Consider the following 72,089-nt stretch of genomic DNA (forward strand, 5'->3'; position numbering starts at 1 on the left):
AATAATCTCTGGGAGCCATTCCAGAACGCACAGCAGATGTTGAAGCATATCGAGACACAAATCTTTTAGTATCATATCAGTGATAGTGATGTAACTTTCTTCTGTGCATGGACATTTAGCTTAAGCAGTGTTATTCAGTCTGTCCAGTTATCAAGAATAATACCCCCTGGTGATGAGTATGCAAGTATTGGGGAAAAGCTGTTTTTGCACCACTTTCCGTTGTAGCCAGATGTATCGAAGATGGCGGCGATGACGTCATCCAGGATGGCAGATTTTGCCGGGAAGTTAGGTCAATTGGGCTACCCCCACTAACCTAACCCCCTCCCCCCAGAAAATGGCGGAAAGTTCAAATTCCATCAGGATAATGCAATATGCAATGGTTACCTCTACTAACTTAAGAAATCGACAGGAAGATAGATCACGTGGACTACCTCCACTAACCTAAGTCATCCAACCGCCACCTTGTCCTATGAACTGGTGCCAAGTTTGTATTTTGGTGGGAAAATTTGTCACTTGGGGTATCTCTACTAACCTAAGAAAATGGCTGGAAAGACAGGGCAGCTCGGCAACCTCCACTAATCTAAGTCACCCTACTACCACCTTTTCCTATGGATTGGTGGGAAGTTCAAATTCCATCACAGCAATGTAACACACCACAGATACCTGTACTAACCTAAGACAAAGGTGGGAAAGATAGGCAGTTGTGCTACCTCCACTATCCTAAGCTACCTGTTCCTAGGAAATAGCTGGGAGAGGACTCAGCCTGTGCTGGACTGCTGGAGAGAGGAAGGAGTGTACTTTATTTTCGAACAATTTATTTAGGGATCGAGTATATTTATCACAGTGATACACGCTCTGACATGCTTGGAGTCACGCCCCACAGCATACAGACATGCAAAGTACTCTTAAATAACCCATGTATAATGCTCTGCACACGCGCTAACCCATGTATAATGCTCTGCACACGCGCTGGCTAATTGTGGACACCCAAAATAATGCATTGCACAGCGTACAGACATGCAAAACACTCGTAAAATAATGAAATATATTTATGTCCAGAGACCCAAATAACTCGTAAATAGTCAAAATAATAATCCATCTAGAAAACCCTGCAAACATGCCTGTTAATTGTCAACTCTAGAAATCATGCACCAGTCTTTATTTAAACAACTGAGGCACTACAACCATGCAGTGTGCTCGCCATGGGGTCCTGAGTCCAGCTGACCTAGTACACAGTACTGCAACCAGAGGGCACCATCGTTCGTTCCGTGACATAATCTAAGACGACAGTCTGGGATGAGGGAAATGGTGGGAAACAGTGTGTTCACCACGTTGTGTGGAGTCCAAATGGCCTAGTACACAGTACCACCACCAGAGGGTGCTGTCATCCATTCCATGATGTAACCCAAGATGGCTGCCTGGAGGGGAAAATGACTCAGTGTGCGCTGGGCTGTTGGAGAGCATAAGGAAGGAGTGTAATTTATTTATTTTGGAACAATTTAGTTAGGGAGGGATTTTGACAGGTAGTATATGTATCACAGTGATACAAAACACACACTGTGACATGCTTGGGGCCAGACCACACAGCCCACAGACGTGTAACTACTCCTAAATAACGCTCTGCAGACATGCAAACAACTCCTAAATTATCGAAGTAATTTCGCTACAGACATGCAAACTACTCCTAAATAATTCAATACACTGATGTGCAGACACGTAATCAACTCTTAAACTGTCCAAATAATGTGTAGTACAGCCTACAGACCCACTCACAAAATAATGCAACAGACACGCAAAAGAAGTACGCAGACACCACCAGCCCCCCCCCCCCTCCCGTCCATTGGACTGCGCAGGAGGCTATTGCACACACTCCCAGACGTCGGGATGCTCCGGCACTCCCCTGTGAAGTGACGTACAGGTGTCCATTCGGGTCCCGCAAGCATGAGGCGGTGACATCCCTTTCATACATGGTACCTGAGAAATTCCTCATGAAATAAATGTTCACCTGGGCACCATTGCTAATGTGATCGGATGAGAACGAAGACCTATTTGCAGAGCACATCGACGCCGGACGCAAGCTAGTGTGACCCATCACTCTCATATAGGTAAGAAGAGAGGTTCACTATACTTCCAACTCCCTAGTTTCAAGTACTTTTCAATTCCACCTTTCCTCAGCCACTGTCTAGACAGCTGCTTCGTCAGTCATGTTATGCTAAACCATTTAGTATGAAGATGTGGAAACTCAAGGAAGTTGTTCCTAACGAAGTCTAAATGCTATTAAATATCCTTAATTCGAGTTTGTTTTTAGACGCTGGTTGACAAATGTGGAACCCATTGAGTGGAAAAAATTAGTTTTGTCAAAATATTTGGGTAAAATGTATTGGACACAGTTGGTCGAAATCTTTGCACTGTCTAAGAGCTCCCCTACCTCCAGTCAGCAGTCGTTTTGAATTTTCGCCACAGTGTCGTCTTTTGTGCAGGTTTTGGATCTTTTGAGCTTCTACCACCTTCAGTGGATGCACACGCATCACAGTTTATTCAACTCTCTTCTTAACGATAGGAAACGAAGGAGAAGAGTGATTGATTGTCGAACCAAACTCTCATATACTCTTCCCTGATACACTTTCAAAACTGAGTACTTTACCCTCTCTCACATTTCGTAATTCAATTTTGTCAGCTATTCACGAACATTTGGGATCTAGACTGTCTAGACTATTTCAACAAACTAGAAATTGAATGTACGTATTTGAAAGAAAGAGCGGCTTCATTTAACAGCAATACTTCCGAAAAATTGTGAGATCTTGTCTACATTAACGCCATCTCTTTGATAATCCAAGATCATTTACGACATGCTTGGTAAAGGTAATGCGAGCATGTAGTATTTCAGAAACTTTTTCAGTGTTTTGGCGGTGTTAATATGTTACGACCGCCATAATCGAATTATTTTAAGTTCTCGTTTGTAACAAAAGAGCTAATTTTATTTTCCGTCGGCCTGTCTGGTGCCACAAGGCTAATTAGGAATTAAATACTTCATATTATGGTTTCAGATAAGAATGTTCTAAGAAAGTAAATGGATAAGGCAACAGGTTCTTCTTTCCCCATAATTAATATGAGCTTTACATTCTTGTCTCGTGTAACTGCCTACCAGAAAGGGTCCAATTCAATGACAAAGCGTTAAACCTGAAATTATTTTTGAAATGTCGTTGGGGGCCTTCAATGAATTCATTTGTTAATATTCCCTGAATTTGAAATGAATGTAATGAGGACATGTATACTATTCCGTATTCCAATAATTAGAGAGATTCATTGCTTCAATGCAGTAGGCTACACAGATACCTTCCTAAATTGACTGGAAAGACTACAAATGGGAGAGGTTTCACAATTGCCGTAATCACTGATTTAATATTCTTTAGTGACCAGCGATTCATGTCAGTGTTGGCAGGGACACATATTCCACGCGTTAAGATACATATTACGCCGCAGCTGCGCGCGACAGCAGCGTCGAAGTGTCAGTGGAGGCAGGTCACGGCAGTAGTTGCATGACGCACGGGAGGGGGGGGGGGGCAGGTGCGGGGGGGGGGGGGGGGGGTTGTGCGCGGTGTGGTACGCTGCGCTGCCGGTCCCATGTGTCCGGGCTGGACCTGGAGCCGGCTTTGGAGCTGGAGCTGGAACTGCAGCAGCCATCCAGCGGCCGATCAATATGGCGTCGCGGGGCGCGGCGCGGCGAGGCGCGGAGCGGCCACCCTGGGGTTGTTGAACTGCACGCTGCACGCGTCTGACGCGTCACCCGGCGCCCACCCGACCTGGTTTCCACGCCTAAAAATACGGCCCCTGCCCTTCTTGCTTACGTTGAAGATCTCCTGATAGGCTTCGCCACTGTTGTCTGCTCTGTAGCGCTACGGAAGGGGGACCGCGCCATCGGTCAGCACATCGGATTCAGGCTGATACCAAACAGTTCTGTACCGGGCAATCGTCAAGTTATTCCAGGTGACCGTAGCGGATTTGGCTATACCTGCAGCCGTACAAACTCCATCGCCACCTTTCCCATTATTATGACCGTCTGCTAAAATCCAAACAATTGCCTTTTGGCAACATCCAAAGCAGCGAAGAGGGCTGAAAACAGTACTCTCGGATGGTGACTTCTCAGTCTCCATGAATTTCCGGATGGAAATTATGTCCAAATATGAATTCGTAAGCAAGTCCTCAGGGATACGCTCCACAAAGACATTAGTCAGATTATAATGCTGCCCACGCGCCATGTGTTAAACCAGCATTGGCTGCAGACTGCCTCTTCCCCACCAGTCTTCGTCCAACAGTTTCCCTTAACTGTGGTAGCGGTTGTCAAAAGACATACACACGTTTCCTCGCTGTGAGGGGGTGCAATTCTTATTTGTTTCTTAATTATTATTATTATTATTATTATTATTATTATTGCTTTATTTTCATTTCATTTGCAACTTCCATATATACTGAAGAGCCAAAGAAACCGGTTCACCTGTCTAATATCGTGTAGGGCCCCCGCGAGCACGCAGAAGAGCCGCAGCACGACGTGGCATGGACTCGACTAATGTCTGAAGTAGTGCCGGTGGAAATTCACAGCATGAATCCTGCAGGGCTGTCTATAAACCCGTAACTGTACGATGTGGTAGATATTTCTTGTGAACAGCGCGCTGAAAGTCATCCCAGATATGCTCAGTAATATTCATGTCTGGCGGGTTCGGTGGCCAGCGGAAGTGTTTAAACTCAGAACAATGTTCCTGGAGCCACTCTATAGCTATTCCGGACGTGTGGAGTGTCGCATTGTCCTGCTGGAATTGCCCAAGTCTGTCGGAATGCACAAAGGACATGAATGGATGCAGGTGATCAGACAGGATGCTTACGTACGTGTCGCCTGTCACGAGTCGTATCTAGGCGTATCACGTAACCCATATCACTCCAACAGCATGCGCTCCACATAATTACAGAGCCTCCACCAGCTTTAACAGAACCCTGCTGACATGCAGGGTCCATGGATTCACGAGGTTGTCTCCACACCTGTACATTTCCAGCCACTCGATACAATTTGGAACGGAAATCGTCCGACCAGGCAACACGTTTCCAGTCATCGACAGTCCAATGTCGGTGCCGACGGGCCCAGGCAAGGCATAAAGGTGTGTGTCGTGCAGTCAAGGGTACACGAGTGGGCCTTCGGTTCAGAAAGCCTATATCGATAACATCTCATGGAATGGTTCGCACGCTGACACTTGTTGATGACTAGGTATTCTTACCAGCTACCAATAAAATCGAAGCAGTGGCGGCAGAAGTAACCACTGCCACCGGACCCCTAATAAATGTTGCAATCTACCGACCCCCACAAGACCAGATAGATGAGGGAGACGTAGCTGCTCCAGGGCAAATTGAAGGCAAACTCATAATAGGGGGCGACTTCAATGCCAAACACCCTGTTTGGAATTCTAGAGTAACCTCCAGAGCAGTCGCCAAACTGCAACAACTAGCGCGCATCCACCACTGGGGATGGGGTCTGGTCGAGCATTTTTCAAAAAATGGAGGCAGGCCCGACGTGTTAGACATAGCTCTCACTAGGAGGATCGCGGGGTTTGTGGCCGCATGGACAGTCAACAGAATGTCCTCCGACCACAACCCAGTGATTCTAGAGGTCGATGTAGGAGAATGGGTAGCACTCCCACGGTACCAGACGTCTTACAAACGTACAGACTGGGAGCGATACCGAGAAACTGTCGCCTCTGATATCGCTTGCGCTCCGCCACTTACTGCCGAAACAGTGGAACAAGCGCTACAAGACCTAACAGGTACCATCTTGCAGGCAGCAGAAGAGGCCACCCCTCCACAAAGGGATGGCCCGCCGCAGCAAATACAGCTCCAGGAACACCTGCTAACTCAACTTCGCCATGAGAACAGGGTGGCAAAAGAGTGGAAGGTCGCCATAAACCAAGCCACCAGGAGGCTGCTCAATCGTCTACAGAGAGAGCTGAAGGTAGCGCTCAGTGAGCACAGAAACCAGCAATGGCAAAATCGCCTCACAGCTCTCAAAATAGACAATCACACACTATGGCAAGCAACCAAGCAATTCACAAAAAGACGCGCTAGGATGCCGCCGCTGCACGGCGATCGGGGACTGACCTACAGTCATGCTGAAACGGCCAACGCCCTCGCCGACTCCTGCGAGAAGCAGTTTCAGGCTGCAGAACCCCAGGATGAAGAGCATGAAGTAGTAGCCGTCGTCAGCTGGCTGTCTTCCTCAATGCTGAGGAGGTCCCAGAAGACGAACCCACACTTTTCGCCCCCGAAGACGTGGCAAAAGTAATTAGGTCCCTCCCCACAAAAAAAGGCGCCAGGATATGACAGTGTCACCAATCAGTTAGTCAAAAACCTCCCACCCTCGGTGATCACACACCTCGCGAACGTCCTCAACGAGATTACTCGTTCCCGCGAGTTCCCAGCTTGCTGGAAACATGCGGAAGTGGTCGCGATACACAAACCAGGGAAAGGCCCTCTATTCCCGCAGCACTACAGGCCGAGTAGCCCTCCCAGCAAGGTCTATGAGCGCCTCCTGCTAATCGAAGTCCGGCACACCCATGGGAGCTAAAATTTGCCGGAACACCGGCTCTATAGGTGTTTGGACATCATGAAAACAACGCCATTGTCAATACGGTAGGATAGACAGCGGATTTAGTCATTGGAAAAACTATGATCCTGCGAGTAACGGCTCGCTGCTCGTCCGTGGCGGTGGGACACGCCGTACAAACGGCCAAATAGACCTAGTGTTCCGCAATGTCCTTACTGCCTTTATCAGTCAGTACCGCGCGAATTACGTCATGGCCTCCACTCTGAAGGCGACTCGTCTTGAAGGTATTCGTAACTATGTGAATCGATGTAGTATTTTCTTCCTTCGTCATGGCCTGAGCTATTACGCATCGTCTCCAGGATTCAGTCACTTCAGCTAAACTGACATCATATCCCGCGACTTTTCTAAGTCACTCTACCCTAGAAGCAGATTCATTCCTTTTCGATTCTTTTCACCCACTTCGTTTCCTAACCACGTCCACTCTCGTTAGTATTCTGGTTCTAATGATCTGGATATTGACATGACATTAATTACATAAGAAACAATGAAGACGTGGAAGCCACAGAGTTATGAAGTAATATGTGTCAGCAACTGCGAAACAACCGTACTGAGCTCAGGGCTCTCGCCCTATGAAGTTCGTCCGCAGTAGTAGGTATTGCTGTATGAAGCAACGTCGCACCTGAAACTCTTGTCCCTTAGGAATTATTGCTGTCTTAAGGAAGCAGTCTTCTCAGTTTCCAAATGAGAGGATTATTCAGGCACCAGAGCACGTTCACAATTTTTACTGAGGTTTTGGACTCACCTTAAGCGATATACAGGGTGAGGCAGCTAAGTCATAACACCCCTTGTACCTCCCCAACCGTAATAGATACAAAGATTCCGTTTGGACAGTGAATTGTAGGGACATGGGCTACTTGAATACATCACATTTCATGTTTGTACTAGTTTTTATTACAGAGATATGAGGCCATCTTTTTTTAATGGAATACTGTGTTAAATTTTAGTGTTACATGATGGGCTTAAAAAGACGGTTTCAAATATGTGTATGTCATAATATTTAGGCGAACAGGTTTTGAGACACAGATATGTTCTCGTATCGTGTTCATCCTTCGAAGCGGCGTTGTCCAATGCGACATTTCCTGTTGACCACTTACGAACATAACAGGGAAGGCGTTGTTTTCCTGCGATAACGCCGCAAGGTGACGCACGAGGTAGCTGGAGAGTAGAGCGTGATTTTCGTGATTTAAGTTGGTACCTAGCTCGTCGTTTAATACAAGAGCGTAGAAGCAGCTTATTAAGATCCCGAGTTCGAGTCTCGATCCGGCACACGGTTGTAATCTGCCAGGAAGTTTCGTTTTATATTCTTTTTAATAACTAAATTTAATACAAAACTTTGAAATAGTGTGTTGTTGTAATCAGAGAGGGAGTTAGGTTGTATATGATGTTAACTTGTCGTGGTAAATGCTGGAGTCTGCAGAGCGGACATTAGTCACTATATTAGTGCTAAGGTGGCGATTGTACTTGGACAGGACCAGCGTCAACTTACTTCCAACATTTACACAATTCGATTAGGAAGTTCACAAATGGTCTTACTTGAGTGGCAGGTGTTTTCGATGGTTTCAGGCAGAGCGATATGGACTGTTGGATACTACGTAAGTGATTGAACGACGGTGGAGAATGTTTTAGCAGTAGATACGGTTCCGCCTGCTGTATACGCACAAGCTGATGTAATATGGGAAGAGGCTGCCAAGACGGGCCCAGTGCCAATTGACTGCTGAACAAGGGCACTGAGGAATGGGACTTAGCAAAGAACTTTGAAGACGCCATCAACGGGTTGATGACGTTACTATAAGTAGGGTGGAACCTGAGATTACTTCGGGATCAAAGGCAGCAAACAATCAACAGCGACATTCGTCCCCACCATTACAGGACGCATTAACGTTTAGTAATGCGATGCTGCTTTCTTTTTCTGCCCCGAACGATTGTTCTTTCGTTTTGTTCTTCTTCTTCTTCTTCTTCTTCATCATTTGAACCTGAAATGAGACTGTGCGATGTTTGAGCTACCGCCCATCCACGGTTTGTGAATTACTTGTATTCCAGAGATGTAGCGGGTGCCTTTATTTTACCATAGTCGTCATTTGTTCCAGCGGAGGGAAGTACTGTGCGCAATAGTATAACATCGTATGGTGTGCGTGTATTCGTATTTTCGTGATTTAAGTTGGTACCTAGCTCGTCGTTTAATACAAGAGCGTAGAAGCAGCTTATTAACCACACTCGGGCAGTCTGCACAAGGTTTCGACCCTGGCTGGCGCCCTTGCTTGCCGCTTAAAGGCTGCGCGCTGCTTGTTGCGCTGTTCGAGCAGTAGATGGACCGTGGAGGAACTGTCCGCGTACTTAATAAGGAGGGATGAACAAAGTCTCACTTGAATATAAAGGTATTGGATCTTGGCGAAAACCAAAGTGAGAGATTAGCAAATTTCCGGAAAAATAGTAGCAGGAAGGAAAAGTGATACGCTTGAGAATTTTGAAGAGGGAGATAGCTCACACGCTTTGTAGGATTTGCAATGACCTGAAATTCACCTTCTGACAGAGGCGGGTTTCCTGTATTCAACCATGCGACGTTGCACAATGGTTGAGATGCACTCTACTCACATTCGCGAGAAAAGGCTGTTAAATGCCGTATGAGTACCAGTATGATATTTTAGAGGACGAAAGGGATATGGCAGTTCATTTTCCAATCTTGTCCTTTTAAAGAAAGCGCTTTATCTGTAACGAGTATGATATTGAGAAACGTGATCTGTAACGTTCCTTCAGTCGTCTTCGTAGCGTCAGCAGAAGAGTTGTGGACACTCGGGCTAGATTAGTTTGCAGTGAGAGGCAGTAACAGCTGGAATCGGTTTACGTTTGCCGTCAGATGTATCGCGTGAGAACCAATACAGCCACACGGTCCCTGCCGCACTGGAATCTTGATATCATTCAGCAGTGTTCCAACGGTCTGCAGGTGTTGGAGAGACAGCTATAGTGTCCTTGTTTTCCGTGTTGATGGTGCCCCTGCCTCTCTCTCTAGGGATATTTCGTTGTTTACCAGTTGCATGGGTCTGTTCCAGCCAGGCGCCACAGTAGGCACCTCATACGGTTGCAGTTCCGCAATACCATCGTTTCTTTCCATTGAATGCCGGTAACGTTGCTATGCTTATCTACTTCCAGCGTGCAGTAATCATCCACCACACCCAGTTCGTCCCTGTCAAACGACGCTGTAATATAGGGCAGAATAACAAGCAGACTGGACATTCGAATCGGCCAACGGACGTGGACGGTTGGTCCATTTGATAAAATATTTTATGCAAAAGACATTGATAGGGTTTCAGGTCACGGTTTGACACAACATCATAGTCTGCCTTGAGGTACTAGCGATGTACGTAGTTCAACTTTCATTTAAAGCTCATTATGTACGTGCCTAATACGACCGTTCTAAAGGCACCTGCCGCGCGGGATTAGCCGAGCGGTCTGGGGCGCTGTAGTCATGGACTGTGCGGCCGGTCCCGGCGGAGGTTCGAGTCCTCCATCGGGCATGGGTGTGTGTGTTTGTCCTTCGGATAATTTAGGTTAAGTAGTGTGTAAGCTTAGGGACTGAAGACCTTAGCAGTTAAGTCCCATAAGATTTCACACACTCACATTCACGAAAGGCACAGTTTCTATAACAACCTGATCATCCAGCATCATACCTCACACTGAATCTTCCATAAGTTTCATGTTACTTGTATGCATTTTTTGACGCTGTTCCAATATACACCGACAACAGTGGTTGGAATGCAGCCTGAAGGTAATCAGTTGGGTCTAGACAGGTGATGCATCGCATACTCCAATATTATGTACGAAACAAACAGAGTCTCTAATCCATTCCGTTCATCAGCTAAAGAAAAAAGTACTGAAAAAACACTTCATTCGCAGCAATGATAACGTACTCATATACAAACTGAGGCATTAAAAACAATGATAGCCGCGTATTACGTTTAAAATTTTGAAATGAAAGCGAGTCACAGCGAATAGAACAGAGTCGCTCTATATATGCAAGGAGAGTAGTACTAAAGATCACAGGTTTGTTTGATCATGGGAAAGCAACGATGAGACGGTGACAAACCTAAACTGCCACTGCTGGAAGAGAGATACGAAGCATCCCTTTAAAGCATACTTACAAAGTGTCAAGAAACTGTATTCAGTGAGGAATTAGGAATACGTCGTACGAGCCACCTCATTAAGGATCGTGAACACAAGATTAGACAAATTACAGTGTGCATAGAGCATTTAAGTAATCTAATCATTCTCCCCACACTCCCTAAACCGTAATACATGTAACTGTGGGTAGTACCTTCCACCATCCACTTCAATGGTTTGCAGAATATAGAGGTTAACAGGCGAAAAATATTCACCGACGATAACTTGAATGACAGAAAAGTTCGCTAATTTGTTTGTAATGAGTATGCTACACAAAGATAATAGCTCTAGAACGTAAGTAAATAAGCAAGCGTGGGAGGGAACCTTAGCTACCAGTTCGTCAGAGACATACTCTCCGAAACTAAATTACGGGGGTAGCGAGTACCGGAAGTGTCGTTCCGCGAGTTTCCGGTGCCTGCGTTGGCGGTGGGTGGCTCTGGAGAAGCGCCTTCAGTTTGGCTGTGGCGTTTTGTGGCCGGCAGGCCGACCCTCGCTTGAAGGGTCCCTCATGGAATTTGCGCGCCCCACTGGCCCTTCCGGCCTACTGGACGCAGGGGCGCAACTTTCTCCCTCGAGGCATCACAGAAATAGCTGCCCAGTTCCTGTCCGCGACGTAGTTGACCCGTCAGCCGCAGCGCCGCGCTCTCTGCCGCTGCGGCTACGCTGCACTAGCGACTCTTCTGGCCAACTACAGAAGCACAAGCAGTGGATTGTTTGATTTCTTTTCTTAAGTACAAACTAGCCATTTATCAGCAAATTTCTTTCGTTGCAGACCAAATAAAAAAGCTCTCTCTATTTACGCTCAAAACAAAACATTGTCACATGAATTAAAATCTTATTTTAGTTAACATCTGGCTTGGGAACTTTGAATTTTTAAGCATTTTTTTTTAAATAACATGTTATCATTTTTATTATTAGATTGCAAAGCCAGACTAAAGAAGATATTTAGTGTATAAAATCGAACTGATCTTAAGAATCCCTGAAAATCGTTATCTGAACTTTCTTCTTCATCTTTTTCTTATTCTTCTCTTTCATCTTATTCCTCTTCTTCATCCTCTTCCTCCTCCTCTTCGTCCTCTTCCTCCTCCTCTTCGTCCTCTTCCTCCTCCTCTTCGTCCTCTTCCTCCTCCTCTTCGTCCTCTTCCTCCTCCTCTTCGTCCTCTTCCTCCTCTTCCTCCTCCTCTTCGTCCTCCTCCTCCTCTTCGTCCTCCTCCTCCTCCTCCTCTTCGTCCTCCTCCTCCTCCTCCTCTTCGTCCTCCTCTTCCTCCTCCTCTTCGTCCTCCTCCTCCTCCTCCTCTTCGTCCTCCTCCTCCTCCTCTTCGTCCTCCTCCTCCTCCTCCTCTTCGTCCTCTTCCTCCTCCTCTTCGTCCTCATCGTGCATAAGATGGTCTTCACTGCCATCGAGAGCATTACGTATGCCGCACTTCTTGAAAGGTTAACAGTAATACCTTTACTCACTCTTGACGACGACTGTTTCATCCACTGACATTTTTTAGATTGTCTTAAAGCTCCCTTCGGCGTGAATTCATGTTGGTTTTCATCCCTCATCCATTTGTTCCATTCCTCTCTCACATAGACTTTAAATGCTCTATTTATCGAGACATCAAGAGGTTTCAATAGTGAAGCAAGTCCTCGCGGAATAACATCAAGCTCTGTATTCCCTGTCACAATTACTCTTTCACAGAGTTTTTGAAGGACTACTAAACTGATCTAGCACAAGAAGAGAACTCTTCTTCAATAAAGCACCTTTCTTTCCCTCTCTCACTCTGGTAATCCCTAATTTCATAACAGCGTCACCCATCCAACCCTTGTCATGTACGGGAACGACGACACCTGGCGGTATTTTAGAGGGTTTTGGCATTATTTTGCGCTTGAAAATGATTACTAGATTTAGTACCGTCAGCAAAACATGAAAGGACAACAGTTTAGTACATTTTTTCGTGTACACTTGTTTTATACTTACAGTTTTAACACCTTTCATGACAACAGTTCTGTTACTTGGCACGTCAAATGTGAGAGGAATTCTGTCCATATTCGCTATTTGGCTTCCACATTGGTTTTCTTTCGGTGTTGCATAATAAAGCGATGTAAAGATAATATTTTGATTTTGGCCCATGACGCTTCATAAACGTGTAGCACCAACCAACTCTACTCTGAAGTCTGTAAAGTTCCATTGTAGCCCTAGATGATGATCGTCTATATGAATCATTTTTGCATTACTTCGAGTGCCATTATGACTGTGTCCTTGAATCCGCTTCACTACTTCTTGTAGTTTTGACTGGTGGAGGGCCGAAATGCCGTTCAGCTTCTCTGTTTCCTTGTTCTCCTACGTATGCTATTACTTTCAATTTATAGCCCTCATCATATGAATACCTTTTAGCTTTTTCCATTACAAAACTAGCTACTAACGAAAATATTGTACTGTTAACGACAGCACATATCACTGGCGCCATAGTCGGCAATGAAGCATCATAGGTTAGACACTGTTCTGGGTTTGTGATGGCAGGGCCGGAGGGAGACAGTGTTAGCAAGCTTGTCGTAAGAGGTAGGTTTCCTGCGGCATTTTTAAGTCTGACGATAAGTTTAAATCAAAAACTGGACATTCTGATATTAATTTCAAGTATTACACATACCAGAATTTTGCAAGCAATTTTTCGAAGAAAAATATTGCATATTATACTCCTTCAAATATGGTATTTACATTTCAATTAATATATAGTTACGATGTCCTACAACATACAGCATCGATAACTGAAAATCTTAATAAGATAAATTACTAGATAGCCTATTATTTGATACTTTAATGTGACATAATTTGTCAACTGAATACTTACTTTGATGAAGCAGTTAATGGCATTTGTGGTTTGTAATTACTCTTTACGTAGTTTCGCGGGAGAGAACGCTTGCTCATATCAGCACGAGTCACTTTCGGAAATACAATCCCAACTTGCTCATATACCTCATTTGCCGCGTTCATAAGTGCCACACAAATTAAAGCAGGTCTTCTTAATTTTATTTTTCTCTAATAATTTCGTTTTTCATGTATGTTGGCGAGACAGTTGTTTCTCTGGCAACTCCGGCGCATCCAAATGTCTCATATGCGTGAGATAAATATATTGCGGTTAACCGACCCGTCCATCCCACACCCTACCTGATGTGTAGCACCTGATGATGGAGCAATAGTTTCCAAAGCTAGTCGTGCTTATAGTCATTTATAACTGACGTTGATTCCCCAGTCTTATCTATATGATCCTCAGTTGTGGTTGTTCTTCAGATCAGACAGAACATACAAAAAGTGGCTGACTGTTGTATTTCAAATCATTTCATCCACAGCCTCGGTGCTCTACCGTCAGTATCATGGATCGTTCCTTAGGTAATGCCGCGGCTGATTTTCTTCTTCTACCCTTCTTCGACTGATATAGTGCCCCACTGTGGTAACTTGGGTGCAGTGGGTATGATCAAGGCTAGAACCTTTTCTGGAGATTTTAGAGAATAACGGAACCTTTCCTGCAGATTTTAGAGAATAACGGCTGATAACCCCGCTAAGCTTTCAGACAGTCTAGAACATGGGATTAGAACGATAGTAGCACGTATCCAGTAACATTTATAACACAGATTTATGCTTATTTTGACATGAAGCTTTAATAACAAACATTGGTTACACTTCCTGTCGACAGAATGTAAATCTAGGCTGGAAGCAGGAGTAAATAAGTTTTTCTCAGGCCAACCGGTAAGATCTTGTTTTCTTATTAAAACATTCCACACAGTACAGTGCCAAGAGCCGCTCTTCGTTTGTTTAGCGTTCTGTCGCTGTTCAATGTCCCACGAGAAAGCTTGCTTTATTCACATTTCAGCGGTCGTCTGGCGAAGATAGATGATGCCACAGCTGTTTTTGAAGATTTTTCTCTTCGTTTAGAACCTGTTGGAAAGAAAAGTAAACACGATGTCGAACAAAGGTGTTAAGAAGGAGGCTTTGTTCCGTGAAGTGGTCAGCGCTTCCAGCCAGGGCGCCCACGATGCAGGAGCGTCCTTGCCTGGCATTTCGTGACTGGAACTAATTACAACGCATTTATTTTTACTTTCGGTGGTTTACAGGCCGCGTTCGCTAACAGTTTCCTACAGTCTTGTTTGCTTTTAACGCTGAAAGGTTTCTGTCTGTGTCTTACAGTCAATCTACCTCACTTACACGCGAACACACACACACACACACACACACACACACACACACACACACACACACACACACAGTGAGAGCGAGCGAGCGAGAGAGAGAGAGAGAGAGAGAGAGAGAGAGAACTTTTGAAGTGTACAGTATCAGGAATAAGCTAAGACAAGACGTGACTCTTTCGGCTGCTGTTGTGGGGTACACAAGCTGCCGTACATTCTGAACTGGTTTTGCGTCACGCGTGTTAATTATTAAAACTTTCGCAGTGCAGAGGCATGTTTCAGTACTTCAGTTATCTCCAATTCAGTTTGCATCACCCATATTGTAACGAATTATCTTAACTAAAACCAGTAGCATATGCTACATTCTGCGATGAAACGTACAGGTGCGTAGAGACGGCTCATTAACGGGGTATCTCGTATTCTTTTTTTCATCCTAGGGTAAAGACCCCCCCGTTGTTACACGAAGAAATCCGAACAAGCCAACTGTAGGAGAGGATGGCGAATGAGACTACAGCTAATTACTTGTGTTCGATTTGTGTATTAATAACAAGCGGCCCTAAATTACGTTTAACTTCGGTAAGGTTTAAGCGTGGACTGCTAGTCTGTCTAATGTGCTTGTTGTCTGCACTGATTGACAACATGGTGGGTGGCTTCCTCTTTTTTTTTTTTTTTTTTTTTTTTTCTTCTCTCCTTTTAAATCTACAACCTTAGGCAATATATAAGTGGTTCGTCGCTGGGTCGACAACTGAAGAGGCGAATATGAAATGAAATGAAGGGTAATAACGTTAGTTTCAATAAAATCACGTCGAAGAGGTGGCAAAATGAAATGGTGGAGTAATATTCATGGTGTCTGTCGGACGTGCTGCCCTAACTGTAAATTCCTCCCTCTATCGCCGGACAAATTACAGCCTACCTAGAAGATCTGTCTGTCTCCTTGACCGTAACAGCATAGCAAAACTTAACGTACAGCAGGTGTTTCAGCTGGAAGGTGTTTGCAGAGTGACATGGAAAGGTCACAAACAAGTAACAGAGAGCCAAGAATTCAGTTAATTTTTGTATGTATTCGATCACACACACAGATGAGTGGTAGGCTTCACAATGTAATAGCATCACAAATCCACACTGCCAGACTGTCCATAGTAACCGCCTGCCCTCTGCGGGATGAGAAGTTTGTCGAATGAAATGGTGACATTACCATAACGAACGTCACCGAAGTTGATTTAGGCGGAAAACTCACGTACTGTTCAAGAATACATGCTCAAGAGTGCCATGACACGCACATTCCTCGAGTAGGTTTTGAGTGTTAATGTAGGGTGAGAAGTGTTGTGACATACTGGTCTTCGCAATATAGATAATTCTCTTGGCAAAACAAGATTAAAACTTCTGCTAAAATCTGAAAAAATATCATAGTTCGATTTTTCATACACTAAAATAGGCGAGTGCCTAAATTGTGTTAATCTCTAATTTCTACTGTAGTTTAAAAGCAAAGTATGATCCATGTTAAAAAATGCTTCAGCTGCACTTGTGTTTCTGCTAATTGTTATAAAGGATATAGGTGAGAATTTTACTAATGTACCATATACAAGAGGTTTCGTCCCGTTATATGCGTAGATGGAAAATGGGGAAACGATTATCTTCACGCTCCCGAGCCAACTTTGTTTCTTTGGTCACTAACGGGATCTTCATGTAGGGGCTATTAGGTGGGGTGCAAAAGAGAGAGCGCTCTGCCCAGTAAGTCGTCTTTGAAACCTTCATAGTGCTTAGTTGCATAGTAGCTTTCGTCGGCTGCGTGACAGTTCTTAATTTTCAACGTTTCCATCACAGACTTTTGTCAGCCCCACCTCTCTCTTGTAGACGTCATATGTCCTCTGTTGGGCCGAGTTTATTTAAAATTTTCAATGAAAATTTGGATCATTCTCATGACCTGCACAGTTCGAATTTGTTTGATCGGATACCTGTTTCTCAATACTGTGTTGACCACAGAAAATGGCTAACTGCGGGTAAAAGTAAACGAATCAGTAGGGCGAGCTGTGTTTCCAATTTTGAACGGACAAAGTGCCTTGTGTACATCGTTCCACCTGTCTGTGCGCCTTGAAGGGCCGTCTCAAGCGTAGCAATACGCGACTTTTCACTTCACATACAAAAGTTTTCTCAGCATTGCATGTTACTCAACGAATTTCCATGCACCGTAGGTACAGTATTCCAACATTCATCCGTTGTTTTTAGAGATAACGCATTATAAATCTACCTCGTCAAGGTCGCCCTCGCTCAACAACTGTTGACCAGTTCCTAAAAGTTATGGCTCGCAGCTACCCTGAGAAGACTGCAATAGAACTGCCCGTTTCCTTTTTATGGGCAACTGGGTAGGGCTGTGTCTGTCCAGACAATATGTTACCACCACCACCACCACATTAATCAAAGCGGCCCTAGGGTGCGCTCATGTTGGCACCTCGCTGCTCGCTGGCATGGCCCAGCGATGATCAAACAAATCCACTGATGAGTCTTACCGGGCCGTGTTTTTTTATTTATTTTATTTATTTTTTATTGTTCCGTGGGACCACATTAAGGAGAAGTCTCCATGGTCATGGAACGAGTCAATACATGAAATTATAACACGATTGTAGAAACAGATAAAATGAAATATAAAAAAAATATTCAGGTGACAAGTCGTAAGTTTAAATAAAGAAAATCAACAATGTAACACTGGAATTTGCTTAATTTTTTAACTCTTCCAGGAGCTCCTCGAGAGAATAGAAGGAGTGAGCCATGAGGAAACTCTTCAGTTTGGACTTAAAAGTGTTTGGGCTACTGCTAAGATTTTTGAGTTCTTGTGGTAGCTTATTAAAAATGGATGCAGCAGAGTACTGCACTCCTTTCTGCACAAGAGTCAAGGAAGTGCATTCCACGTGCAGATTTGATTTCTGCCTAGTATTAACTGAGTGAAAGCTGCTAACTCTTGGGAATAGTCTAATATTGCTAACAACAAACGACATTAAAGAAAATATGTACTGTGAGGGCAATGTCAGAATTCCCATACTATTGAATAGGGGTCGACAAGAGGTTCTCGAACTTACACCACATACAGCTCGAACAGCACGTTTTTGAGCCAAAAATACCCTTTCTGAATCAGAAGAATTACCCCAAAAAATAATACCATACGACATAAGCGTATGAAAATATGCGAAGTAGACTACTTTTCGTGTTGAAGTGTCACTTATTTCAGATACTGTTCTAATGGTAAATAAAGCAGCATTTAGTTTCTGAACAAGATCCTGGACATGGGCTTTCCACAACAGCTTACTATCTATCCGAATGCCTAGGAACTTGAACTGTTCCGTCTCGCTTATAATATGCCCATTCTGTCTGATCAGAATATCAGTTCTTGTTGAATTGTGAGTTATAAACTATAAAAACTGAGTCTTCCTGTGATTTAGCATCAAATTATTTTCCACAAGCCACGTACTTATTTCATGAACTACATTATTTGATACTGTTTCAATATTACACACAAGATCCTTCACTACCAAGCTGGTGTCATCAGCAAACAGAAATATTTTTGAATCACCTGTAATATTAGAAGGCATATCATTTATATAAATAAGAAACAGCAGTGGCCCCAGCACCGACCCTTGGGGAACGCCCCACTTAACAGTGCCCCATTGGGACTGAACATCACTACCACTCTCAATATTGCGGAGAATTACCTTCTGCTTTCTGTTCTTAAAGTAAGAGGCGAACCAATTGTAAGCTACCCCCCTTACTCCATAATGGTCCAACTTCTGTAGTAATATTTTGTGGTCAACACAGTCAAAAGCCTTCGTTAAATCAAAGAAAACACCTAGCGTTCGCAACCTTTTATTTAATCCGTCCAAAACCTCACAGAGAAAAGAGAATATAGCATTTTCAGTTGTTAAGCCATTTCTAAAACCAAACTGAACATTTGACAGCAAATTATGTGAATTTAAATGCTCCAGTAACCTTGTATATACAACCTTCTCGATAACTTTAGCAAACACCGATGGCATAGAAATAGGTCTAAAATTGTCAACATTATCAATGTCTCCCTTTTTATAAAGTGGCTTCACTACCGAGTACTTTAATCGGTCAGGAAACCGACCACTCCTAAAGGAAAAGTTACAGATATGGCTAAGTACTGGGCTAACATACATAGAACAATACTTCAGTATTCTGCTAGATACCCCGTCATATCCATGAGAGTTCTTCGTCTTTAGTGATTTAATTATTAAGTCAGTCTCCCTCTTGTCAGTATCATGGAGGAGCATTTCAGGTAACAGCCTCGGAACACTTTTTTCTAAGAGCGCTATATGATTCCCTGTTGGGACTAGGTTTCTATTTAGTTCACCTGCTATATTCAGAAAGTGATTATTAAATACTGTACATATATGCGACTTATCAGTAACACGGACATTCCCACTACGCACTGATTATATATCCTCAACCTGTCTCTGCAGACCAGCCACTTCCTTTATGACTGACCATATGGTTTTAATTTTATCCTGAGACTTAGCTATTCTATCTGCATACCACATACTTTTTGCCTTCCGAATAACATTTTTAAGCACGTTACAATACTGTTTGGAATGGACTGCTGCATTTAGATTTTGACTGTTTCTAACGTTTTGATATAATTGCCACTTTGTTCTACAAGATATTCTTATCCCTCTAGTCAGCCACCCAGGCTGCCTGTTTGTTCTAGTACCCTGTTTTGAACGTTCTAACGGAAAGCAACTTTCAAAGAGCACGAGAAAAATCTTGAGAAAAGCATTATATTTATCGTCTACTGTATCAGCGCTATAAACATCTTGCCACTCTTGTTCCTTGATAAGGTTTACAGAAGTCTCTACAGCAACTGGATCAGCTTTCCTAAACAGCTGATGACTATATTTAACACGTGTTGCATCACAAAAATCTTTTAGAGTTATAATTTGTGCATCGTGATCTGAAAGGCCATTCACCTTTTTGCTAACAGAATGTCCTTCTAGTAATGAGGAATGAACAAAAATGTTGTTTATGGTTGTTCTACTGTTCCCTTGCACTCTCGTTGGAAAGAATACGGTTTGCATAAGATTATATAAATTAAGGTGGTCTACCAGCATCCTCTTCCTTGCACAATCACTTATACAATTAATATTGAAGTCACCACATATAACTAACTTTTTGTATTTCCTATAAAGTGAACCAAGAACCTCCTCTAGCTTTAGCAAAAATGTTGTGAAATCGGAGTCTGGGGATCTATAAATAACAACAGTTAGAAGTTCAGCTCCATTAAATTTAACCACACCTGCACAACATTCAAACACCTTTTCAGTGCAGTACTTTGAAACATCAATTGACTCAAATGGGATGCCGTCTTTCACATACATGGCTACTCCCCCACACCGCAAAGAGCTCCTCGAAAAGCTGCCAGCCAACCTGTATCCTGGTAAAGGAAGCCTCTGAATTACCTCCTTATTTAAGAAGTGTTCAGATATACCAATAATTTCAGAGTCCACATCTATAAGCAGTTCACTAACTTTATCTCTAATACCTTGTATATTTTGATGAAATATACTAATTCCCTCATTACTCGGATACCTAAGCTTTGTCAAAAGTGGTTCCTTTGTTAGAGAGACTTCCCTTAAGCAGGAATACCTATCAGCTGACTTCAATCTAAAAAAGGTGCAGCTCTAACACCCACTACTGCAGGAATTTTCCCATGAGTGATCCCACCAACCCCACCTATGCTGTCACCTATAAGCTTTGCCAACCTCCCCTTTCCATACCTGTTGAGGTGCAGGCCATGTCCACCACTGAAATGTGACCCATGCTTTCTGTCATCAGCGCACCACCAAGTCTCATGTTATTACGCCTGACGGCTGTATTAAGATGAGGCCGATCGTGACGCTGAAACAGTTCCACGAAATGCACATTCGTGTTGCCAGTCTGAGTGGCTATCTTTTCCAGGTCACCATCTATGTCATACTCCCCATCCCTATCAATACTATTACCAGCCCCACCCACAATCACTACCTGATCCTCTTTAGTAAAATCCCTACATAACCCCCCTATGTTAACAGTCACCTGAGCCAGTCCTGCATTAGGCTTCACAATGCTGGTGACCTGATACTCACTCCCCAGCACTCCCTGCAACTGCTGGCCTACACCTCTGCCATGAGAACTACCTAACAGCAGAACCTTCTTCTTCCTCTTCGACTTTGCAACTGTTCTAGCCACCGTAACTACTGAGGTCTGCTGCATACTTCCTACAGCTACTAGAGATTCCTCTTCACTAGACTCTGACAGTTGGTCATATCTGTTGTAAACACTAATAGTAAAACTATCTGAAAATCTACTTCTCCTAGCAGATCTCTTGCCAACAGCCAGCTCCCATTCCCCAACCCCCTTCTCCCTCCTCATCCTATCTAGCTCCTCCTGTGCGTTTTTCAACTGCACCTGAAGGGCACAGATCTTACGCTCCTGCTCCTCTGTCAACTTACTCTTGCTACATAACCTGCAGTTCCAGGAGAGGATCTCACCAGAATGCCCACTGGCTTCCCCACTGCCTTCCCCCCAGTGTAAATACTTCGAACAAGTCTCACACCGCAATCCACTACTCGCGAACCTACGGCAAAGCCCACACTTCTCACTCATGGTAAAATTTTACTTTTTCTAAGTTCCGCTACTACAATAAGAAGATGTTAAAAACGTGACTACAATAATCACAAATTTACTCTACAAGGGAAGTAACTACTATTATTAACAGCATTAATAAACAACAAATGTGAATATAACAAAAGACTAATACAGAAAGAGAATCAAACGTCTAATGACACACTAACGAAGCTGAAAACAGTTCCCAAAAGGTTTTTCTGAGATATTTCACCAGAAAACACAAAAAATACCGGTTGAAGACTACCAAAGTTCCTAAATAAAACACTATACGCAAACAATTAATTAGTACTTAGCTTTCGATGCGCCGCTACAGCTGCAACTGGTCAGCGCGGAATGTAAACACAGGTAAGAGGTTACGTTGCTCGATACGAAACACAACACAAGAAAGGCAGAGGTGAGTGAAGAAACCACTAATAAGTCACTTATATAGTAAATATTATCACAAAAACCGTTAAAATATGTATCTGAAACCTAAAAATATATAAAAACTTAGAGTAAACTGCACCATTGCTGCTCGCTGTTATCCACGCCAGGCGACGATGGTGATATGGTTTGTGTTTCGCGCCTCGACCAAGTTACAACTTCAGGCCCGATTAACTGCTTCAGGGACGCTCTAGCAGTGCCGTGTTTCACTGTGTCACGTGACGCGCTTTCTCGCACAACATATGTCTACGTCTACCTCTACATCTCCATCTACATTAACAGTCTGCAAATTACTGTAAGTACATGATAGAAGGTACTTCACATTGTACCATACATTAACCCCTTTGCCTACCCGCCTGGTTGCCCGGGATTGGTAAGCAACAAGGTTGGGGGCTCCTCCCCCCCCCCCCCCCCCATTGCGCTGTTAAGCTTTGTACTCGATCCTGCGCAAAATGTATGCGTCGAATGAGATGCATATTTCGGCGCAATGAAAGGAACTGTGAAGTAATAAACAGCGTTTCGGTACAATTAATAATTTTAAGATGTACGAGAAGTAAATACACTCCTGGAAATGGAAAAAAGAACACATTGACACCGGTGTGTCAGACCCACCATACTTGCTCCGGACACTGCGAGAGGGCTGTACAAGCAATGATCACACGCACGGCACAGCGGACACACCAGGAACCGCGGTGTTGGCCGTCGAATGGCGCTAGCTGCGCAGCATTTGTGCACCGCCGCCGTCAGTGTCAGCCAGTTTGCCGTGGCATACGGAGCTCCATCGCAGTCTTTAACACTGGTAGCATGCCGCGACAGCGTGGACGTGAACCGTATGTGCAGTTGACGGACTTTGAGCGAGGGCGTATAGTGGGCATGCGGGAGGCCGGGTGGACGTACCGCCGAATTGCTCAACACGTGGGGCGTGAGGTCTCCACAGTACATCGATGTTGTCGCCAGTGGTCGGCGGAAGGTGCACGTGCCCGTCGACCTGGGACCGGACCGCAGCGACGCACGGATGCACGCCAAGACCGTAGGATCCTACGCAGTGCCGTAGGGGACCGCACCGCCACTTCCCAGCAAATTAGGGACACTGTTGCTCCTGGGGTATCGGCGAGGACCATTCGCAACCGTCTCCATGAAGCTGGGCTACGGTCCCGCACACCGTTAGGCCGTCTTCCGCTCACGCCCCAACATCGTGCAGCCCGCCTCCAGTGGTGTCGCGACAGGCGTGAATGGAGGGGACGAATGGAGACGTGTCGTCTTCAGCGATGAGAGTCGCTTCTGCCTTGGTGCCAATGATGGTCGTATGCGTGTTTGGCGCCGTGCAGGTGAGCGCCACAATCAGGACTGCATACGACCGAGGCACACAGGGCCAACACCCGGCATCATGGTGTGGGGAGCGATCTCCTACACTGGCCGTACACCACTGGTGATCGTCGAGGGGACACTGAATAGTGCACGGTACATCCAAACCGTCATCGAACCCATCGTTCTACCATTCCTAGACCGGCAAGGGAACTTGCTGTTCCAACAGGACAATGCACGTCCGCATGTATCCCGTGCCACCCAACGTGCTCTAGAAGGTGTAAGTCAACTACCCTGGCCAGCAAGATCTCCGGATCTGTCCCCCATTGAGCATGTTTGGGACTGGATGAAGCGTCGTCTCACGCGGTCTGCACGTCCAGCACGAACGCTGGTCCAACTGAGGCGCCAGGTGGAAATGGCATGGCAAGCCGTTCCACAGGACTACATCCAGCATCTCTACGATCGTCTCCATGGGAGAATAGCAGCCTGCATTACTGCGAAAGGTGGATATACACTGTACTAGTGCCGACATTGTGCATGCTCTGTTGCCTGTGTCTATGTGCCTGTGGTTCTGTCAGTGTGATCATGTGATATATCTGACCCCAGGAATGTGTCAATAAAGTTTCCCCTTCCTGGGACAATGAATTCACGGTGTTCTTATTTCAATTTCCAGGAGTGTATGATAGATTCATCAGTGAACAAAAATGATTCATTAATTATGTTCTGAGAACACTCGTAGACAATTAGTAATCTTAAACAGTGTGATAATTTTCGAAATAGTGAGATACGTGTAACAGAACTCAAAGTTTTTACGTTCCCTCGTCTTTTCACTCCGTTTCTTATTTTTTTGTACGTACGGAGCAATCTCTTGCAATACCAGGTCGATTATGGTCCTTGTCTTTTATAAACTTCTGATAGCACGTTTTGTAATAAGTCTTCTGCTGTTTTAAGTATATGCCCAACATTTCTTTTTCATGCTGTTTTTGTTGTACAGAGTATATGAACTAAAAATGGTTCAAATGGCTCCGAGCACTATGGGACTCAACTGCTGAGGTCATTAGTCCCCTAGAACTTAGAACTAGTTAAAACCAACTAACCTAAGGACATCACAAACATCCATGCCCGAGGCAGGATTCGAACCTGCGACCGTAGCGGTCTTGCGGTTCCAGACTGCAGCGCCTTTAACCGCACGGCCACTTCGGCCGGCAGACGATATGAACTGTAAACTGCCATACCAATTACGTAAAAAAAGTATGTTTCGGTACCCTTTCAAGTAACGTCTCATAAAAGGTAAAACCATTCATTTGTGATCTTGGAGATAAGTACCAATCATTACTCTGTTGTAATCGACAGTACATTTTGGTTTGAAAGTAGCGTTTCTTTGGCTTCCGTTTTGTTCAGTAATGTCTACACCTTCGTGGTTTGTAGAAGTAATATGGACCTCCCGATTATCATTCCACTTCAAAGCTAATGTGTCATGACAATTTCTAATTATGCATCTATCTTTTTTTTAATTTCGCGTTCCTCCCTATATTTCTTTTACAAAAAAGTACATTCTCAACAACATTTGTTCCATTTTCAACCAAAGTTACAGTGAGTTTCGACGGAGAATACCAGTTATCTATATTCAAAGTGCGTCCTTGATAGGGATCCGTGTCACATAAATTTTCTTCCTTGTATTTTCACTGATCATTGCCAGTTCCGCATTCCGACTCGTTTCCGTGATAATATTATTTCCAAAACGAGCTGTCGAACACTATACAATAAAAGTCTTAATTGTCCTGTACTTCGACCTAACCGCTCTAAGCTTGCTTCTCTTGCGCCAGCAGTTTGTGCATATTCGCAAAGTTTTAGCCTATTGTGTTCTTATTTCCAAATCCTTTGCATCGATGGTCGATAACTGATGCTGTTTCCATCATTCGTGTCATCTCCAGTGACCATCGTCCCCACCCATGAGATTTGCGCGATGCAATAAATATCCCGCTCCAGCCAACCAACAATAGACGAAATTTGTGTAGGAAAGTGTCTTAAAATTTTACGTTTATTCTAAGTAATGAAGTATGGCGCATTTCCGGGATCACAATATGTTTTACTTGTTGCTGGCTGTTGATGGTTAGATGTCTGCTAAGAAATCAGCGTGGACTAGACTGCGGCCTCCAGTTACTGCGAGGCGACAGAGTCCAACCGTTGAGGAGCTAGACAGAAAAGAGAGAGGCCTTCCCTCTGTATTGTAAATAGGGGGTGAAGGACCAATATATACGATGTGTACTGAGAATTGAGCTGAGACCCTTTTGCACTTAAGCATACAAGACAAACAGTATTATGTTAAATAGAATAATTAACGAAACATAAGCCGGCCAGTATTTAAATATGTACTACAATCACCGCACCAATTACGTTTTCTACGTAGCGTATCGCTTGTAAATTTTTATCCAATTTTCGAGTGCCATGGAAGTTTTTAATGTGTTGTTTGCGTATGTGTGGTCTTCTGTCTCTCTCTTTCGCTCCAGTCGCAATTTATGTTCTCACTACAGTCGTAGAAAAGAAAAAGATGATATCTTGAAATTTATTTGCTCATGATGTAGGGAAGTATTACTGTAGATCTGTTGATAGGCCTTGTGACACTTTCGTCATACAGAAATTCACATACACGTTACGTATCATTCAGTTTTTACGTTAAATGATAACCTGGTACAAAGGTGCTGCTACGCTATTTATTGCCAAATGTCTTAGTGGGTTATATTTTTACATTTAATTAAGATTTCGCACTTGCTGGTAGTAAAAATAAGAATTAATTTTAAATAACAGTGTAACGCCTCACTTTCAGGATCTATAACTCGTTGTTAAAAGCAAAGACAAAAGTTTGAAAATTGGAAAAATTAAGGGATTCGTATCTGCCGTTTAGGACTCTTTCTTCTGACGCTTTGTGGGATAGAAAAGTTTCTAACTCCTTCATTATATCCATTTCTTAAACATTGTGGGACTAATTTAATAGCCTAAGGTTCCACAGATATTTGTAACAATGTACACTTCACACTAGGCGTAATATATCAACGTGAGTGTGTTCGAAGGCTTTGTTAAAACGAGCTGGTAGTGCTGATCGCTCTGCTGATTCCAGAAACAATGTGCGTCTCAAGTAAACGCATTCAGAAACATAAAATAGGATTACATTGAGTGAGCGCCTAAGCGACGACAGGAGAACCTAATAATTTTCCCTACCATGACAGAGCCATTGGTTTCAGAGTCCCGCGTTTAAGAATTCACGGATATTGGTGCGAATGTGCGGCTGAGCGCATCCTGTATGTAGATGTTCACACTTGTAGTATGTCAACATATTTCCTCGTCTGTGAGCAACGAGTTACGACCTATTGTTTGCGACTTTGAATGAAAACTATTATTTATGCAATCACTTGCGAGTGGCTTTTCTCCGCTTGTGGCGAGACATCATTATCTTTATGAATGACTAGCGATCAGTGTAACTATGCCTCTGGAATGCGGCATTCGCTTTGTAGTCTTTCGGAAGAATAGATAAATGCGTTTTATGAGAGAGGAGAGCTGTTGTAATCGTGGTATTGCAGCCATCTGGAAAAAAAAGCTAAATCGCGAAAGTTTAACTCGCCTTAACTAGCGACGTACTTGAGTAATTGTGTTGAATTTCATAAAAGGAATATTACCTCAGATACTGATTACTTTTACATTAAAAAGGCGTGTTTCGCCACTTATTTACTTCGGTACTTGAAGTTATCTATGTATATGAAGCACTACGATATCGCTTATATCACTAGATTTGATGTTAAACGGACTGTTGATCGAACATAACTGCAAGAAGAATATCGTTCTCTTCGTCGTTAGTAAAATGGTTCAAATGGCTCTGAGCACTATGGGACTTAACATCTGAGGTCATCAGTCCCCTAGAACTTAGAACTACTTAAACCTAACTAACCTAAGGACATCACACATATCCATGCCCGAGGCAGGATTCGAACCTGCGACCGTAGCAGTCGCGCGGTTTCGGACTACAGCGCCTAGAACCGCGAGACCACCGCGGCCGGCCGTCGTTAGTAAAGAAATTTTCTGGACTCTCCTTTCTCTTAGCATTAAACTGACCATCATAGTACCGAGGCGGATTTCAGTGGTCTATAGCGTTAGGTCTTCTCTTTGCGAAGGTTTCACCATCTACGAGAACTTCTGTGTCAAGGACCATTATTCGCCGACTTTAAAATACTATCTGCGAGCCATAGCACAATTTTTCTGTGTTACAGTTTTCATATACGTACAAAGAACTTTTTTTTGTTTTAATTCAGGAGTGAACCTAATATTTTTGAGAAAGACATTTCCTACGAGTAATTTTGTTTCAAGTAATTTCAAAGTTAATATCATAAAAAGTCTGAGCAGTGCAATTAACAATTACCCATCTTTTAACAGGGGACAGTACACACTGCCTATTTCTAGGTGCTGCCCGAGTCAGTACTGTCAGATGCACATTCCTTTCATAAATTGTTATTTAGTCGCAAACGAAGCGAACGAAACAAAACATTTTTTATTTGTAGCCGTTACTAAAAAACATCGCAATATTATGTCACAGAACGCAGCTGTGGCACTGGAGTGTAATCGCTTCAGTCGTTAGTAGTGAGCCTGCATTAACGTACAGTAGGAGCATTGTTGGTGGGCGTGCCGGCACTTGTCGGGAAGCGGGTAGTGGCCGTTAGGGGCGGCGGCGGCGGGCCGCCAGTCGCATCGGCCGCTCGATAAATCTTGCGGCGCGGCGCGGCTGCTGACGTCAGCGGAAGTGCTGCTGGCGTGCCCGCGCCGCCGCCGCCGCCGCCGCCGCCGCCACCGCCGCACGCAGCCGGCCGCGCGACACCACACACACCACACCTGCACAGCCGCGACGTCGCTCTTTATGGGCCATCCCCTGCTGCTATCCCAACTGCACAAACATCTACAGCTCCCTCTTTCGTTGTTTGCACCCTTCGGCGCTGGCTGTGTGAGTTTAGTGAACCTTGGTTCTCCTTCTCTCGGAACAGCATGTGATCAGGTCGCTCTGTTATTATTACGAAGACACGAGGGTATTTAGACACACGAGTCGGCAGATGCAGGCATTCGAACACGGTGGTACAGCCGGTACATCTATATACCAGGTGATCAAAAAGTCAGTATAAATGTGAAAACTGAATAAATCACAGAATTATGTAGATAGAGAGGTACAAATTGTCACACATGCTTGGAATGACATGGGGTTTTATTAGAACAAAAAAAAATACAAACGTTCAAAAAATGTGCAACAGATGGCGCTTCATCAGATCAGAATATCAATAATTAGCATAACAAAGTAAGACAAAGCAAAGATGATGTTCTTTACAGGAAATGCTCAATATGTCCACCATCATTCCTCAACAATAGTTGTAGTCGAGGAATAATGTTGTGAACAGCACTGTAAACCATGTCCGGAGTTATAGTGAGGCATTCGCGTCGGATGTTGTCTTTCAGCATCCCTAGAGATGTCGGTCGATCACGATACACTTGCGACTTCAGGAAACCCTGAAGCCAATAATCGCACGGACTGAGGTCTGGGGACCTGGGAGGCCAAGCATGACGAAAGTGGCGGCTGAGCACACGATCATCACCAAACGACGCGCGGAAGAGATCTTTCACGCGTCTAGCAATATGGGGTGGTTCTAATAAAACCCCATGTCATTCCAAGCATGTGTGTCAATTTTTACATCTCTATCTACATTATTCCGTGGTTTATTAAGTTTTCAAATTTATACTGACTTTTTGATCACCCGGTAGATGCTCCGCAAAACCACGGTAAGGGGCTTGTCGGAGTATAGCCTCTACCTCTACTAGTCATCTCCTTTCCTCTCATAAATAGAGCGACGGAAGAACGACTGTCTATATACCTCCGTATGAGCCCTAATTTCTGGTACCTTCGTGGGCCTCCAGCGCAAGTATGTTGGCGGCAGTAGACTCGTTCGGCAGTCAGGATGAAAAATACCGGTTCTCTAAATTTTCTCTGTAGTGTTCCTCGAAAAGAACAGCGCCTCCCCTCCAGCGATTCCCATTTGAGTTACTGAAGCATCTCCGTAACACTTACGTGTTGTTAGAGCCTACCGGTATCAAATCCAGCAGCCCGCCTCACAATTGTTTCGATGTCTTCCTTGACTCCGCCCTGGTACGGATCCCAGACACTCGAGCAGTACTCAGAAATAGGTCGCACCAGCGTATTGTACGCGATCTCCTATACAATTCCTAAAATTCTCCCAATAAACCGAAGTCGACCATTCGCCTTCCCTAGGACAGTTCTCACATGCTCGTTTCATCTAAGACCGCTTTGCAGCGTCACGCCCAGATATTTAAACGAGTTGACTGTGTCAAGCAGGACACTAATAATACTGTATCCAAACATACAACCTCGATGTAGCTGCAAACCATGGGAGGAGCAGTGGTAGAATACAATAACCTGTGACCGTTAGCCAAGCTACGAAGACTTCGTCGAGATACGAACCCTTTCTTATTCGTGTTTGTGGAACTCCTTAATACACAGGAATTCATCCATGGCTATCAAGAAGTACGAAGACTGAGGTGCCTTTTCAATGCTACACTACTGGCCATGAAAATTGCTACACCTCGAAGATGACGTGCTACAGACGCGAAACTTAACAGACAGGAAGAAGATGCTGTGACATGCAAATGATTAGCTTTTCAGAGCATTCACACAAGGTTGGCGCCGGTGGCGACACCTACAACGTGCTGACATGAGGAAAGTTTCCAACCTATTTCTCATAAACAAACACCAGTTGACCGGCGTTGCCTGGTGAAACGTTGTTGTGATGCCTCGTGTAGGGAGGAGAAATGCGTACCATCACGTTTCCGACTTTGATAAAGGTCGGATTGTAGCCTATCGCGATTACGGTTTGTCGTATCGCGACATTGCTGCTCGCGTTGGTCGAAATACAATGACTGTTAGCAGAATACGGAATCGGTGGTTTCAGGAGGGTAATACGGAACGCCGTGCTGGATCCCAATGGCCTCGTATCACTAGCAGTCGAGATGACAGGCATCTTATCCGCATGGCTGTAACGGATCGTGCAGCAACGTCTCGATCCCTGAGTCAACAGATTGGGACGTTTGCAAGACAACAACCATCTGCACGAACAGTTCGACGACGTTTGCAGCAGCATGGACTACCAGCTCGGAGACCATGGCTTCGGTTACCCTTGACGCTGCATCACAGACAGGAGCGCCTGCGATGGTGTATTCCACGACGAACCTGGGTGCACGAATGGCAAAACGTCATTTTTTCGGATGAATCCAGGTTCTGTTTACAGCATCATGATGGTCGCATCCGTGTTTGGCGACATCGCGGTGAACGCACATTGGAAGCGTGTATTCTTCATCGCCATACTGGCGTATCACCCGGCATGATGGTATGGTGTGCCATTGGTTACACGTCTCGGTCACCTCTTGTTCGCATTGACGGCATTTTGAACAGTGGATGTTACATTTCAGATGTGTTACGACCCGTGGCTCTACCCTTCATTCGATCCCTGCGAAACCCTACATTTCAGCAGGATAATGCACGATCGCATGTTGCAGGTCCTGTACGGGCCTTTCTGGATACAGAAAATGTTCAACTGCTGTCCTGACCAGCACATTCTCCAGATCTCTCCAATTGAAGACATCTGGTCAATGGCGGCCGAGCAACTGGCTCGTCACAATACGCCAGTCACTACTCTCGATGAACTATGGTATCGTGTTCAAGCTGCATGGGCAGCTGTACCTGTACACGCCATCCAAGCTCTGTTTGATTCAATGCCCAGGCGTATCAAGGCCGTTATTACGGCCAGAGGTGGTTGTTCTGGGTACTGATTTCTTAGGATCTATGCACCCAAATTGTGTGAAAATGTAATCACGTGTCAGTTCTAGTATAATATGTGTGTCCAATGAATACCCGTTTATCATCTGCATTTCTTCTTGGTGTAGCAATTTTAATGGCCGGTATGTAAATTCCATATTTCGGATATTAACTTCCTCTGTTTAATTGAGGGTCGCTATAAACAAAGGATACAAACTGCGCGAGGCGGTCCCAGAGAGGAGAAATGTCGGATAGCAGCGCCAGTATACGACACGTTGTTTCTGACATAATTTGTTACGTACTCTCTCAGGGATTGCAGTCATTCCACGACACATCATAGACGAGGCGGTTCAATAATTCCAGCGGGACAAGAAGTGCCTTTGGTAGTACGAAGGGTCATGTGGCTGTTGAGTGTTGGTGCTGCAGTACATTGGCCCTCTGGTAGACAACTGCACTGTGTCAGCCAGTGGGATGTTCCGTTCGCGATGTTACAGGGTATGAATAAAATGACTTCTTGCATGGTAACCGGAAATGCGTATGCACCTTCATTAGAACTGGTATGTTCCATACCCTGTGAGGGATCATCTCGAGCAGTTTGTCTGCTTTGTTTAAAATGATTGAGCCGAGTTACGCTTGCAGTTGGCGTGTAACTTCGCGACACCTGATGAGTAAAAGAATATAATATGGCTTTTGAAGATCCATTGTGCCAAATGAAACTTTTTCCTCTTCAGTTTATAGAAGAAGAGAAGCGTCTGGGATATCACTGTTACGAAAACTTTTTCCAGTACGTCACCCAAAACGAAAATACTGATTATTGTGCAGTGCCTTGACGGGCGAGTGAAACATTCAAAGACGGCATACCTGAGTAAAAAACTTAGATAAATGAAATTAGTGACGTAAATCACGTATTCACGGAATTATGAGTTTACCTTTTATTAATATCGTGAGGCACGATACATCAAGGCACTGAAACGATTGCCAACGTCATTGTTCGAAGGTAATTAACCGATCAATGTAACATGATTCTGACCTAAAAACCATACTTAAGGAATGGAAAGAAATTATCGGCAACTCGATCTCAGAGTGGTTCTGCGTAGCGATACTGAATAGGTAGCGAAATGACACGCAGGGTGTTCGGTTGTTTTACTCTCGAAAGATTCGTCGCCAATCCTTTCTTTACAGCCTGTGAAAAGAAAGATGCAATATTCACACAGAGTTATGGTTATGTTTGATATTATAGTTAAATTCCACATACCCATGTAAAAAATTCTTGTATTTTATTTAAAGACAAGGTACATAGAAAAGTGTGCTTACTCTGTTAGAGCCACATAAGAAAAGACGGCACGGAATCGGGAGAAGAAATGAAATGCCATGTCATATATGTTACAGTAAAACATATACAGATTTCGTTTCCGTGCGAAAGGCTCTGACACAACGATTTTGTTATGATTTTAAATACAAAATGTATTTTTATATAAAAAAACAAAAACAGAAATCCGCGATGTATCAGAGTATTAATATGTTTCTATTGGTATTTTTCATCTCTCTCTTCACACGCTCGTGAAGTCATGTATAATGTCATGGGTAGCATTATAACGTTTCACACATTATCTGCCGGCCGCTGTGGCCGAGCGGTTCTAGGCGCTTCAGTCTGGAACCGCGTGACCGCTACGTCGCAGGTTCGAATCCTGCCTCGGGCATGGATGTGTGTGATGTCCTTAGGTTAGTTAGGTTTAAGTAGTTCTAAGTTCTAGGGGACTGATGACCTCAGATGTTGTGTCCCACAGTGCTCAGAGCCATTTTTGAACACACTATCTGTTGTCACGATGTGATGTAGACGTAATTAGAGACACTAATTGTGAATCATTTGAATGTGAGTGCCTTGGATAACAGACTAAATTTTTTAATGTACTGTTCTCCCATTTTTGTGGTTTTTAATTCAGCCGCGTTAGCGTTTAAGCTTGCTAGGCAGTCAGTGATACCGACGCCATCTTCTGACAGTTGCCGTCCTTTAGGATGCCTGAGAATACGTCAGTCACCTCTTTGTTACATTCGTATAGTCCTACACCGCGCGTCGAGGTAATGGACACGCCACGAAAGCGTAATGCTCTTCTAGTTCAATCTGAATGCTGCACAGTTTAACGTCATTATTACAGGCAAAAAAATACACATTGTGTTATTTTCCGCCGCCCCCCCCCCCTTTTGCACAATGTATCTGAAGTTTCAAGCTCGTTCTTATATGCTAGTGTAACAAAGAATGAGTACGGTCGACAAACTACGTCACGTTTTCTAAATTGCCATTGAGTTTCGAATTCAGTAGTAATTCTTGGCAATATATTCTAATTTATATTTGTCGTATGGATGGATGGTTAAAGGTACCAAACTACTAGGTCATCAGTCCATACTTGTCTAACACAAACTAAAAATAGTAACATCAATTTCTCGTGTTTCAGGAGGTCGATATAGATGTAGGATAGTTAATCAAACCAGGAGTTATTTGTAAATCAGGTTTGTCATTATTTCGAGTCTTACAGAATTCGAAACTTTCCTTCCACAGTTTTCAGAAATTAACTGTAGAAAACTAAGAATCTATCGTTAACATATGATGGGGAATATTTCAGCCTATTTTAAGTCAGGAAACAGAAGTGATTACTTTCAGCCGATCGAAAGGCACCGAGGTGTTAAAAGAAGACAGCAAAAGAGGTAGGTGTACATGAATGAAAATTACTGTTGAGTTTAATAAATGTTTAATTTATTTTTTCTGATATTACTTTCTGCACTCCGAGAATATGAGTACTAGGCGCTAAATACGCTGGAAAGTTTGTAAACATTAATTGTATAAAGGCTGTTTGTAGGACTGCAATGTTAAAAGAAATGTTGTAAGGACGCTCATGACAGCAATACCTGAATTGTTGAAAGAAGTGGGCAGGAACTAGCGAACGTACGATTATAATGATACAGCAAAATTTGAAAAAAATGTATTGTGCATAGCGAAATAAGAGCTACATATTGTCTTCGAAAAAAAAAAAAGAAAAGAAAAGAAAAGAAAAGAAAACTGAGGGGAAGTTGTGGATTTCGATGGATATTAAAGGCGACACCGACGATTTGTTGTGAATACCTCTATACGTATCGCTTAATGTGTTTTTAATGTAATGTAGTAATAATACGTTTCGGCTGCTTGTGTCGTCATAACCCAACAAACTTAGAATTTGTGGAACAAAGTTCAGTGCCGGTTGCAATAAAAGCTTTGCCGTAACGGTGCTTTTACTCATAGGACAGAGGTCACCGCGTGTGACAAGCTCGCAAAACAGAATCAGCCACGCGTCGCGCATTTTGTGTTAAACGCGGTGCTCAGGGAGATTTAATTACGTTTGTGAGCGTTTGTGCGTCGAGCTGTCACGTCAGCAAAGGACAGCGCGGCGCTGCGCTGCGCGGGCTGCCTGCGTATACGGCGTTTGGCTGCGGTGGCCGGTGGCCGGTGCGCCTGGAACCCACAAACAGGCGGCCGTGACGCCGTCGCGGTGTCACTGTTTACTTTGCGCTGTTTGCCGGCCTGCCTTCCATCCTTATGTTCTCTCTGGTCTCAGCTGCAATTACGGATCTGTTTATCTTACCTGCGTTTATTTAGAAAACAACGTTTGTTTTTGTGTTGGACGGCACACGAACGCCATCTTTCATTAACAGCATATTAACACAATGAAAGACTGTTTCGAATGCTCAAGCCGGTATGTCCACGACTGCGTATGCAGAATTCCTCGTCATTATAACTACAGAGGAAAAAGTTGTCCGTTTCCTGCATCAAGTTCAGTGCGATACAGAGAATTCTATGAATATCTCATGTAAACGTATCGGATTGAAAGCCTTACGTAGGATGTCAGGGGTAACAAAACGATATCGAAAAACGCACGTAACACACACTTTGACTAAATATCCTCGAAATACATGGACCACTCTGTAATTCGAAAATTCGGTGTAACTTATTTTAAATGTCCAGTAGTCCTGGAATTTGTCTGAAGAAACGAATGAAAGAGACCTACCCGTGTCCGGTAACGTCATCCGAGGATGCTACGGAGCGTCGTAATTATGGGCCTAATGCTTGCACTAGGCCGACTCTTGAGCAGAAAACGAGATTTTTTTTATGTTGACAGGCAGCGAGGGGAACTGTTCTGACAGGTGCCGACGTGTATGACGCTATATGAGATCCTAAATGTTTCCAAGCCACGTGCGACAAGTTGCGTATGCGGTCCGTCAGGATTTTCTTCTGAAAGAATGGCCTAGTGGCAGGTATTAGCCTTACAGTTTTCGACTCTCCTTAGCGTCGCTGAATGACCTTTCTGGATTAGGGATCCTATCCTCTGTTCCTCAAGAGACCGTCAGCAAACTTACATCCCGTACAGACAGTTTATTTTAAAATATTTAGACGTTCGTCATTTGTTAACAATACGTAAAATTTCAAAATGATATGACACGATAATCTGAATAATATGCATCGTTAAGGTCACACTCACAGGCTTGGACTGCTACGAACAGCTTCGCGTGGGTGGCTGTTGGATCTTTGATTATACAAACTAATAGAAACGTAATTTTTGCATTACTTTTTGTTAGTTAATGGCTTAATACCATAGATTTTGGGCACTAAACCCAAATATAAGCTTAGATATTTGTTTTTTATTGCATAGAGTCTTGTCGTAAAGTGACATAGTTGTTCTGTGTTTCTCCACAGGAGAATACGCAGCACGAATATGGTAGAGCTCCGCACACACCAGGCGGATTGTTACTGTTCTCAATGAGGCCAGTACCTTTATAGCCGGATGCCTACGGCCAACTCCACTATGCATAGCACCCTTGGATGTTAGGTCCAGATCAGCGGCAGCACTTCAGAAGAGAAAGTAGAAAAATGACGTTAGACATCCAGTGTGTCAAAAGTGAAGCGCATCTTCACAGACTGCAGTCTGGGAAGAGACTGCTTCGAACAAGTAAAGCAGTTGCATCTCCACCATGTACGCGCCGGTTACAACTGTGGTGAAACAAGCAACCAGAGGACATACTGCAACGTTAATGGGGGTTGGCAAAAAATGAAAGAAGAGAACTTAACCGTTGTCACCATTAACTGATTTCTACGTAACAACCAGAGGCGAATGCACGACCTTAAAACCGAATGTGGCTCATTCATGCAAGAGGTGTTCGATAAAGTAATGTTGCTTGAAGCCCTTACAAACAAGGATCAATCATGAGGTACCTTAATTTAGCAAAGACACATTAGTGAATATACATATAAATTAATAAATAATTGTTAATAGTAATCAAAAAACATTCAGGATATGATCTCGTAGAAAAGTAATGTGGCTCGCAGTCAGAGGGTGAATATAAACCTTGCGTTTATTAAAATCGAATAGAAATCTATTGCAAGTGGTAGCTTCTTATGGTAGTTGATAAAAAAACACAAATATAAAAACATATTGTTTGACTGTACGCAACAAGTGGAGCGTTATTAAGACATGAAGGCGTGCGTTACATCAGGTAAATAGCAGCAAATATTAATGAACGACTAGCATGTAAAAGTTTCTATACATTAATACACCAGGCAGAAATGTTCACTCATTGATAGTCCATATGAGAGTCTATGCCTACTAATTATCAGAGCTTCACAACATTTGTAAGTATCTGTCTGATGCAACCAAAATATTTGTAAGTTCCCAACTGGAGGACGTCAAAATAATTCTATGTCCCGAGTGTTAATTAAGCCCAGACAGATCTCTGGTCGCACGAAGCAAGGAAGACGAAATGCACAGAACTTTTTTCTGCCCACCCATTTAAAAGCTAGGTCACATAACCCACCGCCTAACTCAAGGTGACAACTGTCTACTTGACCACCAGGTTTAAAGTTACATATATTTTAAAGTATATACATCTTAAACATATGGCAGTTTTATTGGTGTTACTGTAATATTACACACTAAAAAACGGAATTGCGACATCCTAGGAAAACTTTATTCATCAAGGGGTACCATCACCACACAATTCAAGTGAACATAATACAAACATTATATTAGGTAAATTCTTATTAAATAACAACATGATAGTGGACAACTGTATGAATCATCCATGCTTGCGATAATCTTTTAGTATACACATGGAGAACTTTTGCGTTGCCACTACTGTAAAAATATTCCTTAAATTACACAGGACAACGAAAAATTTTTTTGAAAAACTTTTTTTCTTTGATAACTGACCTTTATAGATTTTTATGAGCTGAATCCAAATCTAGCCGTAGTTTTTTGTACTCATAGTTTTTTGTACTCATAGTTTTCTAGCAATATGCTTTTTATTACAACATAGTATAAAAATCCTATGCTATACGGTAAACGGGGAAATTAATGAAACTCTTTGTTACAACAGAAGCATGGTGTGTCTTTACAGTAAGCTACTTAAAACGATGATATGTGTTAGTAGAGGTTTCACTTGTCAACTAGAATTGATTTTTATTTTCTTTCTCTTTTTTCATTCAAGCTTCCCAAGTACCTCTTTCTACGATGAGTCCTTTGCTGAACTTCTCGGTGAAGTGACGAACAGTAGTTCCCTATCGTGTTGGTGTTCCAGCGGCTTTGGTAGCGTTTTCCATCACTTTAATGTCCTGGTGGAAACGCTCTCCTTGCTCTTCACTAACATGTCCCATATTGTTCAGGAAGTAATCAAGATGACTGTTCAGAAAGTGAACTTTCAGGCTCATTAAACATAATTAAGTTTTAAACTTCTTTAACATTGTAGCTATAATAGAGACATATTCTGGGTCTTTTTCATGTCCTAAGGACTTTGTAACGACTTGCTTGAATGATACCCATGCTTTTTTCTCATTTAGGGTCATTGTGGATTGATAGTTAACATCAGACATTAGTTTTGTAATGTCAGGTCCGACAAAGACGCCTTCTTTTCGTTTAGCTTCTGAAAGGTGTGGAACCTTTTGGCAGAGATACTTAAAACATGGTCCCTCTTTAGGCAAAGCCTTTACAAACTGTTTCATTAGGCCTAACTTTAGAGGTGGTAGGAGTACGCTTTTTGGATCTACTAGGTTTTTGCGTAGAATGTTCTTCTCACAAGGTTTTAAAGACTCCCTCACAGGCCAGTTCTTTCTGCACCAGTGTTGATCCCTAGCCCTACCGTCCCATTCACGCAAGAAACTTGGAAATTTGGTAAAGGCACCTTGTTGACCAAGGAGCATGCATCTCACTTTTAGATCGCCACAGATCATCCAGCCATGAGCAGAATAGCCTATTTTATTTAGCACTATTTATAGTTTTTCGTAACTTTCTTTCATATGTACAGAATGTCCAACAGGAATAGATGCATACATGTTACCATTGTGTAAATAAACAGCCTTTAAACTAGTTTTGGATGAATCAATAAACAGCCTCCAGTCTTCCTTTTTGTATTCAATACCAGACTCATTCATCAGACTGGAAATGTCTGAGCAGTACACCACATCACCTTCTTGTTGAAAGAACTTGGAAAATTGCTGCTCTTTTTACCTATACATGTATATGCTGGTTCCAACTGCCAATAAGTTCTTTTTTTACAGCCATGAAATTCAGCTTTTTCTTTCGTTAGGCCCAGATTCCTAACCAAATCGTTACGCTCGGTCTCAGTAAACAATTTTGGCTCTAGACTTTCTGTATTACAATGGAATTCATTATCATCTGGTTCATCTAAATCAGATTGTGCGTCAGAAATCATCTGGTGATTCAGGAACTGGCAAATCTACACCATGTCCTACTGGTCGGTTGGCGGACTGCAAAAGTAGAAATCATCGGAATGATTTCTTGGCTCCCTTTATATCATAGGAACAGCAAATCTAAAGGTTTGTTTCTCCTTTTTGGACCATTTTCTCAGATCTTCAACACACATAACATACCTTACGCGGCGCCAAAGATTTATCTTGATCACCAAGTTTAGATCCATAGTATGATAGACAAACCCTTTTCACAAAGTTTGTAATGTTTCTTTGGTGTTTTTAATCACAAATTCACCACAAATATAACAAAAACTGCCAGCAGACTTTTTACAACCACGATTAGATGTTGTACTGAGCACATGCACAGGAAATGGGAAAATGAGGTTAGGTTGACAGTAAACAAAACACCATCTGTTAACACAAAAATAGAATCGACCTGTTTTGCCAGCAAATGTTTTTCAGCATTGCTACCAACGTCATCTACATTCATTACACCTACTTTTTAAATTATTTTAACTGTATAAAAGCTGTTAAATTCTTTAAAGAATCGCTTAATTTAATAAATTTAACTGTAAAATGTGAAGAAATGGCGGGTGATTCAGTTTTTTAAGTATCATATTTGGATTTTCCACCCTAAAAAACATAAGAATAAGGTATTTTCAGCAAAAACGTTTTTCCGTCATTGGCCTGTGTTATTTATAAGTGTGTGTGTATTTGAAACTTCCTGGCAGATTAAAACTGTGTGCCGGACCGAGACTCGAACTCGGGACCTTTGCCTTTCGCGGGCAAGTTCTCTGCCAACTGCCGGCCGCGGTGGTCTAGCGGTTCTGGCGCTGCAGTCCGGAACCGCGGGACTGCTACGGTCGCAGGTTCGAATCCTGCCTCGGGCATGGGTGTGTGTGATGTCCTTAGGTTAGTTAGGTTTAAGTAGTTCTAAGTTCTAGGGGACTTATGACCTAAGATGTTGAGTCCCATAGTGCTCAGAGCCATTTTTTTCTCTGCCTACTGAGCTACCCAAGAACAACTCACGCCCCGTCCTCACAGCTTTACTTCTGCCAGTACCTCGTCTCCTACCTTCCAAACTTAACAGAAGCTCTCCTGCAAACCTTGTAGAACTAGCACTCCTGAAAGGAAGGATATTACGGAGACATGGCTTAGCCACAGCCTGGGGGATGTTTCCAGAATGAGATTTTCAGTCTGCAGCGAAGTGTGCGCTGATATGAAACTTCCTGGCAGATTAAAACTGTGTGCGGATCGAGACTCGAACTCGGGACCTTTGCCTTTCGCGGGCAAGTGTTCTGGTTCGCAGGAGAGCTTCTGTTAAGGTATGAGAAGATGTACTGGCAGAAGTAAAGCTGTGAGGACGGGGTGTGAGTCGTGCTTGGGTAGCTTAGTTGGCAGAGCATTTGCCCGCGAAAGGCAAAGGTCCCGAGTTCGAGTCTCGGTCCGGCACACAGTTTTAATCTGCCAGGAAGTTCTATATCAGCGCACACTCCGCTGCAGAGTGAAAATCTCATTCTGGAGTGTGTGTATTTGTTCAACGGCATTATAAACATCGTCATTCTATACCTGTTTGAAATACCTCTCCATCTCTTTGTTGTATGCATATTTAATGTCTGTAACTTGTCATTAATTTTATAAGAAATTAAATGTTGTTAACACTTCATTAGTTTTGACTTTATACTTACGGTAACAATATTAGTGACCTCATCTTACCACCAGGAATTCAATGTTGTCTTTAGATTTCTGGTAGCATATTTGGTGTGGTTCAAGTGTTTCCAGTGAATATTCTTAGCTGCAAGTTTTAACGTAGTTCCTGCCATATTACTTCCTCCTACGAGCACACTAAGGCACCTCCCCCTGTCGTACCACAGGGCTGTGTAATAATTTGTGGTAGTGAATTGGCCAGCTTGAGTATATGCGGGGCGTTATGGGTACTGATACAGATATGTACCCACTTTAGTGTGTTAGTTGTTACTTCTCTGCGTCTAACAGTCTTCCTGCAAACACTTTAAATAATTTGCTACGTGATGTTCTCTGTACAATCATGACTGCACCAGAAACAGACTACGTTTGTCAGTCAAGGCTATGTGCTTTGCTTCCACACATCCACATTTCAATGCCTGGCGTACTGCCTAGGGAAAAATAAACATTAATTACTTGCTTGTATACCAATGCAATGTTGTTCAGTACACTGAATTCTTTCATCAATAGAAGTATCTGCATTTAATCAAAAATATCGTGTATATAAGCCTAGAAACAACTATGTCTTTACTCAGATTATTCAGTTACATTATCATAAATAATGTTTGAGTTGTGAGCTTGCAACAGAGATGTAATCATGAATTTTAGCTGGGTCCACATTAGTTTCTTTATCGAAAATACACTACCACCACAGTACTTGGATGCTTTGCGCGAATTGCGGTTTCTGCCACCTGGAGATAAGGAATTTTTTGCGTCAGTATGACTGCAGTACCTCTTCAAAGCACACACTAGTACAACTATCAGTGCTGTGCATCTGTCGCTATCTAGGCCAACTTCTATCAAGTATATAATAAATTCTAAATAAGTTACTGCCCAGATAAGCCAATCCTTGTCTCCCCAGTGATGAGGCTATTCAGACACCTCCCAGTATTTGCATTTTTAATTGTTCGCGACATAATGAGTAATCTAGTAAATTTCGGGCATGCAGCCGCACAAGCATCTTCGAAATTTAATGGATTGCTTGCTTGCATTATCACTTGCCCACAGTGCTTGATCTCAAATGAGGCTTACTATGACAACAAGAAATGAAATACATATATACAAAATGCAAACATCTCAGCAATCCTAGTCCTTCCTTAAACTTAATTTCTCATTCCGCTTTAATACATATATATACCATAATTCTAATACACGAACATCAAATACGTAAATCAGTTCCAGCTTATCCTACTGAATGACTGCCCACGAGTCTGATTGCTGTTACCATTTCTTATTGTACACATAAATAAAGAATCTTTTATTTAGGTTCTCACCATCACCAACTGAACCACAAGCATCTTTCTACGTGGGGCGTCCAATGAATAATGCAACACATTTTCCTAATGAAAGTAGGTTCATTTTATTCGGGGTTCCAGTGCACCATATAATTCGCCACTCTTTTGGCTACAAAACTCTATTTTTCTACGTAATCTCCGTTCAATGCGACTGCCTTACGTCACCTTATTGGGAGGGCTTGTATGCCTACTTGTTACCACTATACTGGTGGACATCGGAGCCAGCGTCTTGGTGCACTAGTAACCTCCCCATCATCGATGTACTGCTACATGCAGAGTTCATCTTCCATTTGGCCAAACAGATAGAAGTCGGCAGTTGCAATATTTGGACTGTAGTGTGAATGAGAAAGAACAATCGAATGAAGTTTAGTGTGCTCCTTTCGGATGCGCAGACTTGTATGTGAACTTGTAGTGTCATGGGGAAGGAGAAGTTAGTCGGCATTTTTGGGGCGAAAAATCTCTGAAGCCGTTTCTTCAATTTTCTGTGGGTAGCAAAATACATTTCAGAGTTGATAATTGCACCGTGAGGGAGGACATCAAATAGAATACCTCTTCAGAGTCCCAGAATGGGACTTGACCGGCTGAGGGTGCAGCTTTGAAATTTTTCTTCGGAGGAGAGGTGGTGTGGCACTATTCCATCGATTGCATTTCGCTTCCGATTCGAAGTGATGAGCCCATATCCCACCACCTGCGATGATGATCGACAAAAAATTTCACGATCAGCCTCGTAACGCGCAAGAAATTCCACACATATGGTCCTTCGTGGCTCTTCAAGCTCTTCTGTTAGGCGGCCAGGAACCGTGCGGGCACACGCCTTTGAGTACTCTAACTGGTGGACGAGTGTGTTAGCACTACCAACAGAGATGTCTAGTTGAGCGCGAGGTGTTTTTGATCCGTCGATCACCTCGAACGAGACTGTCCACACAATCCAGCGCTGCAGAGTCGCAACTGTGTGCGGCCCGCCGGCACGCGGGGATCGTACAGGTTTGTGCGACTTGTTGCGATGATAATTGGCGCCTCACCCAGCGATGCTACAGGTTTTCCGCCAAAAGAAACTGAATGACGGCTTTGCGTGGAATGCATCTCTATTACAGACTCCCATTTTGAAGGCTATGTACAGCGTTACCAACCATCGGAACTTCATGAAACTATTGGGGCTAAAGCGGGAATATTCCACAATGTCTCACAACGAATTCCGCATTTTTTCAATCGAAATTTGCCAACAAAAAGAAGCGTTGCATTACTTCTTGATCGCCTCTTATATCAATGCCACCCCCGCGTACCAGACTCAACTTCTGAGTGCTATGTCTTGTTTTAAATGCCTGTAGAGATAACATTCCTTAGAGAGGTAACATAGAGGTAACATTCCTTAAATGAAATGGTTTTTGGATCTGGGTGTAATAATCTGTAGGCATTTGGGAGTGGGCACTCCATTATTTCCGATGGCCCATGATGTAATTCAAACAGGTTCTTACTCTCTGTATCAGTTTCATTTGATTTTTATTTCTGTCTTCTAGAAATTCGTTTTCTCACTTAAATCTTCTCGGCTTGTATCTGCTATGATGCCTTTTCTTCTATTCTACCTCCCTTTTGATTATCTGCTGCCTAGCTAATAATTCCTTGTCCTAACTTGTCATGACATGTTTCACAGGACATTCTGTATTCATCATATCCTCAAACGCTGATAGATATCCTACCTATGCACTGGATCTTTTGCTGCAATATGCCCTGTACAATCTACCCAGTTCTCTTACAAATCTCTCAGCATTATTATTAGATGTATGATACGCTGATATTATATATTTAATCCCTATTCCTGCAGTAAATTTTTTCCACGTGCCTTAAACAAATTGAGTTCCATTGTCTGAAACAAGGTGTTCCGACACTCTTACATTTATTAAAAAGCCCACTAACTTAAATGGATCACTCTTATTTGTGGCTCTCTTCAGCAGATGCAGTTTAGCAAATTTAGAGAATACATTCACTGCTAACAGATTATATTTAAGCCCCCCTACGACCTATTGGTAATGTTCTAAATAAATTTGTTGACAGAAGCTCATGTTTTCGCTTGGTATCATATTTTTTGTTTCATCCTGTCTTGCCTCTGTGCTATATTTCACTTTCTGACACCTACTGCAAGCTGCTAGCTGCTTCCTCTCTCTGCTAGCCATGTCGTTGAAGATAATATATTCTTATATTGCCACCAGGCACTTCTGTGCAACACATTGTCTAAGATGAATATAATGACTCAGATGAATATAATTTTCTTATGATCTAAACTTCACAATACACTATTATAAATCTTGTAATAGTTTTCAGTATTTAAATATGCTTTACGCCCTACATTAACTTTAATAGATTTCAAAGTTTATCCCTCACTCTGAAACCTCTTTATATGTTTACAAATTGATTCCATTTCCTTCTCTTCCCGTACACCCTTTACACAATGTTTGAAATTCTTTATCCTCAGTTTCTTGCTCATACTTGTTTTTAGTTAAAGACTAATAAAGCAAGGCATCTACTGCAACATTTTCTGTCCTTCTGATATAATTAATACTACATTTAAATTTCTGAAGGAACATGGTCCCTCTCATTAGCGTACAATTCAACAATTCCCAGTGTTGGAGACAGCTTAAGGCCTTTTGATAAGTGACAACCATTACCCCCCTGCCCTCCAGATATATTCTAAACTTTTGCAAACAAAATACTATTGCTGATAACTACTTTTCTGAGATGTTATACAGTAATTCATATTCGCCCCCATACCACCATTTTAGCTGTCAGTTGCAATACAAATAGGTAAAGACTCATCTGGATAATGTAATATTCTATTGTTGCATAAGCTATTGTAATAGCCTTAAACGCCCTGTTACATTCAGGCATCCAGTTCCAAGTGACGCTTCTTCAAAAACCTACACGTATTGGATGAATTCACACTGTAATCAGTAATGTATTTTCTATAAAAAGAGCAGAATCCAATGAATGACTTTAATTGCTTTCTGTTCCTGGCTATTTTGTATTCAGCGGTACCTTTGATCTTCTTTTTATTTGGCAAAATACCCTCAGAAATTAGGTGGTGCCATAAGAACGTTAATACTGCCTGTACAGATTCATTTCTTTTCAGCTTGATTGTCATTCTCACTTGTAAGTGGCTGTGAATACAACATACAATAGCTGACAATGTTCATGGCACATGTTACTGTTAGTAAAGATGTCACCAATATGCACAGTTAGTCTCTTCATTAATTCACATCCAAGAACGTGATTCAAAGACCTGATTAACACAGCTACTGATACTGATAAACCAAACGGCACGATGCTGAACTTACATGTCCTCCAGTCAAACAGAAGTCTGTATACTTTCCACTTGTGATGAAGTCTTTTCTGGCTGCCATCCGGGTAGCTGCGTCGAAAATCCACGACCTTTCGATGAGTGTCATTCTCATCATCTTCTGGCGAAGATGATGAGAATGACATCGAAACGTCGCGGATTTTTGGCGCAGCTACCCGGATGGAAGCCCGAAAAGATTTCATGAACAGTATACAGCGGGAAACCCTGCATTCACATACACTTTCCACTTGTTTCAGCTAAAGGCACCTGCCAAAATCTAGAAGTTAAATCTGCACTAGACATGAGCTTTACGTTACAAAAATTCTGCAACAATTCATTCATGCTTTCAGGCCGATCATTCTCCTTAACTATCCAAATTCTTGTACCTGACAGAATCCTTGCTGATCCATCCTTCGTTTTAACATTAAGATTACAATGTTCACTTCTGCTTAACACTCTTATTTTCCAGTGCAACACCTTTTTGGTTTGGACCTAATTGCTTCCTTATCTGCCGTGACAATAGGAAAAGGTTTATCCTTAATTACGCCATGGGTTATTACTCTCAAATAATATTCAAAAACATCATCTCCCCTACACCTGTCTGAAAATACATGAACATATCTGCACAGTAACTCAGTGAGCTGCACTTTGTTCTTAAACAAATGTTCTTTTTCATCCAACTTGTTATAAAATTTTCCATTGTGCACCCCTTCCCACTCTCTTCATTTTCTCGTTCCAAGTGAACCATTGCTTCACCCCTTTCACTTTTCTTTTAAATTTCTTTTTCTGTATTCCCCAGCATGAAATTATACGATTACATCTTTCACTATAGTATTACAATTATTTTTGTACAGGAAATCCACCCCCAATATAATAATCATTACCGAATGCGGGATCACAAAACAACTTGCATAAAAATTATGGTCATTTATTTTCAAATAGAATAAAATTTAGTTTTTGATTTGCTTACTGTGTACTGCAGTTGCTGTTTTAATTTTGAGACTAGTTACAAGTTGTTCCACTAACACCTTACGTTTAATTTGTTGACAGAATGACTCCGACATTACAGAAACAGTTGATTCGGTAACTAATAATGCCACATTTTTACACTTTCCTGGTGTCAACATTAATTGTTGACCGATCCTTCGCGACAGTTACCCTCCTTAACTCTGCTTCTCTGAACGAAACAATCTGTTTCTTCTCTGATAACTTCCTCCATTATGCACACACTCATACGCATTTAGCCATATTCCAACCCTGTACCCCCGTTAAATAAATCATTGAACGTGATTCCAATAACCCGCTCATAGTTCTTCCAAGTTCCTGACAACTTTAAATATCAACGACCCCATTGCTCTGGTAGTACAGTTTCATGAATCTTAGCACAAGATAGCCAGTAACAGATATTATAGTCAGCGTCCTCTTTCCTCATCCAATTACAATCAATGGCCTCAGAATCATTTTAGGAAACAGGTTTTACAATGTCGTCCTTACATTAATGCCCACTAACAATATTCTCCTCAATACAACTTCTACCTGCTCTACTCATCAATTTATCACCATTATAACTAAAATTACCGTGTACACACTGACACAGACATACCGTCAATAATTACTTCATCACTTACAACGTCATTGCTGCTATCACATCATAGAACCTACTCCATTTCGAATAGATTTCTCCACAATATTTGTGTAATTCTCCTCATTATCTGTCAAAGCACTCACGCCTACCACCTCTTCACAATTCGTTTTATTGCTTTGTTCTTTTGCATCTTGAGTCCGTATCCACCTCTGGTTTCCTTCGTGATTAAACTAATCTATCTATTGCAGATATGTCAATAATTTTAGCTGAAGCTAAACCCACACTATTTTCCACAATTTCTGGCTTAGGCAACACATTTCTGTCAGTTTCTCCATTATGAAAGTTACTTTGATCATCATTAAATTTAAGCCGGCCGGTGTGGCCGTGCGGTCTGGGCGCTTCAGTCTGGAACCGCGTGACCGCTCCGGTCGCAGGTTCGAATCCTGCCTCGGGCATGGATGTGTGTGCTGTCCTTAGGTTAGTTAGGTTTAAGTAGTTCTAAGTTCTAGGGGACTGATGACCACAGCAGTTAAGTCCCATAGTGCTCAGAGCCATTTGAGCCATTAAATTTAATTTTAATTCATTTATCATAGTGATTTCTTCCACCTGACTGTACGTATTAAATCTGCACCCACACCCTCTCACCAACGGCTTTTCGTTACCTGTAATAGTACCCTTGTGACATACACTTACCTCTTTTGACACCTTATCCTAATCATCTCTCTCTTACTGCATCTCTGTCTGACGCTATTCACTGCATAGTTATAAGCTGTCCCCTCGCCTTCTCCGCCCCCCCCCCCCCATCCCCGCTCCATGGAGGCCCCAAGCAAGGCAACAGTTAGTTTCCCGATTGTCTGCTCTTGAAATTAGCACCTGGTGGTCCCTCATATCTTTTGTCTTGTCCATTGCCTTCTTAGCTCAGAATTATCCCTTCTTCCACCAAAATTACTTTTTTCTCCTTGTTGCCTATTTCTCCAGTCCCTACCGTGATTATTGTGCTCTCTTCATCGCTCAGTGCGTAACTCTGAATTACAAGCTGGTTAGGCGAGAGGAACATTTTAGATAAATCATTAGAAAAATAATGCAACCCAAACAAAAAAGATTTGGAAAGTGCGAGCAATGTTCATTTAAAATCTGCTTAAAATATTGGAGATAACAGCACAGTGAAGATTTACCTTTATTAGAAAGGGGAGAGGGAGAGGGGAAGGGGGAGAGAAAGAGAGGGTGAGAAGGGGGGGGGGCAATGTGGGGATAACACAAAAATTGGAGGAAAGGGAACGACGAGGGAAATTGGGGAACTGAAGTGAGTGCATGGTGTTGGTTCGTGAGTATCGCTACGAAGACAAAGAAAAATCCCAGCATATGAATATATCCTCAATATGCCTCGAAGAAATAAAGAACGACTACGACAGTCGTCAGAAATACAATGCAGAGAAAACAAATGCATAGTAAATTTAATGTAATTGCATCACATGGCCACAACAGTGCACGAAATGCGAGAATTACTAGCTCAGAATCAACGTATGTGTTAAAATATCCCGTAGGTCGGCATTTGTCAGAGGGAGATACACAGAGTTTTCTCCGGAACGAAAATACATAGATGTTTTCAGAAGTGTGAAGCGGAGAGCTTGCAAACAGAGCTGAGCATGCTGTGAAGTTGTGACATACTAATGGCGGGCAGTAGACTGATTTAGCGCTCCGGCGGCAGAATCTGGGGACGGCATGTTTGTAAATAATTTCTGGCTGCCACTGACGTAACTAGAAATCCCGTTCTCTGCGGGTGTGCCTTTGCATGTTTGCTCTCGCACTGCTCTAACCAATCGCTAACTGTAGCGCCAGTCAACTGGGCGAAGCACTGCACAGCCTAGGGTGTTTACCTGGAATCCGCCTATCTCCGGCTAGCAAGCCGCTGCCGCCTCGGACAGTTAAATACCTGTTCAAATGTTATCACAGCTCGCCTCAGCCGTTTGCAGCTAAGGAGGTACAATCAGTGAAGCCCGACTTCGGCAAACGTTCGAGTTGGCGTTTTTTTGTAAATAGAAAAAGTTGAGCGCAAGATGAAAAAATACGTGGTGAACTGTCGCGCCAGCGCATGTTGCTTGTTACGATCGTCGAGCAATTAAACTACTGAAGTCCGGAGATAAGTATGGTAAGAAGATCGAAAACACCAAGAAAATTATAATCCAAAGTTACTTCGCCAGTACTACGGAGTACTTCATAAATTTATGCTCCAAAATAATTTCATTTAGAATATATCTCTTTCACTCCACAATGGAAAGCAGACTACCGTGAATGCACAGGACAGACACTTGAGCAAACTGAAGGCGTGAAGGCGAGTCTTGAGTGTGCATGGACAGCTCAGTCGCCAAGAGTATTTATGAACTGAAGGCAAGGGATCGCGTTAGAGACCCGGTTCCAAGCGCAGTTCTACTGTCTCAGAAAGTTGCACAATAATTCATATCTATCAATGGGAGTACTAGCTGTGGAAGTTACACATACTCATCCATCTTGTGAATCGTCAGACAGTATCTGTTTTCGAAGAAGTCAGCAAGCTGATGAACAACTGAGAGAAAGATACTACACTTGAATGGTGTGTTGAAACACTCAAAATTAATAGTCACACTTAAGAGACACTCAACATTATGTAAATGTAGAAAGAAGGGGCAGAGGCCTGATACCACCGAACTACGCTTCTATTAAGCGTTTATCTTTAAAAGGATGGAGACTGCCAGGTAAAGACCAACTTGATTTTATTTTGGCATTACATTCAGAATTTTTACAAAAAAATTAATAAAAGTTTATCTTTACACGAATTCACTATCAGTGTTCCACAAAATCGGTTTGTGAAAATGTGTGGAAAGAATTGGTGTCCTTTTGTAAAGATTCTGTAATGTGCCTTAAGCAATTTAGCGAGCCTTCTGCCAGGATAGTGGCCGCTCCTTCAGCAAGGTCCGGACAGGCACGTGGGGGCAGGGGTTTGTTAGTTATTGGAAGCTCCAATGTTAGGCGGGTCATAGAGCCCCTCAGGAACATAGCGGCTAGAGCGGGGAAGAGGTCCAACGTTCACTCGGTGTGCTTGCCGGGGGGCTTTGTCCGGGATGTGGAAGAGGCTCTTCCGGCGGCCATCGAACGTGCGGGTGTGCAGCCAGCTGCAGTGTGTTGCACATGTCGGCACCAACGATGCCTGTCGTCGGGGTTCCGAGGAAATCCTTGGGTCCTTTCGACGGCTGGCTAAGGTTGGGGAAGGCGGCCTCCATCTCTCGAGGAGTGGAAGCCAAGCGACGATCTGGAGCATCGTACACAGGGTGGACCAAGGTCCTCTGGAGTCGAGTGAAGAATCTAAACCAGAGGCTACGTCGACTCTGTGACGAAAATGGTTGTAGATTCCTCGACCTAAGCTATGGGGCGGAAGGTTGTAGGACGCCCCTCTATAGATCAGGGGTGCACTACACACAGGAAGCAGTTACATGGGCAGCAAAGTACTTCTGGCGTGCACATGTTTTTGTTCCTCCCCAGGGGAAACAAACCGTTGGCTTGAAAAATTACCAGTTCATGACACTGGTGTGGGTGCGCCAACTGTAAAAATTGTTAGTTCGCCTAAACAGGTAATTCCAAAGGATTTAAATATGCTACATCTCATGTTAGTAAATTGTCGAAGTGTCTGTAGCAAGATCCCCGAGTTACTCTCCGAAATAAACAGTAGCAATGCCAATATTGTATTAGGTACCGAAAGCTGGTTCAAACCAGACATAAATAGCAGTGAAATTTTGAACTCGGACTGGACAGTGTTTAGGAAGGACAGGACTGATGCTATGGGAGGTGATGTGTTCATTGCAGTTAAGTGTTCAAACGCGGTTGAGATCGATACTGGGTCGGACTGTGAAATAGTTTGGATAAAGCTGTCATTCAGACAAGGATTGACCATTGTATTACGATGTTTTTATAGACCACAAGCCTCCTTATTTAGCATCTTATTTGCATTTAGATATTTCAGATAATTACTGTTCTTGTCTCGAAACTCCTCCAGTCATTGGAGATGACCCTATTGAGAAAATGGATGGAAATGAATCCATCTGAATTTCTTCCAGATAATTTTGGCAATGGTTCAAAAATGGTTCAAATGGCTCTGAGTACTATGGGACTCAACTGCTGAGGTCATAAGTCCCCTAGAACTTAGAACTACTTAAACCTAACTAACCTAAGGACAACACACACATCCATGCCCGAGGCAGGATTCGAACCTGCGACCGTAGCGGTCGCGCGGTTCCAGACTGTAGCGCCAGAACCGCTCGGCCACCAGCGGCCGGCCTGGCAATGGTTATTCAGATGTTCTTAGTGAGAGTGAAAATCCGGATGACTGTGTGAATGAATGTTTTTATAGTTCTGAGGACAATTCTAGTGACAGTGACATGGTTAGACCAGTAAAGAAGCTTAGTGGGACAATGTTTTAAAATGGTCCGGACAATAACGAAGATAATGATTCTGTTTTTGTCAATGATTAGTCTCGACGTTATGTTAACTCTTCCGAGACAGCGCCTTAGTCTCACGTGGACACTACCTATGCTAATACAAATGATTGGACAAAAAGAGTGTCATCACGTAAAACTTCCAGGCTAATAGGCCGTGACCGATGAGTAAAACTTTCTCCTACTATTTCCTTTCCGACTGCGGGAGACGATCTCCAGAGGTGAAGTGACGAACTGCGACCAGAAATCGAGGGGGAGCACCGAGTATATGGGCACCACAGTCCATCACGTGACGACGGCTGCTATTTTATCTTTGGTAATGCTAACATTCTCGACTGAAAGCAATCGATCGTCATTCTTACGTTGCACTGTTGACGTCCAAATTTTATCTAATTTAACAAGTTCGTCTTTTCTGTTAAAATTATTAGGGTGTTTGTAAATCCCAATAGCCTCTCTATACATGTGCGCAAGATAAAGTGATGTTTTCGATATGACGCTCGTCTCATTGAATTTTATTAGATGATCACCCTCTTGGTAAACATCGTATGTTACGTCAGTTTATCCGTGTGGCCTAGGCAGCAGTTCCTGTTGTGTTCAACCAGACGGGTGTACTTCCTTTTGTGGTGTGTTCAAATGTGTGTGAAATCGTACGGGACTTAACTGCTAAGGTCATCAGTCCCTAAGCTTACACATACTTAACCTAAATTATCCTAGGGACAAACACACACACCCATGCCCGAGGGAGGACTCGAACCTCCGCCGGGACCAGCCGCACAGTCCATGGCTGCAGCGCCTGAGACCGCTCAGCTAATCCCGCGCGTCTCCTTTTGTCGTACCAATATAAACTACTCTGAAAACACAAGGAGTTCTATATACACCCGGTGTAGCCAACGGATGTCGTATACCTTTTGCCGGTCTGAAACATTTATCTTCCTGGTGGGTCGGAAGATAGATTCCACACTACACATGCTCAACACTTTCCCAATGCTACCTGTAAACTTATTGATGAACAGAAGGTGAACTTTCTTCTTGGACGGCCGTTGTTCCTCGTCGATCCTGATTCTCTCCTTAGCAGGAAATGCTCTTTCTTGGAATAACCATTCTTCTTCAATGTTGACCGTAGATGTTCAACCTCATCTTCTAAATAAATTGGTTCACAAATTATATACAGCCTGTCTACCAAGGCTTTAATCTCATACCTTTTTTTAACCGTAATCATTGTAACATAAAAGAGTAAAGTTAAAGTAGATAAAATTTACAACGTAATAATGACGATCAATTACTTTCAATAGAGAACCATGGACCTTGCCGTTGGTGGGGAGGCTTGCGCGCCTCAACGATACAGATGGCCGTACCGTAGGTGCAACCACAACGGAGGGGTATCTGTTGAGAGGCCAGACAAACGTGTGGTTCCTGAAGAGGGGCAGCAGCCTTTTCAGTAGTTGCAGGGGCAACAGTCTGGATGATTGACTGATCTGGCCTTGTAACATTAACCAAAACGGCCTTGCTGTGCTGGTACTGCGAACGGCTGAAAGCAAGGGGAAACTACAGCCGTAATTTTTCCCGAGGGCATGCAGCTTTACTGTATGATTAAACGATGATGACGTCCTCTTGGGTAAAATATTCCGGAGGTAAAATAGTCCCCCATTCGGTTCTCCGGGCGGGGACTACTCAAGAGGACGTCGTTATCAGGAGAAAGAAAACTGGCGTCCTACGGATCGGAGCGTGGAATGTCAGATGGCTTAATCGGGCCGGTAGGTTAGAAAATTTAAAAAGGGAAATGGATAGGTTAAAGTTAGATATAGTGGGAATAAGTGACGTTCGGTGGCAGGAGGAACCAGACTTTTGGTCAGGTGAATACAGGGTTATAAATACAAAATCAAATAGGGGTAATGCAGGAGTAGGTTTAATAATGAAAAAAAAAATAGGAGTGCGGGTTAGCTACTACAAACAGCATAGTGAACGCATTATTGTGGCCAAGATAGACACGAAGCCCACGCCTACTACAGTAGTACAAGTTTATATGCCAACTAGCTCTGCAGATGATGAAGAAATAGATGAAATGTATGATGAGATAAAAGAAATTATTCAGGTAGTGAAGGGAGACGAAAATTTAATAGTCATGGGTGACTGGAATTTGTCATTAGGAAAAGAGAGAGAAGGAAACATAGTAGGTGAATATGGATTGGGGGAACAAATGAAAGAGGAAGCCGTCTTGTAGAATTTTGCACAGAGCATAACTTAATCATAGCTAACACTTGGTTCAAGAATCATAAAAGAAGGTTGTATACATGGAAGAATCCTGGAGATACTAAAAGGTATCAGATAGATTATATAATGGTAAGACAGAGATTTAGGAACCAGGTCTTAAATTGTAAGACATTTCCAGGGGCAGATGTGGACTCTGACCGCAATCTATTGGTTATAAACTGTAGATTAAAACTGAAGAAACTACAAAAAGGTGCTAATTTAAGGAGATGGGACCTGGATAAACTGACTAAACCAGAGGTTGTAGAGAGTTTCAGGGAGAGCATAAGGGAACAATTGACGGGAATGGGGGAAAGAAAAACAGTAGAAGAAGAATGAGTAGCTCTGAGGGATGAAGTAGTGAAGACAGCAGACGATCAAGTATGTAAAAAGACGAGGGCTAATAGAAAACCTTGGGTAACAGAAAAAATATTGAATTTCATTGATGAAAGGAGAAAATATAAAAATGTAGGAAATGAAGCAGGCAAAAATGAATACAAACGTCTCAAAAATTAGATCGACAGGAAGTGCAAAATGGCTAAGCAGGGATGGCTAGAAGACAAATGTAAGGATGTAGAGGCTTATCTCACTAGGTGTAAGATAGATACTGCCTACAGGAAAATAAAAGAGACCTTTGGAGAGAAGAGAACCACTTGTATGAATATCAAGAGCTCTGATGGAAACCCAGTTCTAAGCAAAGAAGGGAAGGCAGAAAGGTGGAAGGAGTATATAGAGGGTTTATACAAGGGCGATGTACTTGAGGACAATATTATGGAAATGTAAGAGGATGTAGATGAAGACGAAATGGGAGATAAGATACTGCGTGAAGAGTTTGACAGAGCACTGAAAGACCTGAGTCGAAACAAGGCCCCGGGAGTAGACAACATTCCATTAGAACTACTGACAGCCTTGGGAGAGCCAGTCATGACAAAACTCTGCCATCTGGTGAGCAAGATGTATGAGACAGGCGAAATACCCTCAGACTTCAAGAAGAATATAATAATTCCAATCCCAAAGAAAGCAGGTGTTGACAGATGTGAAAATTACCGAACTATCAATTTAATAAGTCACAGCTGGAAAATACTAACGCGAATTCTTTACAGACGAATGGAAAAACTGATAGAAGCCGACCTCGGGGAAGATCAGTTTGGATTCCGTAGAAATGTTGGAACACGTGAGGCAATACCAACCTTACGGCTTATCTTAGATAAAGATTAAGAAAAGGCAAACCTACGTTTGTAGCATTTGTAGACTTAGAGAAAGCTTTTGACAATGTTAAATGGAATACTCTCTTTCAAATTCTGAAGGTGGCAGGGGCAAAATACAGGGAGCGAAAGGCTATTTACAATTCGTACAGAAACCAGATGGCAGTTACAAGAGTCGAGGGGCATAAAAGGGAAGAAGTGGTTGGGAAGGGAGTGAGACAGGGTTGTAGTCTCTCCCCGATGTTATTCAATCTGTATATTGAGCAAGCTGTTAAGGGAACAAAAGAAAAATTCAGAGTAGGTATTAAAATCCATGGAGAAGAAATAAAAACTTTGAGGTTCGCTGATGACATTGTAATTCTGTCAGAGACAGCAAAGGACTTGGAAGAGCAGTTGAACGGAATGGACAGTGTCTTGAAAGTAGGATATAAGATGAACATCAATAAAAGCAAAACGAGGATAATGGAATGTAGTAAAATTAAATCGGGTGATGCTGAGGGGATTAGATTAGGAAATGAGACACTTAAAGTAGTAAAGGAGTTTTGCTATTTAGGGAGTAAAATAACTGATGATGGTCGAAGTAGAGAGGATATAAAATGTAGACTGGCAATGGCAGGGAAATCGTTTCTGAAGAAGAGAAATTTGTTAACATCGAGTATAGATTTAAGTGTCAGGAAGTCGTTTCTGAAAGTATTTGTATGGAGTGTAGCCATGTAAGGAAGTGAAACATGGACGATAACCAGTTTGGACAAGAAGAGAATAGAAGCTTTCGAAATGTGGTGCTACAGAGGAATGCTGAAGATTAGATGGGTAGATTACACAACTAATGAGGAGGTATTGAATAGGATTGGGGAGAAGAGGAGTTTGTGGTACAGCTTGACAAAAAGAAGGGATCGGTTGGTAGGACATGTTTTGAGGCATCAAGGGATCATCAATTTAGCGTTGGAGGGCAGCGTGGAGGGTAAAAATCGTAGAGGGAGACCAAGAGATCAATACACTAAGCAGATTCAGAAGGATGTAGGTTGCAGTAAGTACTGGGAGACGAAGAAGCTTGCACAGGATAGAGTAGTATGGAGAGCTGCATCAAACCAGTCTCAGGACTGAAGACCACAACAACAACAACAGAGAATGGTGGCATTACCAGAGATAATCTCACAGCCGACTTCACATGGACTGTGGTGCCGTCTACACTGTCCATATATTCGGTGCTCCCTTGAGTTCTGATAGCAGTTCGTCACTTTCCCTGTGAAGATGTCTCCTGCAGTCTAAGAGGAAACTTTAGGACCAAGTTACGTACATCGATCATGGCCTATTAGCCGGGAAGTTTTGAGTGATACCGATAACGTCAGTGAAAGCTTACATCGTATGATCAAAAAGAGTGTGTTGAAGATTTTGATCTTGGGAGAGCTCCAGCAAGAGCCAGTAGGAGGTCCAATCGTTGACACCGCTACAGCTCCAGTTCATCGCGGGTCTCCTGCGCCACTCACCGACAACGCACGAGACTGTAACGTCAGTACCTGCGCCTTATGGAAGTAGTAGTTTGCACCAGTTGGAACAGCGACAGAGCGGGACTCTCACAGGCTGTGAATATTTTGCAACTTTTTCTTCTTCCATTATTGCAACGAAAACTCATTAGGAGATACATCGAATACCCTGTTCGTCACGAGACCCCTTAGAATCACTAGATTCAGCCATCGTCGGCGCATTGTTCCAAGAAAGAAACTAAGTGATTAATCCAAATGATAGTACAAAGAAGTCTATTTCAGTAGGATATTAGATACTGCTGGAAGGATCTCGTGGGCAGCGAGTCATTCACACGTAGACGCGGCGCGACGCTTGCACAGTCGCGCTGGCAACGTGCCTCAGCGCGTAGAAAGCTCTCTGCGGCGAGTGCGATGGCGAGCTGTCGTGTCCTCGTTGACGCGCCGCCAGCTGTTTCACCAGCGGCTCTTGACACGCGGCCAGCATCTGTTGGGACACTCACTCGCAGGCACCGCTCAGCGGGCGCAGCCTGAAATACTAATTGCAAAACAGCGTCCAAAGCTGTCAGGACAGATCAAAGCATAACTTCCGTCAAAATTTTGTTACTTGCGCCAGTCATTCATCCGTCCGTACTTTGGAACCGACAGGTATCAAGTGACAAATTTTTTATTGTTGTAACAGCTATTATTTTTCGTCAACCAAAACGGCCTTGCTGTACTGGTACTGCGAACGGTGAAAGCAAGGGGAAACTACAGCACTAATTGTTCCCGAGGGCATGCAGCTTTACTGTATGGTAAAATGATGATGGCGTCCACTCGGGTAAGATATTTCGGAGGTAAAATAGTCCCCCATTCGGATCTCCGGGCGGGGACTACTCAGGAGGACGTCGTTATCAGCGGAAACAAAACTGGCATTCTACGGATCGGAGCGTGGAATGTCAGATCCCTTAATCGGGCAGATAGGTTATAAAATATAAAAAGGGAAAGGGATAGGTTGAAGTTGGATACACTAGGAATTGGTGAACTTCGTTGGCAGGTGGAACAAGACGTCTAGTCAGGTGAATACAGGGTTATAAACACAAAACCAAGTAAGGGCAATTCAGGAGTAGGTTTAATAATGAATAAAAAACAGGAAAGCGGATCAGTTACTACAAACAGCATAGTGAGCGCATCATTGTAGCTAGGATACACACGAAGCCCACGCCTACCACAGTAGTACAAATTTATATGCCAACTAGCTCCGCAGATGATAAAGAGATTGAAGAAATGTATGATGCGATAAAAGAAATTATTCAGATGGTTAAGGGAGACGAAAATTTAATAGTAATAGGAGACTGGAATTCGATTGCAGGAAAAGGAAGAGAAGGAAAAGTAATAGGTGGATATGCACTGGGGTAAAGGAATGAAAGAGGGAGCCGCCTGGTAGAATTTTGCACACAGCATAATGTAATCATAGCTAACACTTGGTTTAAGATTAATGAAAGGAGGTTGCGTACGTGGAAGAGGCCTGAGGACATTGGATAGATCATTATATTATATTATCAGATAGATAATATAATGGTAAGACAGGGATTCAGGAACCAGGTTTTAACTTGTAAGGCATTTCCAGGAGCAGATGTGGAGTCTGACCACAAGTTATTGGTTATGAACTGTAGATTAAAACTGAAGAAACTACAAAAAGGTTGGAATTTAAGGAGATGGGATTTGGATAAACTGAAAGAACCAGAGGTCCTAGAGAGTTCCAGAGAGAGAATTAGGGAACGGTTGACAAGAACAGGGGAAACAGATACAAAAGAAGAAGAAGAAGAAGAAGAAGAAGAATGAATAGCTTTGAGAGATGAAATAGTGAAGGCAGCAGAGGATCAAGTAGGTAAAAAAACGAGGGCTAGTAAAAATCCATGGGTAACACAAGAGATACAGAATTTAATTGATGAAAGGAGAAAATATAAAAATGCAGTAAATGAAGCAAGCGAAAAGGAAATGGCTAAGCAGGGATGGCTAGAGGACAAATGTAAGGATGTAAAGGCATATATCATTAGGGGTGAGATAGATGCCATCTACAGGGAAGTTGAAGAGACCTTTGGAGAAAAGAGAACCACCTGTATGAATATCAAGAGCTCAGATGGAAAACGAGTACTAAGCAAAGAAGGGAAAGCAGAAAGTTGGAAGGAGTACATGGAGGGCCTGGGGAGAGCCAGCCATGACAAAACTCTTCCAGCAGGTGAGCAAGATTTGTGTCATGAGCGAAATATCCTCAGACTTCGAGAAGAACATAATAGTTCCAGTCCCAAAGAAATCAGGTGCCGACAGGTGTGAAAATTATCGAACTATCAGTTTAATAAGTCACAATTGGAAAATACTAACACGAATTCTTTACAGACGAATGGAAAAACTGGTATAAGATGACCTCGGGGAAGGTCAGTTTGGATTCCGTAGAAATGTAGGAACACGCGAGGCAATACTGACCCTAAGACTTGGCAATACTGACCCTAAGACTTAGAGGATAGGTTAATGAAAGAAAAACCTATTCTTATAGCATTTGTAGACTTAGAGAAAGCTTTTGACAATGTTGACTGGAACACACTCTCAAATTCTGAAGGTGGCAGGGGTAAAATACAGGGAGCGAAAGGCTATTTACAATTTGTACAGAAACCAGATGGCAGTTACAAGAGTTGTGGGGCATGAAAGGGAAGCAGTGGTTGGGAAGGGAGTGAGATAGGGTTTAGCCTGTCCCCGATGTTATTCAATCTGTATGTTGGGCAAGCAGAAAAATTTGGAGTAGGAATTAAAATCCAGGGAGGAGAAATAAAAACTTCAAAATCTGCCGATGACATTGTAATCGTGTCAGAGACTGCAAAGGACTTGAAAGAGCAGTTGAACGGAATGGACTGTGTCTTGAAAGGAGGGTATAAGACGAAATCAACTAAAGCAAAACGAGGATAATGGAATGTAGACGAATTAAATAAGGTAATGTAGAGAGAATTGAGTAAATGAGACCTTTAAAGAAGATGAGCTTTGCTATTTGGGGAGCAAAATAACTGATGATGTTCGAACTAGAGATGACATAAAATGTACACCGGCGATGGCAAGGAAAGCGTTTCTGAAGAAGGGAGATTTGTTAAAATCGAGTATAGATTTGTCAGGAAGACGCTTCAAACGGCAAGGTGTCGACACATGCGAAAAAAGGAAGAAAAAGTTGCAGCTCAGAAGTTCATTTGACGTGCAAGGTGAGTTGATAATGAATGTCACATTGACACCAAACTTCATCACGTATCTGCCAAGCACTACTGTGGACGTGTCACACGATCTGAAGGCCGTCACACCACTTTCTCCAAACGTTTAACCCTTTCTTTTGACGTCTCTGTGAGAACCGCGTCGCCAAGCTTTGAAATCAAGGTGCTTTATTATGAATGGCCGAGGAAAACGTTCCACACACACCGCCACTCAGAATCGGCACTAAAAAGGCCGTAGGGGATGGCATAAAGGAGTCAGTGAAATCATCCCTATTTTTCCCTTGGACAGTGATTCCCACAGTTTCCCGTGTGGAAAACAACAGGCCGCCGTGCCATGAACAAAAGGAAGACGTTCTTCACACCCTTGGACACTGCTAGCACTCTCGGGTGCTTCAAAGATTCTATGAGCTTGGGGGAGGGGGGGAGGGTGCATCCACACCGTACGTGATCGCATCCATTTCGAGCACAGTGCGACCGCAGTTTTTGCTCTCGTGTACAGGCTGGAACTACTAAGGACCGTTGAAAACCACTTCACGAACTTTGAATGTGACCTCATTCAGCGCTCATATTTTGTGTCCTGTGCATGATGAAAGGGGGATGGGACATGGAGAAATGCTTGAATGAAACTGGAAAGGGTCCGTATAAGACCCTCCATTCCGACACCCTCGTTGGCACCCGCCCACTTTTATTGGCTATTTAAAAAATACAACTGTACAAAAAGAATCTTGACGAATTTCTAGGCGTTTGCAGACCGCAATCCCATCTACACACTACGATTCCGGATGGCCTGCTATCAGGCGCAAGAACAGCAGTTTAGCGGCGAAAGACAGCAGTATGGCCTGTCTGCACTCCTTGGACTCGACGTCATTGGTTCTGTCTGTACAGGTACATAATTAAGGTGCTCAACTAGAGCGTTGGGTGGATCAGAGGGTGCTGCCGAATTGGGAGATCTGTAAGAACCTTTCGCCGTTTCATTCACACATATGTCAATGTCGCACCCCCCCCCCCCCCCCCTCCAAACACGCTCCCCCACCCCTATGTTCACGACATAAGAACACTCAAAATAGAACGGATGAAAAAGTATAAGCACCCTTGTCTGTTTCGGATCACGTTCCAGCCTCCCTAAAACAAAAATTACAGTCGCGCTGCGCTCCAAAAGGGTCAGATCACATTTAATAGGGATGCATCCCCACAGTGTCGTTAGGGAAGGATTGAAACGTCAGCCGGTGTGTCAAAGGTTATGAAGAAAGCCGTCTTGTTGCTGATCGCACTGCGAAATGTGTGGGAATGTACGGCCCAGGGAAAGAGGTGGTTCCATTGAGGTCCTTCATGCCACCCCCATGAGACGTTTTCGTTCGGATTCTGAGAGGCGGTAAGTCTGGAATGTTTCCCTCGATCACTCCTAAGAAAACAACGTGATTTCAGCGCTGTGCGTCGCGGTTCTAACCTGCATCGCAGACCCGTCAAAGAGGGGGTGAAACGTAACCGACTGTACACATCATATGTGTACCAGCTTCTGAACTTTTTTTTCCCGCGTATATCGACACCTTTCTGTTTGAAGCATCGCCGAGTGCGAGGATGACGTTGTATGTGCTTGTGAGCCAAATTTCAAACTTAAGCGTCGAAGTGGGTGGGAATTACGGGGTTTCGAAAAAATGACCCTTTAATCTTGTTGCGCAGTATGTATTACTTACAACCATCTTGGAGGCACTTTTAATATTTTAAATTTTGTGTTCTGTTTCAGTGTCTAGAGTGCTCTTCTGATCGAAGTATGTAACACGCTAGATGGGTTGCATCACTTTTACTGTCTGATATGACACCCAGATTCATGACTGTGTTTTTAGAAACTTTTGGATATTAGTTCGACTTACGTCCATGGTGTATTTCGAGAAAAGTATTGTAAGCCTGCATGTTAGGTAAAGGTTTTCATGTTTTAGATTAGTTTAGGGCACATTTCAAGGGGAAAATAACTACTTTTCTTTGACGTAGTGCCACAAACAGTGTGAACACACCCCCACCTCTTAGGGCCGCCGCCAGACCAAGCTCTCTCTCCTGCACATTGTTAGAGACACGTATACAGCAAATACTGTCAGTTGACAGTACTGACCCAAGCGAATGCTGTTTGCAATACGTTATTATACTTAAAAATCTGTACGATTCCTTTAAACCGTATAATTAAATCGCTTATGCTGAAGATGAGACTGACTACAGCTTTTTCTGGAAGCAAAATATTAGGCTGTTATTTTGAAAACTCAAAAGATGAGATGGAGCCGGCTAATACCTCATTACTTTCGTGTAACACAGGAACTATACTACTAGTCTGATTTATTGAGGCTATTCTTGGACATATGTTCCTACATGTAGTGAAGCTTCTCTATGGGTATGGCTCTGAAGATCGGCTGCATCGAGTGGCGTATTATGATGCATAGTCTTCTGCCACTGCGGCAATCTGCACTGATCAACCAGAATATTATGACCACCCACCTAATAGCCGATATGCCCAACTTTGGCACGGATAACGGCGGCGACGCGTCTTGGCACGGAAGCAATGACGCTTCTGCAGGTCGATGGAGGGAGTTCGCACCACATCTGCACACACTATATTCATCTAAGTGGAGAGTGAGGGGGGGCAGAGGGGGGGATGAGCTCCGACGCCACGTTCAATTACATCCCAGTTGTGTTCGATCACGTTCAGATCTGCAAAGTTGGGGGAGCAGCACATCAATTGAAAATCGTCACTGTGTTCCTCGAACCACTCCATCACACTCTTGACTTTATGACATGGCGCATTGTCTTGTTGAAAAATGTCATTGTCGTCTGGAAACATGATCGTCATGAAGCGGTGTACGTTGTCTGCAACCAGCGTACGATACTCCTTGGTCGTCATGGCACCCTGCACGAGTTCCTCTGGACCCATGGATGCACACTGTGACAGTGCCGTTCCGCTGGAAGACAAAGAATTCGCGCTCTCCTCTCAGCATGGTGAAGAATGTATCGGGATTCATCAGAAAAGGCAACGCTCTGCCACTACACCAACGTCCTTTGACGATGGTCACGTGCTCACTTCAGTCATAGTTGCATATGTCGTGGTGTCAACATTGGCACATGCATGGGTCGTCGGCTGTGGAGGCCCATCGTTACGAGTGTTCAGTACACTGTGTGTTCACACACACTTGCATTCTGCCAACCATTAAAGTATGAAGTTAGTTCCTCCACAGTTCGCCTCTTGTCCTTTTTTACCAGTCTGCCCAGCAAACGGCGTCCGACATTTCTTATGAGCGGTGGCCGCCCAACTCAGCGACGTCTGGACATGGTTTCATTTTGATTTCACCTCAGCACACAGTTGAAGACACCACAGCACTCCTCGATCACCCGACAAGCCATGCAGCTTCCGAAATGCTCGTGCCAAGCCTCTGGGCTATTGCGATCTGCCCTCGGTCAAACTGAGATAGATGTTTGGACAACATGGTTGTGGAGTCACAGCGATTAATATAAATTCACTTAGTACTAAAAACACAGTCTTAATCGCGTGGCAGGAGACGTGACGCCACCAGCAGTCGACCATATGTTCGCCCTGAAGATGGCCCCTGCGATGGTCCGAAACCGGTCGGCACTAAATAAATAAAAAACGCAATTAAGACTGTTTTCTTAATACGAACTAGGATAGATCGCGCGCCTTCCGTGTTCTACACACGAGAATACGCTCTCTGATACTACATGCACCGTGCGTGTGTCTGACTAGCAGTCATTCCTCGCCAGCCGACGCTGCTGTCGCCTGGACGGGTTTATGTCGATAGTAGGTCGGTGGTCACAATATTCTGGCTGATCAGTATATACTCAACACGACATCTTACTCGCACGGTGTGTTGCCGCCCTGATCAGCGCGGCATCTGAGATCGTGAAGTTGACTGCAAAAGCCACCGGCGTCAGGCGTCCCATGGAACATCCAAGACACCTTCTGGCAAGTCACGTGCCCTTCTCGACTTCAGAAGAATTCTTCCATAGTTCTTCTGCATGTCGCCAATGTCCATGCTACCTTCTCAGTCAACCCCTGGACTATGACTGCTGGGAATTTTAAATTGTTTAAGTTGAAAACGTTATTTCACACTTACTAAGTGATTTATGTTTTTTAACGCGTTATTGAACAGTGCGTCTGTCATTTGTTGCTGCAGCCAGACTGTTGTGCCCATACTGTTTTATATTTCATTATGTTCCACATTCGTAGCCTCCTGTATTCATGTCTGGTACTAGTCAGTGAGTTGTTCGTGCAACGCTACCCCATGTCGTGTGTATTGTTGCGTCGGTTGCAGTTATGTGGAAACCTTCTTATGAGCTGCAGCTCAGAAGGTCAGTGCTGCTTTTCACTGGTAACTGACTCGCCTTGACTCAGAAAAAGCGGCCAGATATCAATAAATTGATATAATTGTCATAGCTGCTCTATCCGCTTGCAACAATTTCATCCCTCGATTTTTTATCAGACAGAAGTAAAAATTTCGAAGAAACTAGTTCCTGAATAAGCGAGGTTTTACACGTTAATAAAATCGAATATTGTATTTAAAAAGGAAGTCTCAACCTGTCACAAAAGTAAACATAAAAATATTTGCATATAGCAACAAAAGAATCTACTTCCTACGGTTCTGTAAGTCGGCGTCCCTACTCCAAGACCACGACGAGCACATGTAATTCTCAACAATTTTATCATTCATCTGAAATCTCTTGGAGGTTTTTACCGCTGAGGCGTCATTAATTGACATTTAATTATAAGAAATTCTACGAAGGTTGAAGTGTTTACGATAAACCTACAGTGCGCCGTAGCCTGGAAACGTCGCATTGCCTTAACACGCTATTTATAATTCAAAAACAACGAAATATGACTAAATCAAAAGCCGTCTCCAAAGTTGTCGACTGCCATCGTCTCTTCCAGAGAGACGTCATTTTGATTCCAATTCCGAGTAAGAGGTTTGTGTTACGAGCGTGACCCGTTTACCGCCACGGAGGGTAGGGGTCGAAAAGCAGAGTCGTTGGCGAGTGGTCCTGGTGAATGTACGGGTCGGTCACGAAAATTTGAGTTTGAGGTGATTCCCCTGTCGCTGATAAACTTGGTCTCTCGAAATGAGTCTGTATTAAATTGCTAGTTCGATAAATTATTAAAATGCAGGGGCGTATACTATACAGTGAATTTAGATTATAGTGGAAAAAACTGACAGTAACAATCAGTGATTATTACCCGTCAGAAACCTCATATAAGAAAAATCAAGTTCCCGGATGCTGTCGCATTCCGTTTCGGGGCAAGGGAGAAAGAGGAGTACTGTGTGCCGGAGAGCTAGAAGAGTCTAACGGTAGGATTGTTAAAATGTTGTTAGCAGGTGAGCAAAGAACGACCTAGACGACGTTTACAATGCTTCCAGAGCAGTGAGAGACTGTCTGCTAAAAGTTCACATGCTGGATGCTAAAAGACGCGGGATGACGAATAAGACTGAAAACTGAAATTTAATGATGGGACAAAGCCGTGCTGTAGCATTCGACTTCAAGAAAAAAGAAAAAAAGGCACTTTCGAACAGCACGAGAGAAACTTGATTTGTTTCATTTAATAAAAATAAAGCCGACTTTGTAAGCTAATACGCAGAAAAATAACTATGGAAGTAGGTAATTAACTAACGCGACCAAATTTCGAAAGTTATGGCAGCCCTGTCGTGCACATAGTATGAATTTCAGCCAACCCATTCTGTGTAGAGATGGTATTTTCACCAGAGAAGGAATATTTTGAGTCTTTAGATTTGATTATTAACTCGCTCGCATTTCACGGTATCTCATGTTGAGTGTCGCACCGCAGTGAAGAATGTTATCTTAATAAGGTTTTGACATCGCCATGTTCTTTGCGTAACTGATTTTAGGTCAGCGTTTCCCAGATTAATGTCGCGTTATGTAGTCGCTACTGGATGGCAATAAATTTCTTTCCAGTCGAAGATTATTCATTTCAAACAATTTAATTGAGCTAATTTCATTATTATCTTCGCCGCTTATCGCAACAAGCACTATCAGTGGGCATTTTGGGTTAATTCCCACAATTCGGTTTGATCCTATGTGATAGATTGCCCCTTATTCTATGATGAAGCTACGCGATTTTACATTTCAAATCTGCAGCTACCTGGCAAGTTCAGGTCCGTTGAATTTCTTCTACTCTTTCCTACCTGAATATCGACATTCTTTTCACCTTCTATGCGGATCATTGAGATAGAATATACTGCTATAGCAGGGAGCTTCGTAACAAATTCAGCAGCACAGTAGATTTTATGCATTGATTTAAACATGAGTATTCAAGTCCAGGGAAAAAGAGCGATATTTATCACGTGAAGTAGTCAACCAGTGAAAATACTGCTTCTGTATTTAAGGTTTTACAATAGAGACCTATAATATGAAAGGAAGGCGGTATTTGGGTTTTCCAGTACATTAAGTTTTACATTACATGGACAAAAAAGTCTAAACTGGGCATAAAAAAAGAACGCAAACAGCTAATAAACGCATTTGAATAGTAAAAAAAAACTCCTATTGAAGGAGAAAAATAGATCTATACGCTCAGTGTATTATTTTGAGGTGTGCCGCCAGATCACGTTTTGTGTATTCCAGAATATATGCACACTGAAACTGCTCGACGTCGTCAAGTGGTGACAGGTGGTAAACAGTAGCTGTCAGTGTGCACACTGTTATAGTTTCAATAAATGTGTGTGAATTCCTCAGGGACCAAATTGCTGAGGTCATCGTTCCCTAGACTTACACACTACTTTAACTTATGCTAAGAACCACACACGCACACGCGCGCGCGCCCGAGGGAGGACTCGAACCTCCGGCGGGAGGGGCCGCGCAATCCGTGACATGACGCCTTAAACCGCACGGCCACTCCGCGCGGCTGTTACAGTTTCTTTTGAAGGCCTCGTTTGGATGTTGCGCATGCGCAGACGAGTTGCTTGAAGAAGTAACAATTCTAGTTTCTGGACTTTGTGATCAGGACCGAACTGACTTGGCCTATCTGAATCATGTGACACTGGAATGCAATAAGTACAAGGAAGTACTTGACGTACTCTACAGGAAAATGGTTTTCCCCCTCTGCAAGTGTTACGTCCTTACTCAACAGATTTTGTGTAAGTAAGCCCAGTTTGATAGTGAAATGCTTAAAAGAATCTTACATAGAATTTAAACTTGGTACTATACTGCGCAACACAATTAAAGGATTACGTTGTGGAAAGGCCGTAATTGTCTCCCGTTGCGACTTAGAAGTTTGAAATTTGGCTCAAAGGTGCCTGTAAAATTACTGTGTAATGGTGGAAAAGCACATTGTCCTGCGACGTCACCATCGGGCTCGGCAACGCATCAGATACCAAGGTGTCGATACATGTGAAAAAAATGCGAGGGCCTAGAATTTCATGTAAGTTGTAAGGTGAGTTAAGGATGACACATTGGTACCAAATTTCACCACAATTCTACCCAACGCCACCGTTGACCTGTCACAGGATGAGTAGGTTGTCATATCTCTTCTTATCCGCATTTCGCCTCTTCTTTTGACGCCTCTGTGATGGAGGTCAGAACAATGACACCCGGCGATGAAATCATGCTGTTTTCGTAGGGGTGGCCGAGGAAAAAAATTCACACACTGTCGCACAGAACTGACGCAAAAAGCCTTTAGAGTGTGGCATGAAGGACTGCCCCTTTCTGTGGGGCACATCATTCCCAAACATTTCGCGATCGAAAACAGGTCAATGTTCTTCACAATGTTGAACACTGCTGATACCCCCGTGGCGCCCACAGGTTTTCATGTCAGTGGGGCAAAACATATTCCTGATACATGTGGTTTAGAAATTTTGTAAGAATTTTTATCTACTTATTACATAGTGGCCTATCAACTGTCGAGAAACTACCACAAATTAGCCAAAAAACACCACCGAAGCTATATCGTATGCGCGTTTCCAGCGTCATCTCTTTGTTCAAGCTGTTCGTCCTGTAGAAAAAAAATGAGTAGGATCTTTTTTGTAGGGAATTTGACGTAGTGTAAATTTTTGCTGAGATACGTTTTCACTAGACGCTGCAGCTCTCGAGTTATGCAAGAAAGGTGTATAAAAGTGTCCTTCAAATGCTCCCCGTTCCTCACAGGCATCTTCAGTTGGTCAGGACTTTTAGTATGTTATTCACGGCACGCCTACCACTGTACAGAACTTTGGAGTACATGAATTATGTCCCATGTTCGACCTTTATTAGTCTTGGTTGACGGTTATTACGCCATCTTTTTAGTCGGCTTTTTAGTTAACATTATTAAACTCAACTTTCCAGTAAGGGTATTGAAACAAAAAATTGAGCTGTAAACGTTATGCAAAATCCACTTACGTTTACAATTCGACCTAAACTCTGCTTACGTGCGTAGTAGTTTCGTAGTAAGAAGGCCAGAAAAACAAACAATTTAATTGTTAATTTTATACCGTTAAAATTAACAAAATTCGAATGTTGATTTACAGAAACGTAAACTTTGTAATTTGTAAATGCACTATTAAGTCATTGGCGTAATAACAAGTCAGTCAATGAAGACCAAAAAAGTGTCGAACATGGAAAATAATTTGTGTGGTCGCAAATTTTTGTACAGTGGTAGGAGGTAGTGCCACGAATGACATACTAAAATTGCTGAAAGGCGGGGCATTGATGTGGGTGTGGCAGTGCATTTGAAGGTCACTTTTTTACATCAGAACCGGGGCCTCAAGCGAAAACGTAACTTAGCACGAAGTTAAACTAAATTACATTTCCTACTAAAAAGAACACGGTCATTTTTTCTCCAGGACCAAAAGTTTGCGCGAAGAAAATTTTCGCGCGACGTGAGAACAGTGTAGCTTAGGTGGTGTTCTTTGGCTACATTGTGTTACTTACCCGACTCGATGGACCAAAAGTGTACTACACTCCTGGAAATTGAAATAAGAACACCGTGAATTCATTGTCCCAGGAAGGGGAAACTTTATTGACACATTCCTGGGGTCAGATACATCACATGATCACACTGACAGAACCACAGGCACATAGACACAGGCAACAGAGCATGCACAATGTCGGCACTAGTACAGTGTATATCCACCTTTCGCAGCAATGCAGGCTGCTATTCTCCCATGGAGACGATCGTAGAGATGCTGGATGTAGTCCTGTGGAACGGCTTGCCATGCCATTTCCACCTGGCGCCTCAGTTGGACCAGCGTTCGTGCTGCACGTGCAGACCGCGTGAGACGACGCTTCATCCAGTCCCAAACATGCTCAATGGGGGACAGATCCGGAGATCTTGCTGGCCAGGGTAGTTGACTTACACCTTCTAGAGCACGTTGGGTGGCACGGGATACATGCGGACGTGCATTGTCCTGTTGGAACAGCAAGTTCCCTTGCCGGTCTAGGAATGGTAGAACGATGTGTTCGATGACGGTTTGGATGTACCGTGCACTATTCAGTGTCCCCTCGACGATCACCAGTGGTGTACAGCCAGTGTAGGAGATCGCTCCCCACACCATGATGCCGGGTGTTGGCCCTGTGTGCCTCGGTCGTATGCAGTCCTGATTGTGGCGCTCACCTGCACGGCGCCAAACACGCATACGACCATCATTGGCACCAAGGCAGAAGCGAGTCTCATCGCTGAAGACGACACGTCTCCATTCGTCCCTCCATTCACGCCTGTCGCGACGCCACTGGAGGCGGGCTGCACGATGTTGGGGCGTGAGCGGAAGACGGCCTAACGGTGTGCGGGACCGTAGCCCAGCTTCATGGAGACGGTTGCGAATGGTCCTCGCCGATACCCCAGGAGCAACAGTGTCCCTAATTTGCTGGGAAGTGGCGGTGCGGTCCCCTACGGCACTGCGTAGGATCCTACGGTCTTGGCGTGCATCCGTGCGTCGCTGCGGTCCGGTCCCAGGTCGACGGGCACGTGCACCTTCCGCCGACCACTGGCGACAACATCGATGTACTGTGGAGACCTCACGCCCCCACGTGTTGAGCAATTCGGCGGTACGTCCACCCGGCCTCCCGCATGCCCACTATACGCCCTCGCTCAAAGTCCGTCAACTGCGCATACGGTTCACGTCCACGCTGTCGCGGCATGCTACCAGTGTTAAAGACTGCGATGGAGCTCCGTATACCACGGCAAACTGGCTGACACTGACGGCGGCGGTGCACAAATGCTGCGCAGCTAGCGCCATTCGACGGCCAACACCGCGGTTCCTGGTGTGTCCGCTGTGCCGTGCGTGTGATCATTGCTTGTACAGCCCTCTCGCAGTGTCCGGAGCAAGTATGGTGGGTCTGACACACCGGTGTCAATGTGTTCTTTTTTCCATTTCCAGGAGTGTATATAAAATTGTTCGTCTCGACTTCCTCTACACTACTGAGGTACATCGTAAGTAACTATAGTTTAAGCTCGTATATACACAGTAAAACTGAAAAACTGCTTTTTTGTGTTTCCAGATTTTGCGTTTCCCGCCATGTATTCTGTTGGTCCTACTGTCTACATTTACATCTACACTCTGTGAACAACTGTGAAGTGTATGACAAAGGATACATCCAGTTGTACAAGTTATGAGAGCTTTTTTCCCCATTCCATTCCCGTATGGAGCGTGGAAGGATGATTGTTTAAATCCCTCCATGCGTGCTGCAATTAGTATAACTTGTCCTCACAGACTCTACAGTGGCGATACGTAGGGAGTTGTAGTATATTCCTAGAGTCATCATTTAAAGCCAGTTCTTGAAACTTTGTAAGTAGGCTTTCTCGGCATAGTTTGACTCTCTTTTCAAAAGTCTCCAGTTGAGTTCTTTCGGCATCTCTGTGATACTCTCCCGCGTGTCAAACAAACCTGAGACTATTTGTGCTGGCCTTCTCCCATACGAACAATATCCTCAGTTAATCATATTTGTTATGGGGTACACTTGAGCAATATTCTAGGAAGGGCTGCACGAATGATTTGAAAGCCATCTCCCTTGTGGACTGATTTTATTTCCCCAGTATCCTACCAATAAACAGAAATCTACCGAAATCCGCTTCACACACGACTGAGACTGTGTGATCATTCAATTTCCTATCCCTACTAATTCTGTGAGTTGGCCGATTCCAGCTGTGACTCACCGGTGTTATAGTCATAGGATTTCAACTTTTTTCGTTTTTCGAAGTGCACATATTTGCATCTATGAGCATTTAAAGGCAATTGCCATTATCAAGAGCTGACTGAATATTCAGCTTCTTTCAGATAGTACTTCGTTATAGATAACTTTGTCATTTGCAAAAAGTGTGAGGTTACTATTAATATTGTCCACAAGGTCATTAATATACAACATGAATAGCAACGGTCCCAACACACTTCCCTGGATTTCACCCGAAGCCACTTCTACTGTCGTATCCTGCCCACTCGTCTAATATAGGGTGCCTAGGAGGCTGTTTTCTCGGATAGCAAATCTTGTTAATGGAGTTTATTACAGTAAGTTGAACTGACAGTACTTAACTTTGCTTATTTACAAAGATGCCTCGCAAGCAAATGGTGACATGCAAACCATCAATGTCCTTCGATATATACAATTTCCATGCAAACCAATAATACATTTCACAAGTCCCGACTATAGCGTTTATCCACTGCGGCCGCGGCTTAGGCGGAGCGGTGCTTATATTCCCTTCGTATAGGCGCCGCTCCTGTGGTGGCGTCGTCCTAGTCAGCGAACTAATGAACACATCTCCAGGACCACACACATCGGCTAACAGCGCTGGAAATCGTAAAACCGAACGGGAATTTCACATCACGAAATTTGTGCTACAAAAGTTGATTCTAACCTAAGAAACAAGTGAGAAACATGAAATTATGTAGCATAGTAACATGTTATAATAACCACATAATACATTTATTATATGTATAAAAATAAACATGTATTACAGGCCACTGAAGATGCTTCAGAAATAAAAGAAGCGAAGCGCGTATGGCAATAAACAAACGCTTTCAATTATTTGCATAGACGCAACGTACCTCCATGAAATCCTATGAAGATTTTCATTCTTCTAGATCATGCTATAACTCACTATACATATGTTTCATATCATTTTTAAGTTATTTTGTAGATATTTTCCTGTGGTTGTAGTGATAATTTTCAGGTATTTTCGGTCATAATAATCTGGGTCGTGCGGTTACTAGTCCTTTCTCGTATTTCTAAAATAAAGTAGTTGTCAGTAGGGGGAAGTGCCCCACTGGCACCCCCCCTGCATGCACCCTTGCACCGAAAAATTCATCCCTTCTGTAAGAACATTGTGGGTAAGCAACCCCGTCGAATGTGGTTACACCCCTTGGGAGGACAGTGCGACTGCAGTTCTTGTTCTAGAGTACAGGTTGGAAGCACCAGGGACCGTTAAAACCATTCGAAGTAATTTAAACGGAATCTGAAGCGGCAAAGGGTACTTTCGCTTTTTCTACCCTCCTGTTTCGCACACTCCCTTGGCGTGATCACTTGAGTGAATAACATTGCGAAGAGTCCTCGTAAGACTTTCAACTAAAGCTTGGTGCACA

The sequence above is a fragment of the Schistocerca nitens genome, chromosome 5 (genome assembly GCF_023898315.1).
Source record: "Schistocerca nitens isolate TAMUIC-IGC-003100 chromosome 5, iqSchNite1.1, whole genome shotgun sequence".
In the NCBI taxonomy this organism is placed as follows: Eukaryota; Metazoa; Arthropoda; class Insecta; order Orthoptera; family Acrididae; genus Schistocerca; species Schistocerca nitens.